This window comes from Carex rostrata, chromosome 10 (genome assembly GCF_964058835.1).
Source record: "Carex rostrata chromosome 10, lpCarRost1.2, whole genome shotgun sequence".
In the NCBI taxonomy this organism is placed as follows: Eukaryota; Viridiplantae; Streptophyta; class Magnoliopsida; order Poales; family Cyperaceae; genus Carex; species Carex rostrata.
This window is the reverse complement of record NC_135927.1, coordinates 13675918-13748006: the sequence shown is the minus strand read 5'-3', so window position 1 is coordinate 13748006 and position 72089 is coordinate 13675918. Positions and strand designations below refer to the sequence as shown.

The following is a 72089-nucleotide window of genomic DNA, read 5'->3' as shown; positions in this document are numbered from 1 at the left end:
AGCTGACTTCTACCGGTTATGTACACGAAAAAGCCACAAGGAGAAGAAATAAGCCGTGCAACAAAAAAAAAGTATATATTATGACTGAAATTTATTTTACAAGCGAATCCGCAAGGAAGCCATGATTGCCGCTTGGGTGCCGTTACAACAAAGCAGCTCGCTCGAAGAAAAAACAACATCTACATAAACAAAACTACAACTCAATTATCGGTACTTACCAATAGTGAAGGTTGTGAGATCTGACCACCTAAAAACAAACTATAACATAGACCTATCAGCTCAACGAAGTAACGGCCAAGTCAGCTTTAGCTGACTTCTACCGGTTATGTACACGAAACAGTCACAAGGAGAAGAAATAAGCCGTGCAACAAAAAAAGTAGGGATATATTGTGAATGAAACTTATCTTACAAGCAAATCCGCAAAGAAACCATCGTTGTCGCTTACGTGCCGTTCCAAGAAAGCAGCTCGTTTGAAGAAAAGCAATATCTACATAAACAAAACTACAACTCAGTTATCAGTACTAACCAAGAGTGAAGGTTGTGAGATCTGATCACCTAAAAACAAACTATAACATAGACCTATCAGCTCCACCAAGTAACGGCCAAGTTAGCTTTGGCTGACTTCTACCGATTATGTACACGAAACAAACACAAGGAGAAGAAATAAGCTGTGCAACAAAAAAAGAAGGGATATATTGTGAATGAAACTTATCTTACAAACGAAACCGCAAGAAAGCCATGGTTGTCGCTTGGGTGTCGTTCCAAGAAAGCAGCCCAGTCGAAGAAAAGCAACATCTAAATAAACAAAACTACAACTCAATTATCGGTACTTAACAATAGTGAAGGTTGTGAGATCTGACCACCTAAAAACAAACTATAACATAGACCTATCAGCTCAACCAAGTAATGGCCAAGTCAGCTTTAGCTGACTTCTACCGGTTATGTGCACGAAACAGTTACAAGAAGAAGAAATAAGCCGTGCAATAAAAAAAGAATGGATATATTGTGAATGAAACTTATCTTAAAAGCGAATCCGCAAGGAAGCCATGGTTGTTGCTTGCGTGACGTTCCAAGAAAACAGCTCGCTTGAAGAAAAGCAACATCTACATAAACAAAACTACAACTCAATTATCAATACTAAACAAGAGTGGAGGTTGTGAGATCTGACCACCTAAAAACAAACTATAACATAGACCTATCAGCTCAACCAAGTAACGGCCAAGTCAGCTTTGGCTGACTTCTAACGGTTAAGTAAACGAAAAAAACACAAGGAGAAGAAATAAGCTGTGCAACAAAAAACAAAGAGATATATTGTGAAAAAAACTTATCTTACAAACGAAACTGCAAGGAAGCCATGGTTGTCGCTTGGGTGCCGTTCCAAGAAAGCAGCCCAGTTGAAGAAAAGCAACATCTACATAATAAAACTACAACTCAATTATCGGTAATTACCAAGAGTGGAGGTTGTGAGATCTAACCACCTAAAAACAAACTATAACATTGGCCTATCAGTTCGAACAAGTAACGGTTAAGTCAGTTTTGACTGACTTCTACCGGTTATGTAAACGAAACAGACACAATGAGAAGAAATAAGCCGTGCAACAAAAAAAGAAGGGATATTTTGTGAAGGAAACTTATCTTACAAACGAAACCGCAAGGAAGCAATGGTTGTCGCTTGTGTGCCGTTTTCCAAGAAAGCAGCCCACTTGAAGAAAAGCAACATCACAAAACTACAACTCAATTATCGGTACTAACCAAGAGTGAAGGTTGTGAAATCTGACCACCTAAAAACAAACTATAACATAGACCTATCAGCTCAACCAAGTAACGGCCAAGTCAGCTTTGGCTGACTTCTACCGGTTATGTACACGAAACAGTTATAAGAAGAAGAAATAAGCCGTGCAACAAAAAAAAGGGATATATTGTGAATGAAACTTATCTTACAAGCGAATCCGCAAGGAAACCATGGTTGTCGCTTGTGTGCCGTTCCGAGAAAGCGGCTTGCTTGAAGAAAAGCAACATCTACATAAACAAAACTACAACTCAATTATCAGTACTAACCAAGAGTAAAGGTTGTGAGATCTGACCAGCTAAAAACAAACTATAACATTGACTTATCAATTCAAACAAGTAACGGTCAAGTCAGCTTTGGCTGACTTCTACCGGTTATGTACACGAAACAACCACAAGGAAAAGAAATAAGCTGTGCAACAAAAAAAGAAGAGATATATTGTGAAGGAAACTTATCTTACAAATGAAATCGCAAGGAAGCCATGGTTGTCGCTTGGGTGTCGTTCCAAGAAAGCAGCCCAGTTGAAGAAAAGCAACATCTAAATAAACAAAACTACTACTTAATTATCGGTACTAACCAAAAGTGAAGGTTCCGAGATCTGACCACCCAAAAACAAACTATATCATAGACCTATCAGCTCAACCAAGTAACGGCCAAGTCAGCTTTAGCTGACTTCTACCGGTTATGTACACGAAACAAACACAATGAGAAGAAATAAGCTGTGCAACAAAAAAAGAAGGGATATATTGTAAAAGAATCATATCTTATAAATGAAACCGCAAGGAAGCCATGGTTGTCGCTTGGGTGCCGTTCCAAGAAAGCAACCCAGTTGAAGAAAAACAATATTTACATAAACAAAACTACAACTCAATTATCAGTACTTACCAAGAGTGAAGGTTGTGAGATATGACCACCTAAAATCAAATTATAACATAAACGTATCAGCTCAACCAAGTAACGGTCAAGTCAGCTTTGGCTGACTTCTACCGGTTATATACACGAAACAGCCACAAGGAGAAGGAATAAGCCGTGCAACAAAAAGAGAAGGAATATATTGTGAAATAAACTAATCTTACAAGCGAATCTGCAAGGAAGTCATAGTTGTGGCTTACGTGCCGTTTCCAAGAAAGCAACCCACTTGAAGAAAAGCAACATCTACATAAACAAAACTACAACTCAAGTCAGTTCAAACCAGTAACGGTCAAGTCAATTTTAGCTGACTTCTATCGGTTATGTACACAAAACACCCATAAGAGAAATAAGCCGTGAAACAAAAAAAGAAATGATATTGTTAATGAAACTTATCTTACAAGCGAAACCATAAGGAAGTAATGGTTGTCGCATTCGTGTTGTTTCAAGAAAGCATTCTACTTCAAGAAAAGTTATATCTACATAAATAAAAGGGAAACTCAAATATTTGTACTAATCAAGAGTGAAAGTTGTGAGATATGATCACTTAAAGAAAACAATACCATAGATCTATCAGCTCCAACAAGTAACGACTAAGTCAGCTTTGGCTGACTTCAACCGGTCAGGTACACGAAACAGCCACAAGAGAAAGAAAATAAGCCGTGCAACAAAACAAGAAATGATATATTGTTTAGGAAACTTATCTTACAAGCGAAATCGCAAGAAATTCTTGATTGTCGCATTCGTGCCGTTCCAAGAAAGCAGCCTATTTGAAGAAAACTCCATCTATATAAAAAAAAAAGTAAAAATCAAATATCCGTACTAACCAAGAGTGAAGGTTGTGAGATCTGACCACCTAAAAGAAACTATAACATAGTCCTATCAGTTCAAACAAGTAACGGCCAAGTCAGTTTTAGCTGACTTCTACCGGTCAGGTACACGAAACAGACATAAGGGGAAGAAATAAGCCGTGCAACCAAAAAAGAAAGAATATATTGTGAAGGAAACTTATCTTACAAACGAAACCGCAAGGAAATCATGATTGTTGCATGCGTGCCGTTCCAAGAAAGCAGCTGACTTGAAAAAAATGTTTATCTACTTAAACAAAAGTACAATTCAATTATGACTTCTATCGGTCAAGTACACGAAACAGCCACAAGAGAAAGAAATAAACTGTGCAACAAAAAAAGAAATGATATATTGTAAATGAAACTTATCTTACAAGCGAAACCGTAAGCAAGTAATGGTTGTCGCATTCGTGTCGTTTCAAGAAAGCAGTCCACTTCAAGAAAAACTCTATCTACATAAATAAAAGTGAAACTCAAATAGTTGTATGAACCAATAATGAAGGTGGTGAGATATGACCACTTAAAAAAAACTATAACAAAGGCCTATCAGCTCCAACAAGTAACGACCAAGTCAGCTTTGACAAATTTTTCTCAGGATATGAGTGCAGATTAGTAGTAGTGTATAATGCTTGTTTGCTATTTGACAAACAAATTGATGAACAGAGTTTTGAATTAGAAATATACTATTCGTGCATGTACTATAGTTAAGTAGGTGTAGGTCCTAAGCAGTTTTAAAACAAATGAAAAAGTCTGACAAAATAAAAATTTGCTCAAAAGGACTTGAGGTATACTGAAAGAAGAGTATATGTTAAAAAAAAAAAATTGAAGGTTTCGCATTAAAGAAGAGTATATGTTAAAAAATAAGTTGGTATATATATAAGTTTAATTAAACAAGATTCACTAAATATAATAAAAGACACATCTCTAAGATATAGAATTAATTTGTACATAACTCATATTCTTGTACAATTTTTTTCAATCAAAATAAAAATAAATATGAAGAATAATTTTACTATTGATATTACAGATTCGGTAAGACAAAATAATTTGTAATATCAAATCATGTCTTAAGCTATCAAATTCTCAACAAATAAATAATAACTTAAAGTCAAGATAAGACATCAACTAAACATAAATAATTTATTTTAGTCTATGTTAGAATAACTATGTTATAACTCATAAGAAACAAAAAAAAACTCATAAGCTCTAATCCACAACTAAATACCACCAAAAGGTTTTATTTTATTATATATTTTCTATTCACATGCTTCATGTATACTTTCGTGTGCCCCTTTGTCATCAATACAAAAATATCCTTGCTTTCTTTATATTTTGTTATTCATGACACATTAAATCCAGTCCAAACTTTATGCAACAAAGTCAAAATAAAAAAGATGAATGTCTAATGCTTGTCTGTAGTGCGCATTGGAATATGCCGAAGTAACAAAAAAAAAAAAAATTTGATTGGTTGCATAGTAATAATCTGCGGGACCTCTATTGGTCCTTAGCTGTAGCGAATTGCAGGCTTAGAACAACAGGACCTTTTGATAGCTCAATGAGTACCTCTAGAGGTAAAACATGAAGCATATGTTCCCATAATTTCCACAGGGAAATCCCTGTATATAATGAAGGAACACACAAAGGTTAGTTTTTGTACGGAAAGAGAAAATATAATATTTATGTACAATATATTGATTTTCTATGCTAGATTGGTTTCCCTTTATTACATACACACCTTTCATTTACGAGGTGTATGCATTGTATGTACAATATATTGATTTTCTATGCTAGATTGGTTTCCCTTTATTACATACACACCTTTCGTTTTGGATTGTCCTGACTGGATCGATTGCCACCAGCCTTCCACTTATATCTTGTATGTCAAAATTAAGAAAAGTAAAGTTTTTTATTAATCTATATTGCTGAAGTCTGGTGTTGACAATTTGAATGAAGAATTCAGTTACCTAAATAATTATATCAACGTAGGAATGCAAGTCAAAAGAATAATAATATTTTTATTGAGAGTGAAGAATAATAAATATGTAACTGTCATGCAAGCACATCATCAGTAACATGAGTTGTATCAAATTCTTGGTACTTGGCTAAGGTAGCAGCACCACACAAACCTTCATAGATTGCTGAATTTCTATATAATAGTAGCACTGCTATATAGTAGAGACATGCATATTTTGGGGGTAAATTGGTGAGTTCATAAATTCATTCATGTTAAGAACAGATATTTTAGGAGAAACGTGTTTTACACACACCTGTGTTATGCAACATAGGTATCATATGAGTGATAGATGATATGATAATTTTAATATTCTTCTGTTGTGTTAATATATAAGCTCATCATGCTGCACCTCAAATGTGACTGCTAATATTAAATTTTTATTTACCTTTGTTTCCGTGCATTGAAAACTCCAAGGTGTAGCATGATAGAAACTATTTTTAATATAAAGAATGTAATAGAGAATAACAAAAAATAAATAAAAGAAAGAAACTTACCGACAACTATAGTATTGCCTGTAATTGATATGCCAATATCCTCGAAGCAAGCTAATTCGAAGTAGTAGAAGGGAATTTCCAGCGAGGAATTGGGTAGCGGTGTGATGGTGGTATCACCAGTGAAGTTTATGCTGAATCTGTGTGCCACTGTGCGATATTTAGTGTGGAATTCCTTGACTTTAAACTGCGCAAACTCATATATTATCCCTTCGACAAAATACTGCGACACACATTTGTCAAGATATTCTACTAGATTATGGAGATTAGGAAAGATCCTTACAGATCCTAGAGATTGGCAAGATCCTTACAGATCTATTATTCTTTGGAATATATAGCATATATGTAAATATATTATAGAATAGGTTTCCTTCCTTTATTGTGCATAATGTGCTTATAAGAGATGGTGTACACTGCATTGTGTGATATATAAAACTTTTGATAATAACTATTTTCTTCCAGTTTCAATTCTGCCTAAATCTTGTCATGGTATCAGAGCTCTGATAATTTTTTCTTGATTTTTTTTTTCTCCTGAGATTTGCCACACACAGTGGTTCGTGTCTTGCTTCAACCGTTTCTGGTTAGTTATTTCTTCAAGGTTGTGAGTTTTCTTATTTCTGCTAATGGAGTTTTCCTCTAAGAGTGCTATAATACCTGTGTGTCTGAATGGTACTAATTATTCTTTGTGGGAATTTAATCTTCGGTGTTTCATTCAAGGGCATGAATTGTGGGGTTACATTGATGGTAGTGAAAAAAAACCTAAGGATGATAAGGGTAGGGATGCTGATGGTAATGAGAATAAAACCCTAATGAAAAAATGGATTAGTGAAAATTCTCGTGTAATGAGTTGGATCCTTGGATCAGTTGAATCCCATATCGGTCTTAATCTCAGACCCTATCAAAGTGCAGCCGATATGTGGAACTACCTTAAAACCATCTACCACCATGATAGCGATGCCCGAAAGTATCAGCTTGATTTAGAAATTCACGAGTATTCACAAGGTCAGAAAAAGGTTCAGGATTATTATTCGGGTTTTATGTCTCTTTGGCTCGAATATAATTCTATTTTGTATTCCAAAGTTCCTAGTGAAGCCCTAATTACAATTCAGGAACTACAAGAGAAAAATACGAGAGATCAATTTCTCATGAAACTTAGACCTGAGTTTGAGCCAGTGAGACGGCAACTCATGGCACGAACACCGATTCCCACATTGGCAGAGTGCTTTAGAGAACTTATGCGCGAAGAACAGACCATGTCCACTCGGACTAGTCTTGAAGACTCGGTAGCTGTTGACTCTGCAAATATGGCACTTCTTACTCGAGGTAAGAGTCCTCGGGTTGGCAGGGATGTTAAGTGTTACTCATGTCAAGAATTCGGGCATATTGCTAAAGATTGCAAGAAGAAATTTTGCAACTATTGTAAGAAAGAGGGACATATCATCACCGAGTGTCGTCGCCGCCCACTAAATCGACAGACCCAGTTTCAACAGAACTCAGTTTCAAGACAGCCCCAACCTGTTGCATATGTTTCCTCTACCATGACTGAACCGACTACAACTACTGCACTGTCTGCCTCAAGTTCCTCCGCAATTGTTACACCCGAAGCAATCCAACAAATGATTCAATCAGCCCTATCTGCTATGGGGTTGTCAGGTAACACTTCCTCAAAATGGTACATTGATTCTGGGGCATCAAACCATATGTCTGGGGTACCAAACGATTTTGTGTCTTTAAATCCATACAGGGGTAATGATATGATCTCCACTGCTGATGGTACAAACCTTCCAATTACCGGCATTGGTTCGGTATCTATGAACAATACTTTCTTAAATGATGTTTTGTTGGTACCAAAATTGTCAACAAATTTAATTTCAGTGGGACAACTTGTGGAGAATAATTGTCATGTACTTTTTACACCTAATGAATGTGTGATACAGGACAAGGGAACTGGGAAGATAATCGGGAAGGCGCATAAAAGTGGAAGACTTTTTCCTGTTGAGGTTGAACAAAACAAAGCAAAATTGGTTGGTTCTGCATTAGCTACTTCTCATAGAAATGATATGTGGTCTTTGTGGCATCGTAGATTAGGTCATTTAAATTCTAATAGCATGTCACTTATGTTTGAAAAAGGTTTAGTTCCAAATAAAAATAATTCTCCTACTCACTGTTCTACTTGTTCCTTAAGTAAAAGTAAGACTCTTCCTTTTCATGTCAGTACTACTAAAACCTCAAGCCCATTTGAGCTCATACATTCTGATGTATGGGGTCCTTCACCTATCATTTCTGCTTCTGGGTACAAGTATTTTGTAATTTTTATTGACGACTTTACTAGATATACATGGGTGTATTTATTAAGAAAAAAATCCGATGTTTTCCAGAATTTCAAATATTTTGTTGCCATGATTAAAAATCAGTTTGAGAAAGACATAAAAAGATTTCGATCAGATTCAGGTGGAGAATATACTTCTAATGAATTTGAAAATTTTCTATTAGAAAAAGGTATTTTCCATGAAAAATCTTGTCCAGGAACACCCCAACAAAATGGGAAAGCTGAACGGAAAAATAGACATTTTAGATATTGTAAGGGCACTTCTTTTGGAAGCTGCAGTTCCATCCACCTTTTGGGATGAAGCAACTCGTACTTCTGTATATCTAATAAATCGTCAAGTTTCAAAAAACTTACAAAATCAATCTCCATACTTCCTGTTACACAACAAGAATCCCAGTTATGACATGCTTCACACTTTTGGTTGTGTTTGTTATGTTCATCTACCTTCTTTAGAACGAACAAAGCTCTCTTCACAATCAGTTCAATGTGTTTTTTTAGGATATGCTGTTGGTCAAAAAGGTTTTCGATGTTATGATCCCAAATCAAGAAAAATTCGCATTTCTCGTAATGTTCTGTTCAATGAATCAGTCTTCTATTATCACCACTTCTCCACTCTATCTCCAAATATTTCTTGTTCTGTACTACATCTTTTTCAACCAACAAGTGATCAGTCTAGTACACCAATCTCCTCTGATCGATTTAATCCATGTTTTGTTTACACCAGACGGAAGAAAAAGGGACCAACTTTTATGCCTCAGCCCAATGATCATTCACACAACCTGTCACTGTTACCACCATCCTCGGGAGATTTAGAGCATGAAGGAATAACAGAACCAAATCTGTTACCTAGACCTGAACCTCACCCAGTTGATGAGCTCGACCCAGTTTCTATTCTTGAATCTGGTCGGGATGAACCACGTGACATGAACCAGGACAATGGGTCAAATCTGGGCACGGAGATTACACATGTAAGACGGTCCCCTCGTCTATCTGTACCTCCGGATCGGTTTGGTTTTATGACCACACTTTCTTCAATTTCTATGCCTAAAACATTTAAAGAAGCTGTCAAACAAGATTGTTGGAAAACTGCCATGAAAGATGAATTGGATGCTTTGCTTCAGAATGATACTTGGGATTTGGTTAATTGTCCCAAAAATGTGAAGCTAGTTGGATGTAAATGGGTATATACGGTCAAATTGAAATCTGATGGAACCCTTGATCGGTACAAAGCTCGACTTGTTGCACTTGGTTATAGTCAAGAGCATGGCATAGACTATCTCGAGACATTTGCACCTGTTGCGAAAATGACCACAGTCCGCATAGTTCTTGCCATAGCAGCTGCACAACACTGGTCAATTAAGCAGATGGACGTCAAAAATGCGTTTCTCCATGGTGAATTGAGTGAGGTAATCTACATGAAGCCGCCTCCTGGTTTACTCCTCTCTGATCCAAATGAAGTTTGTAGATTGAAGAGGTCTTTGTATGGACTGAAACAAGCTCCACGTGAATGGTTTCGTACTTTCAAGAATGTAGTGTTGTCTGCTGGTTTTCACCAGAGCCAATATGACCCATCTTTATTTCTTTCCAAATCTCCAAATGGGGTCGCTTTGGCTCTTGTTTATGTTGATGATATACTAATAACTGGTAGTGATTTACAGAGTATCAATCAGCTCCGAGATGCTTTGACAGCTTCCTTCCAAATGAAGGATCTTGGCGAGGCTCAGTATTTCCTCGGTCTTGAGGTCCACCATACACCAAAGGGACTATTTGTGAATCAGCACAAGTATCTGAATGAGATTATAGAAAGAGCAAATCTCCAGTTTTCCAATCCAGCTAATACTCCCATGGAAGTGAATCTCAAACTCCGTAAGGCTGATGGGGATCTATTACCAAATCCTACTCTGTACCGTAGCTTGGTTGGAAACTTGGTGTATCTTACCATTACAAGACCAGATATTTCCTTTGCGGTTAATGTGGTGAGTCAGTTCATGAATGCACCTCGGCATTTACATTTAGTAGCAGTTCACCGTATTATACGGTATCTAAAAGGTACTCCAGACAGAGGTCTTTTCTTTTCTGCTGAAAACGATCTCAATCTCTCTGCCTATGCTGATGCTGATTGGGCTGGTTGTCCAAATACGAGAAAGTCTACAACTGGTTGGTGTGTTTTCCTAGGTAAGGCTCTTGTGGCTTGGAAATGCAAAAAGCAAGATCGTATCTCCAAGTCTTCCACAGAAGCTGAATACCGTGCTATGTCATCAGCATGCTCAGAAATTGTTTGGCTTAGAGGTTTAATGGGAGACCTTGGTTTTATTCAATCCTCACCCACATCACTTCATGCAGATAATCTCAGTGCGATTCACATCTCGAAAGATCCGGTTTTTCACGAACGAACCAAGCATATTGAGGTTGACTGCCACTATATCAGAGATGCTGTTGACCAAAATCTGATATTACTTCCTCATGTGCCATCTAATCTTCAAACTGCTGATATTTTCACAAAAGCACTCCCGACGGTTCGGCATAATTTCTTAGTAAACAAATTGATGTTGGTTTCTTCACCATCATCAATTTGAGGGGGGATGTCAAGATATTCTACTAGATTATGGAGATTAGGAAAGATCCTTACAGATCCTAGAGATTGGCAAGATCCTTACAGATCTATTATTCTTTGGAATATATAGCATATATGTAAATATATTATAGAATAGGTTTCCTTCCTTTATTGTGCATAATGTGCTTATAAGAGATGGTGTACACTGCATTGTGTGATATATAAAACTTTTGATAATAACTATTTTCTTCCAGTTTCAATTCTGCCTAAATCTTGTCAACATTGATACTGTGCGAGCAGCATCTGCTCTTCTATGGCTGTGCCCTACATTTTTACAGTTAGAATTGCAAACTTGAGTGTCAGTGGGTATTTCTGAAAAACAATTTGCTGTCAGTGCTATATTAATTTTATGATCGATTGAGAAGCCCAGCTGCTGGGAAGACTGGTAACAAGCAAGCATGTGTGTGTGTGTGTGTGTGTGTGTGTGTGTGTGTGTGTGTGTGTGTGTGTGTGTGTGTGTAGTTATGTGTTTTTAAATTATAAAAAAGAAGAAAAATTGCATTATTTTAGCAGAAAGTAAAAGATGGGGCCTTTTTGTATCAAAAATCAAACCTGAGAATCAAGGAGAACAAAGTTCATTGCCCAAGCTTCACCAGTGGAAAGATTTGACCCGCACCATAGCCTGATAACCCTTGTGACAATACGTGCAAACTCAGCCTGCTGGTTCAATCCTGCTATTGTTGTTATGACCTCCATGAAATCTGGCACCTATTAAAGGTCATCACAGCAACTATGAGCAGAATGTTTTTTATGATGACAACAAAATTTGAGGGGGTAAGGAAATCTTTTTAAATTTTATGCAATAAAAATATTGACAAAGAAAAATAAAAGTAATATCTAGATGGATTGGAAATTGGTAACAAGGATAACCCTAGTTAAACCGTAATAAAGAACAGAGGAAGATTTTGTTGTGTACTTGGATGGAAGATAGGAAGTTTGATAGGCAAAAAATAAAGTGTTGCCGACTCTGGACAATTTGTTTCTATCCTACATTTTCTTTTTTTTTGAGGAAATAGACTTCGACTATTATCAGATAAGATCTATCTTAATATTAGATAAATTAAGATCTATCTAATAAAATGTGTGGGATTAGAAAAATTAAAAAAAAAAATAGATTGTTAACCAAATATTTGCTCCCAGAAAGATCTGAAAAAACCTGTTTTGTCAATTCAGCAAGAAAACGACCTATATGGAGTCAAATAGCAACATAATTAAGCAACTAAATTCCCCACTCATAAAAAATAATCTTAAAACAAAAGTAACCTGTTTCTTTTTTATGATTATTGTTTGAATTTAGGCTTCAATGAGTTTCTAACACAAAATGTTCTCCTGCCTGAGACAAATTTTATTCTGGTACTACCATGTCACACAAGAAATTTAATGTGACTACTGTACTAAAACTAAAGTACAATATGACTTGCCTGAATATTGGATCTGATTTCTGTAAAAGCTGAGAAACCATAGACTGTGTTGACTTCTTTACATCTATTGCTAATGCCTGAATGATTGGAAACCTGTTCCCAGCATTATCAAATATGAAAAGCAATATCTGAAATTTGATTGTAATATAATATATAAAGAGGAGTTAGGCTAATATGACACTAGTGTTATATCAAACTAAATAACACCACATCTTAAACCCTTAGATCTGCTTTAAGATTCGTACAAAATGAAGTGCTTGAACAGTAAAAGCGGATAGTACGAATCTTAAAGCAGATCTAAGGGTTTAAGATGTGGTGTTATTTAGTTTGATATAACACTAGTGTCATATTAGCCTAACTCTATAAAGAGTATGTAAACTTACTCAGAGTGCAATTTTGTAAGCTTATTGACAAAAGCTTACAAATCAAGTGCCTTGTCATAGTTGCCATTACGTATACATCTGAAATTAGAAGCAAATTCTATCATACAATTCTTAAATAGAAAAAAGTTAGAGGTTTCTGTTCCGAAATTTAATCTAGAGTATTTGTAAGTAACCTCCTACATTTTTTTCGTTAATTTTCTCTGTCATGGTTGCTCAACTAAGTTGATTCACGATAATGCCATGTATGAGGATCAAATTAGCATGTTTTGAACCAATATCTTTGGAATTGGATCTCTTATTGTTATTCATTATTTGAGCATCAACATCTAAGTTTACTTTGCTTGATTGTACTTCAATTTTAGCTCAAGAGAAAAGGCCCCATCACAACGGTGGCACAAAGTTGCATTTAATAATGAGAAAAGAGTTAAAACGTACGTGGAATCTCAAAAAGGTCTAGTATTGTGCTATGATTAGCCAATAATACTTGGTTCAGCCTCCTTTCTTCTACAATCTATTGAGCGGACTCGATAAACTCCATGCAACCAGATGTCAGAAATCTGCACATGTTAAAGAAAGATTTATTTATGCGTGTACATATATCACACAGAGCTAGACAGTCACTTGGATGCCAAGAACCCAACAATTCACTAAAAAAAAGGAAACAATAATGGTATGAAGCCTAGAAGGTCGAACAGGAATGGTTCATTAGCACTTGAAATTAAATCAGACTAATACACAGCTGTAACATACAGGTTCAAAATCTGCTCCAGCCCAATCCATTCCAAAGTTCTCAAGCCAACTCATTAAAATTAAGCCACATAAAACATAAAACTTAGGAGGATTAATACTTCAAATGCAATCTACCATTAAACAAATCAGTTGTAACAATTTAATTTGACGTTGTAGTGTATAATAGTAAATGGTCCAAGACAAATCCATGATACTATAAGTTCCAAATTAGTACCAGTAACTCAAGCTGCTTGTTGAAATCTTCAAGCTGGGTTTTGACAAAGGAGATGGCTTCAGCCGCAGAAATAAAAGCACTATAATTCTCAACTGCCACCTCTTGCATTTGCCTCCTAACTCTCTCTCCTTCCACTTTAAGCAACTCAGGCTCCTAAGATATTAGTAAATGCATACATCAGCATACGACATTAAATTCATCCATGACACGCTGATCAAGTCCAGGTAAATCAATTAATTTCAGTGGAGGTGCTGAAACAAATAGAAATACAATTCTGAATTAGCTTGGCAATCAAATATATATAGATAAGTGACTGATGAAAGAGGAGAGAGGGGAGGGGAGGAGGGGGCCGTACCATTACTGGTACGTAACTTGAGATAAATTTCGTCAGCACGGCTCCTTCTTGATCCAGACCCCTTGCTTAGTCTGTCTTGTAACAAATGCCTGAGAGCACCTATGAACGAGAGAGAGAGAGAGAGAGATGTAACTATACATGTCTGGAAAAAAAATGCTAAACCTATCTGAGAAATGAATTTAAAAGACATGTGCTGTCAAATTAGAAATTGTGTTTGTTTGGATCCTCTTATCTTGTAAAGTCATCAAGAGAGGTATTCTGAAATTAAGTGACCCTACTGGTACTAAACCAACAAGGGAGAGTATGATATCAAGTATACTTTTCTTTCTCAAATCTATCTTTTCTTTCCAATATGAACATATACTTTCCATTTTTCGCACTACTACATCCAATCAAGTTATTCTAGCATAATTCCAAACAAGAACTAAGGGAATAAAAAAATGAAGGAACTCACTTGCCGTCACTTGCTCTCAACTTGAAGTACAATTGATTTTGTCTTGAGGGAAGTATCCAATTGTAGATCTCCACAAATCGTTGCCCGGGTCGCACCATTTTCTCCAGTAGGTTGTTTCAAACATAACAAATTCTTCATAAAAATCAAACCTTTCCAAATATATAAATAAATTAGATACAATTTGATGTCAACCAAAGAGAGCATACTAGTACTGGATGCCCAATCAGGCTGTTCAATACCGCTGACTTCCCTGCACCCTGTAAAGTAATCAATTGGTATGATTTTGAGACTTTTTTTTTAAAATAGAACTGATTCAAAATCATTTAACGCGACCAGCACTATAATTTGGAAAGTTACAAAAATAAACTCTACGGAGGAATATAAAAGTTGCACCAAGCCTCTGCCTTGGCAGACCAATATTTTGACCCGGACACAATCACTGCACATTTAGGCACACACAATTGGGGATTAATGCCTCCACCTTCACTGCTTCATTCAAAAAAAAAAAAAGCTTATGTCACAGCTGCCAAAAAAATATAATTCAAGAACATAAATCAAGCTTCTACTAGTAACGTAGTTGTCACCATAAAGTAGCACATAACCATAGTTTGCATTAGACAAAGAAGAAATTAGATATCATATAACCATATCAGTTTATCTCCAAATTATTACATCTTAAAATTTTGAAGTTAGCCTATCTCCAACTAGGATGCCATCAAGGTCTCTACAATGAAAATAAAACAATCACCATATCAGTTTTTATTTTTCCATTTGAGTTAGAAAACCATCAGTAATTAATGCATATTTTAAAAACAAATGATGGAATTCAGTCCCTGTTTGGATTACAGCAATAATAAGTTCAGCTTGTGAAATTATATCAATAGACTTCTCAAGCTAACTGGTTCTTCGACATATTTCACAACCTACAAACCTGGTGAATTTGAATATTTGGATTCCAAAGGAATGTATCAAAAAAAGAAAGCTTGCTCTTTGCATAACATACTTGATCCATTTTACAGTGACAAAGATCGAGTAACTGAAACTATCCACAGACATTAAATGAGTAAGCTTGCGATGGAATGCTAGATTGAGTAAGCTTCCGGTGCCAGATTGGCTGGTACAAGAACTGAAAATCCTAGATTTTGGCTGGTACAAGATTTTCAAGGTTTGAAAGGAAGAGAGAAAGGAGAAGAAGAAGGGGACCGGGTCAAATTTTTTTTGCAAACCAAACCTCCACTGAGGCAGCCTCGGTGGAGGGAATGAACTGGTTTTTCTGTGATAGAGAAAACAAGCATCACTTGTAGCCATGGTACAGAAAAAACAAGCATCAGGTCAAATTTCAGATCAATTATTTAGACTTTCAGATGGAATATTGATCCATAGTACGGACCAATATGCGCTATGCATAGTACCATAGACTCACTATTAAACAAACTAAACTACACTCGACAGTAAAAAAAAAGCTGACCTGTTGAATTAGTTCTCTACTCCAAAGCTTAGATGGGTCAAGTGTAAGAGAGACACTAACTTCACTTTTAGCCACACAGTCAACTGATATACCCAAGTCTTCAAATATAGAAAATACCTACTCCAGAAAAAATAAATGGAAAGAAATGAAATTAAACTAGAAAAAATATTTAGTTAGATTATTGAAGTCAATTACCAGCTTGCACGTACCTTAGCTAGGAAGCCAAATTGACCAAGCATTCTTGTGCTAATTATATCCAGCATTGTCACATTTTATTTCAGAACTATGCTTGTAAGTATGCTCTGCGAATATAGGAAATAAGGTCAACTTTGGAATAATGACCATGTATAATAACATTAGAAGAAAAATGAGACTGAAAATCAGGAATCAATTCAGAACAGAAAAACAAAATTTGAAGGTCTCGTGGCACAAAAATTACAGAATTAAGAGGTATCTTGAACAAAAATTTGCAGCAATGCAAAAAACTCAAAAAAGTATAATGTACACCTGATAAGTAAGAATTACCATGCAAATTCTCAAACAAATAAGAAATACTAAACAAACCCAACAATCATGAATGAACTGCTCATTGATATGTTCTTCTGAAAAAACAAACTAGCATGAGTTCTCGGCATAATGAAGGATAGTTCAGGCTTAATTTGGGGTTTTTCATTTTAAAAAATTAGGAGAGTAGACATGTGACAGGGTATGGATGTTTTATATTGAGTAGGACTTGTGGGGAAAGAGGATTTGACTTGTCAAATCCATTCCATTCCAGCAGGATTTCCTTTTTTGTTCTGTTCCAACAAACAAAATGGAACCCACAAGTACTGATTCTGTTTGGGTCAAATTTCGGTTAATTCCAGCTAAAAATGGGAGGATTTCCGTCAATTCTGTCTCAAATAGTTCAGAGATTGTCAATTTTAAGTTCCACTCCTGATTGTGTTCCATATCTATCAAAATTCTGAAGAAAAATGTGGTGGGTATCAAACTCTTGATGGTGACATGCAAATCCAACAACCTTGCCACCAAGTTTTACATGCTTTTCTTATAATATTATATTACTATAGTAGTCTTTTTTATATCATATACTGTAACAAATCTTAGTGTATGGAACTATTAAAATGAAATACAGAATTCTCTGAGATCCAAATGCTGTTCCAATGGGCAAAAAGGGCTAGCAGCCTGAAATAAATTTAAAAATTCATAAATTTAAAAATGAATATTACACACCTTACTCAAGTCTCTTGATTTAGTGATAAGTGTATCGGGAGACGACATGACACGACAGAGAGAGGCAGCGAAGCGGAAGAGAGACACCACCGACGAAGTGAAGATGACTGAGGTGAGCGGGAGAGGAGAGGCGGAGAGGCAGGGAGATAGGGTTTGGGTCGAGAGCCGGGAAGGCAGAGAGGTCACCCGTAGTTTCAAGATAATAAAAACTCCTGCACATAATAAAAACCAAAATAAATGTTAGACCCAACTAATTTTAAAATTTATCATTAAATTTATCTACATTTAAACAGGAATTAATACAAAATGTTCAATTTACCTCATGGGCCCGGTCACCCGTAGTATCAAGAGTCCCATGTGAAATCACATAATCCAGGTCAGTCAAAGTGCAAACCACATCAAACAACAGCTTTCTGAGGTCCCGACATTGCATAGTCACAATCAAGTACCCCCGCTCAGCCCAGTCCTGCACTGACACGCAAGGCACATTGGTGTCAAAGGCAATATCCTCGCTGTCATCAGCACAGTCGAAATCAAAATCTTCAAACATCATTTGGAGGCGTCGATCAGCATCTGAGATGGAGCCACCGAGAGCCGGCATGCCGATGATTGACACGCGGCCATCATTCTGACCTCCCATACTGAGCAAGTGACTAAGGCAGCACTCAATCATGTCAATTTTTTTTGCATCTTCAATAGGAGAGCCTGATGACTCATCCTTAATTAACACAACGCAAGCAATGCGGCCTTTGTGGGTCCACACACGTGCATCAACCACGTTACACTCAAAGTCAGCCAGCACAGCAAACACTTCAGAAAGGAGGCCCAGTCGGTCTGAGCCGGTAAGTTCGATGGCTGTTAGGCCTTCAAAGCTTTGTGACCTTGTTGGATCCCATGAACCCAGGGACTGTAATTAAGAAAGGGAAAATAATATGAGAAATCTATTCTTAAATAATTTGTCACATGACCATCTCGAAGAAGGTACTTTCCAAATTAGATTCAAATAGAGTGAAATTAGGCTGTCAGTGGGTTTAACATGCTTTGTATTTTAAATTAAGAAAATAGCAAAGGTGAAATGAGTTTGATTTGTCCAGAGCCTCCCTACAGTTTCAATTAAACGTACTCGTTTAATTCTTTTCATTCCCAAGGAAAGGTTTTTTCCCAGATCTTTAAAAAAAAAAAAAAAAGCGGAGCAACCAATTTGGACTAAAAGAAAAAACTTCACCGATTAAGCTACATTGTACAGAGACAATCGAATATCTAAAATTAGTTGTTGTACCTGCTCAATGTAACTAAGCACACTGTCGTCGGTGAGTTTACTCAGCGCCGGTATAATCCCATTTTGTTGTAGTGTCTTCCCCGATCTCTCTTGCGCTCTCTCTCTCTCTGGCTCACGCTTTGTCCCTCCAAAAGGAAGTGAAGTTGCGGTTTAGGGTTGTTCGGTGTATGAGAGGCGGAGGCTTGGCGCGAGAGGAGAGGCGTAAGATAGAGGCACGCTCTCCCGCTCTCTCTCTCTCTCTCTACCTTGCTGTTAAAGAGGAATTAAATGGCATTAAAGAGGAGCGGGCTACAAAGAGCCGTTGTTAAAACGGAAAGAATCTTCGATGGATTTCCTAAGATATCAGAATCTTGAGAGAAAAAGATTTGGAACAGAGGAGCTGAGAGAGAGAGCAGAGCAGAATCAGCATTTCATCTGAGATTTTAGTTTAGGGTTTTAGCTAGAAAAGACGAATTGATAGCACCTGAGGTAACATAAATTTTGAGTTTAGATCTAGACCGTTCCATCTGCTTTTTCACGCCAGCGACAGCCCTTTGCGTGTAGAGCAAGCTGCCTACTTCACTAACTCTACAATTTTTATAAATCTCGTTCATTTTTTTTTTTGGATTTTATTTTCACAGATAATGTAATTGGATAACATTTTCTAAATTATTGAAGGCACTGATAATGCTTATAGATCAAATGGTTCTACTAAATTATTGATTTTACACGAATAACAAAGTTGTATACATTTTTATTATTAATGATTGTCATCAAATATACTTGTAAATATATTCTAGATAACGTCTACAAAGCACTTTCCAAACTATTATTAAAATCTCTAACAAATACTTTCTAATATATACTTGTCAACAAAGCAAACTTCTGATTTCAATTCATCATTAAAAAAAACACAACATCTAGAAATATAGTTAATATAGACTAGAGCTTTTAATTTGAGACATTTCATTCCGGGCGAAGAAGACTCTATAATTCATCATTACAATTTTACACTGTAATATACAGTTCATGGAGATTAGAGTTAGTAGAATTGATGGATAGTTCGAGTACATATTTACAGTAGACCATCATTTTTGAGATTTTGTTTTTTGTTTTTATTGTTATTACATACATAATTTTTTATTGCTGACATTAGGGTTGGAGCCAAGATATATTCAAATGAATTTTTAGAAATGTGTAAATCATACAGCGCGATTTTTCTTTGAAAAAAATTCAGGGTTAATTTGACTTTGTTTTTTAATAGTTTGTATAAGAAAAATAAAAACACCAGATAAATAAAGTCAAATTTTAATAAACAAAAAAATGAGGATCAATTACACTCATTCTCAAAAAATACATTTTATTTTAAGTTTTCAACGTCACAGGACCTAAACAAAGAAATAATTAAATATCATTATTCAATATAATTAAATATCATATTTAATTAATATTTTTTTAGCGCAAAATGGTATTTTACCAGAGTTTGGTTATTTTTACCGGCATTTATAGGACCTTTACCGGCATTTATGAAATGCCGCTAAAAGCCTTGACATACAAAAAAATTGGGTTTTCCCTGCGCTTCTGAAACGCCGTCAAAAGTCACGAAAAAATAATTGTTTTTTTTTTTGCCAGCAAATGCCCTTAGGCTTCCATTTCACATATCAAATCAGTACTGAAAAGTAAAAGATTGTCTATGCTTTTTGTTCTTGTCAATAAACTTCACAGAAGTTGGCTACAGATAAAGATTTATATATCATAATTACAATTTATACATAAAACATGCAAGCATCATCTCGTAAGATGGAATAATTAGGCCATAATTAGGAACGAGTTAAACCAGTGGATATATAGCAGCATAAGAGAGAAAAAAAGAGAGATTAAATTGATGAGACCAAAATTAAATTCTTATCTACTATAAATTAGCAGCCTTTTGAAGCTTTGAGTAATGCCTCAGATATTAAACGCCCCCACACTGAAAAACCAGAAGTTATACAAAGTGCCTTTAAGTGACTTAATAAACCAAAGTTTTCAAAAATAATATATCCAAGGAAAATTAGGTACTTTACCAAGGTATTGAAGAACATCCTGGCAAAGTGCTTTCCAGTCTTCTCTTCCACGATATAATTCAAATATACAAATATTACCATTGGGACTACATGGAAGTGTTTTCACACGTATTTTTCCATGCCCCTGCAACATATCACTTTCTTCCTTACTGGCTAATTAGAAAAATGAAAAACAGTACCTTCAGCACAATTGGGCTGCTGCACTGAAATTTTCATTTAAAAATTGGGAAGTCATCATAAAAACAGAAATCATATGAAGTTAGGGAAATGATTTTGGTAATGCAACCCATCTAAAATCAAAACAATATCAAGATTAGTTAAATATCAATAATTCCTTACATTGACCTAGCAGACCAGCTGTTCCATTCTCTTTTTTCTGAATCTTCAAATTAGAAAGAAAAAGAGAATTAACGGTGAAGCAATATATTGTCAGAATATAAAGAATTATGTTCATCTCAACTTTTATAATTATAAAATAAGGCATACATCTAGCAAGATATTGTCAGTGAGTAGAAAACCTAAAATCCAGTCAAATACTAAAATGTGCCAGCATTACAACTGTCAATACAACAATCTAGTGGGACTCATACTGGCTTAACAAAGATTTTGTGAATGCAGATATATAGAATCTTTGAATGAAACTCACTGCAGGTATGAAGTTCCTGCCATCATGTCATGAACATTTCTGATAAACTGCAAATAATACACAAAGGAGCAGAGAAGTTTAAAGAAAATTGTAGTAAATGGAGATTGTCAGTTGCATACCCTGAGGTATAGCGTTGTCCTGATAACATTTTTTGCCTCACATAAAGAAAGTAAAATGTATATACTTTGCTCTGATTTTAAAACAGTAATAATTTATATAAACTAGCTTATCAATTGCATTTTTATTTTACTCATTTTGAGCAAGTTCTTCATTATAAAGTCTGGTTATTCTTCAATATTGTTTAAAAATCCTTTAAACAACAAATGCCAAAAGAAAAAATTGTAAAGGTATTTTGGGAAAATCAGAGCAGGGCATGACCTGACCTGGTAGTGGATAGAGGGAGAGAGAGCAAGCTCGCTGGCGAAGCGACGGCTCGTCAGTCCTTATTTAGCTAAGAGTCCTTTACTTCTGTCATGATAACATTGCATACGCAAAAATTACCCATTTCTTTTCCTATTAGTCTCTTTTCATTTCATGGTAACTGGCTTCCCAGATAGGTACTGCCTGGTACTGACAAATTTGTAATTATTGCGTATTACTACTAGATACTGTATTTTGTCACAACTGTACACTCACTGCACAATAGGGGTATTTTTGTCAAGTTAACTTATATACAATTTTTTTCTCTGTGCTATTCCTAAAATTAGCAATGAATGAACTAAAGAAAAAAGAGCATACTTGCCTTTGTAATATAGACATCAATTCCAAGCTTTGTAATTATAGCAGCCTCTATAATTTTGGCTTCCATACCTCCAGTACTGTCATGAACAGCAATCGTTATCTTAACTGCTCAAGCAAAGAAGAATACTTTTTATTGCCAAAAGGCTATTCAATAGTTGAATCACTAAATGATGGATATATGCAAAAAGTAAAAAAAAATACCTATTTCTTTAAGAAGCACTACATCTAGATCAGAAGGTCGTTGATTATATACACCAAGCACATCTGTCTATATTACATCAAGGATCACATCTGGCTCTCCTTCTGGAACTGAATTTAACATTCATGAGTAAATTAAAGATCGAGTCTACCTCACGCAACACTGAGTGTGTACTAGTATTGGTATGCACTTTGCTTTACTGGTGGCTCGTAACAGATGACTGAAGACAAAAACTGATATTGGTACGGGCTGGTCCACCTTACCAGATAATGCTGGATTCAATTACAAATATGTTAAATCTGCATAAGCTCCCAATTTAAACAGCTATGTAACTGAGAGCAAGAAATTAAGTACATGTTATTCTAAGTTGCTAACAAACACCAATTCCTTAGCACATATTAAGTTATCCTCCTTTACCCCCTTTTGCAAACTAGACTTATGAATTAATTAAGCTTTCTTAAGTAGCATATTTACCTCCTTTACACCAATTTCTAGAATCTTACCCGGATTCTTAAGTAGCATGCATATACATATGAATTAATTAAGCTTCTTGATTCCTCCTTAATCATTTTGATATTTTAATCCTGCCTTTTATTACTTAATTTGCACTACCGAACACAAACTCTTTAGCATGGATTACAATTTAATCCTCATTTGATAGCCGAAGAAGGCCAAGTGAGAGAGGAAAAATAAAATAGAAATTCTAACCTTTGAAAAAACAAATGAAGCTTTTTCCCTTTTGACTTGATTCAGTGATAGGATCTAGTTGGATCGGGTTAGACTTCAATTGGACCTTTTCACAGCTTAGATTAGATGAGTCTAATGCGGGCTCAAGTAAATAAGCCCTTTATAAACCGGCCCAATATAGTTGCTCCATTTTTATTACATTAATTTTGTTATTTAATTAGTAACTAATAATTCTTGGGCTGGAGCTACAAAAATGATATGTTGGATAAATTAATTGTTTTTCCTTGTCAAAATAACGGGGAGTCGAGAGAAAAAAATTAAGCAGAAGTTAACCGTTTGGGTTCGATCGTTTCCTTTTTATTATTGAGAAAATTTGAGCAGGTAAATAAAGTAATAAAAGGAGTATAATTCTGAAATAACTTTAAATTTGTTCTGATACACATTGTTAAATGCATCCATCCTTTTTTTACGTGGCACATAATTTCTGTAAGCTAATTAGGTTGTAATAATAAATTTTAATCATTTGAAGCATTGAATCAAGACATGTGAATTAAAAAAAATATAGATGATTACTCTCAAAACATTGCAATATAAATATAATATATATAGAAATGCTTACCTTTCTCCTTCAAAAAATGCCATCGTTGAAGAAGGGTGGGAGAGAGAAAATGTAATTAGGGACGAGAGAGATATCCGTTGAGAGAAAATGGAAACCGACACGAACATTTAAATAAAATAAAAAATGAGGAACCGACTTGAACCTTTTACAAGGTAAATATATTGACAAGGTAGTGTTTGCTTCATGTAGAGCATTAGTCATCAGCAGTTTTGTTTATAATCTATTGTTTATGCGCTGTGAAAAGGAAAAATTGCTCTGTCAATATTTTTATCCATTTTTCTGTCTTAAAATAGGAAGGATGGTCTGTTAATAGTTTTTGGACACATGTAGGCATGTAGCAGGGAAAAAGGGGACGGGAGCCAAATTTTGTAATTTATTACAAATTTCAGGGTAATTTTGAAATGCATATAGATTTCTATTTAACAAATTTATTGCAATTGAATATTTTAATATTTATCGAAATCAATTAAATCCACAGTATCATAAATTTGAAATTTTTTTATAAATCATAATTAAAAAAAAATTACCAAACCAACATAAATTATTCTTTTTTAAAAAAAAAACATAAGAACCAAAATGTCATTTTGGTCCCGAATTTTTTTTTTATTTTGAACTGAAATGACATTTCTGTTACATTCTGTAAAAAAAAAAATATGAATATGAAATTAACAAAGTGACAATTCAATGTAAATTCCAAAATTTTATAGAATTTCAAATTTTTGTTTATCAATTAAGGAAACTTGAGGGTCAATTTATAAGAAGTGATTCATAAAAGAGGAGGGTTCAAATGCACCCAAATTTTTGTGCACCCAAATGCACCCTATCCTTTTTCTCCGTTTTCAATGTCCGAATAGTCAATCCGAACCGTTAGATGCGATCTACATATTAAGATGTGCTTGGAGACTAAATTTTACATTTTTTGGATTTTTTTTTACTATTTATTAAGCCACTTTGAAAATTGCTGATCCAATGGTCCAGAAAATGTAAAATCAGCGATTTTCAAAGTGGCTTAATAAATAGTAAAAAAATTCCAAAAAATGTAAAATTTGGTCTCCAAGCACATCTTAATATGTAGATCGCATCTAACGGTTCGGATTGACTCTTCGGACTTTGAAAACGGAGAAAAAGAATTTGAAATATAGGGTGCATTTGGGTGCACAAAAATTTGGGTGCATTTGAACCCTCCTCTTCATAAAATCATTTGAGACAACCTTGGATATATTTATAAATTAAGGAAAATTGAGGGTTTATTCTATAAAATTTCTAAAAAAAATGAATGAAAAAAAAAACAACAACGTGGCATTTGAGCCACGCGGCTCTCATGTATTAATCGACACCACGGCCATTTTTATTAATATCCCTAAAAAAAATTAAAATTTTAAAAATGCCCCTGCTCACAATTTTTTTTAAAAATGCCCTGACCGCCTGGGCCTGGGGCGGCCCAAATAACCCGTGAGACGCCACTCTCACGGGCGCTCCATACCTCTAGTGAGGCGCCCCAGTGTGGGGCGGCCCATGCCTCAAGTGAGGCGCCCCAGGATGGGGCGGGTCATACCCCATTATTTGGTCCCCCCCTGCGCCCCTTCTCTCCCCCTTCTCTGTATTGCATCCGAACCAAAAAAAAAAGCTGCTGCTCCGCCCCGCTGGCCGGCGCCCCACCACCCCACCGCAACGTTCTCATTTCCCTCGCTCTCGCTCTCTCTCTCTCCCTCACTCGTTGCACCACCACCGATCGTTGAGCCGCTGCACCACCGAGCTTTTGAGTTGTTGCACCACCAAGCCTTGAGCCGCGACACCACCGAGGCTTGAGCCGCTGCCTCCTTTGTTAAATGTATGTTTTTTTTTGCTATTCTATTAATTTAATTTAGGATTAGGGTTAGGGTTTAATTGTGAATGTGATTCGATTCGATTAGTTTAATTGTGAATGTATTTCGATTCGATTAGTTTAAATTGATTGTTGATTATGATTTGATTCGATTCGATTCGATTAGAGTTTAGGATTGAATTGCTTGAATTGTTAATTTAATTTAGGATTAGGGTTAGGGTTTAATTGTGAATGTGATTCGATTCGATTCAATTCGATTCGATTAGTTTAATTGTGAATGTATTTCTATTCGATTAGTTTAAATTGATGGTTCAATTTAGGGTTAGAATTTATGGTTCAAATGGTTGAACTGTTTAAGAATTTAGTTGTTGGATTTATGATTTAAAAATATGCATATTTATTTTTTGAAAATTATTTTTGTGATAGTTTATAAAAAACATGTATATACGAATGTAAAAGATTTGAAGTAAAACTAATTATTTTGAAGTATATCAATATTTGTTTAAAAATGAGATATATATATTTTTTTATTGTAAGTAAATTGCATGTATATCGCATTTTTTTTATTGTAAGTAAATTGCATGCATTTGTTTACAAAAAAAATGCATGTACATGCAAAATTAATTTTGTAAACAAATTGCATATACACCCAAAAAATAAACCCAGAATTGTATATGCATTTTTTTTTTTGTAAAGTTTATTTATTTTCAACAATATTAATTTTTGTAAAAAAAAAAAATGCATATGCATGCAATTTACTTACATGCAAAGTGTAAATTAATTGTATATACATGCAAATGCATATGCATGCAACAAAAGTAATTGTATATGTATGAACATCATATACATGCAATTTATTTACATACAATTATTTTTGGATTATATACATGCAATTCTTATTAAAAAAATATATATATAAATTGCATGTTTGCATGTATATGATTTTCAATAAATCTAAGAAAAGTAAACTCAGAATTGTATGTAAATTGCATTTATATGCATTTTTTTTGTTTAAAAATTAATTTTGTTTTTTTGTAAAGTTTATTTGTTTACAAAAAAAATGCATGTACATGCAAAATTAATTTTGTAAACAAATTGCATATACACCCAAAAAGTAAACCCAGAATTGTATATGCTTCTTATTAAAAAAAATTTATATAAATTGTATGTTTTGATTAATATTTTTTTGGCAAATGTAGTATGCCTAGAGTTAGACGGTGGGGAGTACGAGCTGAGCCTGCAGAGGGTGCAGATGCTGTGGATTCGAGTGGAGCTAGCACGTCCTCGGTGGATCCGAGTGGAGCTGGCACGTCCTCGGTGGATCCGACTGGAGAGGGCCCGTCGTCGTATGATGATACGACTGGCAGGGGTTTTGAGGATCCGACTGGAGCGGATCCGTCGTCTCAGGCCGATTTTCCAGATGGTGTGCATGATCCTGACACATTTAGTCCTCTTCTATGGACCCATCATGTTAAGCACCGCGTCTCATTGGCATCTCTTGAGGTACGTGATTTTCATACTTAAAAAAATGACATTATGTTTAGTTACTAAAAAAATGGCACGATTTGAGTATGACAAATTGATAATAACACATGTCTGAGATTCTGTTCGTTCCCCATAAAGAAATGCAGCGATACATCTTGAACCTCGGGTTGTACCAGCTTGCCACCATGCCGCAGAGTAAGATCGATGTGTCTCTGATGCATGGTCTAGCGGAGAGATGGTGACCTGAGAGTCATACATTTCATCTCCCGGTCGGGGAGATGACAGTCACCCTTGGTGATGTGAGCGCCTTATGGGGTTTACGTATCGATGGCGACCCCATAGGTGGCATCTCAGACCATCCAGAGCTGCAGAGGATGATACCGGAGTTGTTAGGGTGTGATCCGAAGACTCTGCAGAAGAAATATAAGAAGAAGAAGGGGGAGGAGGAGGAGTTTCGTTATTCCGGGTACTGCATTTCTCTAAAGGCACTCCGGTCTCACTTCTTCCAGAATCAGATAGATCTTGATACTGATGACATTGAGGTGGTCAGGAGGTACTATTACACTCTTTAAATTAACTTAGTAGTTGCTGAACAGTCTCAATTATTTACATTGATTATTTTATATTGCAGGTATACTAGAGCATATGTGCTGGATTTGTGCGGTGCTGTCATGTTCGAGGATTCCAGCGGTGATGCGGTTCTGATGATGTATCTCTCCCTGCTGAGGGACCTGGAGAAAGAATCGAGATGGAATTGGGGTGGAGCTGTCCTCGCCCACTTATACAGAGGCCTCTGTCATGCTTGTCTGATAAGTCTGTATTAATATACGTTGTTATTGAAGGTTGGATAAGAAGCACCCAGTTTTTATTTTAAGTTAAATTTTCAGGTCAAGAATAAACAGCTTTTTGGACCACTTCTTTTGCTTCAGCATTGGTCGTGGTCACATCTACCCATAAATCGGCCAGTCATACCATTGCCGCATCCCGATTGGGGAGGCCCTGACCCAGCCAGATGCCCCGCATACGCCGCCATATGGGGCAGTCATCACGATCATGAAGAGAGGGGCAGGGGGATTTCTTATGTCCGGGGTCAGCTCCAGATGCTCCGAGATGGGAATATCGATTGGTTTCCGTATCGTGCATGGTATCAGCGTAGATGGCTGAGCCCGCTGACATTAGAGCAGACACATCTATGGTATTATCGGGGACCGGTCGTCTGTTTCTGGATAGTGGAGTACCACTACCCCGATCGGGTATCCCGACAGTTTGGCTTGGATGCTTTCATCCCGGAGCACCCGTTGATGGGCAATGATGCTACCGACAAGTTCCACAAGTAAGTACCATCTACTTAATTTCATTATCACTTTAATATATCCACTGTTTCTCTACTTTCTAATTAATTGCACTTGCAAGACGGCGCACACTAAGTCTAAAGTCGACTGGAGCCAGCATTTCGCCATGCAGTATGATATCACTTTATTAGACCTATTATTTCGACTTGTTTCCATACAAAAATCTATGTTTTGAACCAACAAATGGTGCCTTTTACATTGAATATCCATAGAATGTGGTACTGCTATGTTTTGGTTCTTACTTTGCAGGAATCAGGCGAAAACGGGCAAAATCAGGGAAGTTACTGAAATCTGAGACATCCGATGCGACCCTCATCACATCCGATGCGACCCTCATCAGAGCCGATGCGACCCTCATCAGAGCCGATGCGACCCTCATCAGAGTCGATGCGACCCTCATCAGAGTCGATGCAGGTTGCATCAGACCTGATGCAGGTCGCATCGCGAGTTTCCAGAGCAGACAGCAAAGGCCCAGAATTGAAGCACTCGTTTTAAAAAGCCTATAAATAGGCCACCCCTGCTACCAGAGAGTGAGTTCCGAAATTTAAAGATTCAAAGCCTCAAGGAGAGAGAAAAGATCAGGAGAGAAGAGAGAGATTGGAGATCGCTTGGAGAAGAAGAGAAGATTGCAAGATCCTCTCCAATCCACCTTGGATCTTTGAGCTTCATCATGATCTGCCTATTCTCTCTCTCTTTTATGCTTTCTTTTGCTATGCTTGAGTAGATCTCTAGTTCTTAGGGTTAGGATGTAGTCTCTAAACCTTGTCTTTGAGTTGAATGATGTTTTGATCTAAGTTTGAACTTGTGTGATTGTTGTTTGAGTATTCATTGTTTGCTTGATTGTGATTTCTTGATTGATTCTTGATTGTCTACTGTTAGATGTCTATAGCATCTCTTCTAGTAATTTGGCCTTGATGTATCTTGTAATTGTGATTGAGCATTTGAGGTAGATCTAAGATCAATAGTAGCCGAGAGGTGAAATTTCTATTATCGAAAGGTTGTAGATACCTCTAGTTAACCAGACAATCAATTTAGGTTAGATACCAGTAGGCGAGAGCCACAGGTTGAAGCCTCGCACAAGAAATCAACTTAGATACGAACACATGTCAGCTCTGCTCGAGGGCCATGCGACCCGCATCAGAGATGATGCGAGTCGCATCATACGGGTCGCATCAGAGATGATGCGAGTCGCATGATAGGTCCAGAGAAGGCAAAGTTTGGGATGAAACCTGAAACCCTAGGAACGCCTTTTATCATTGTTCAAAACCAAAACCTTTAATTGCTTTCACTTACTGTTAATTGAATTGTCAATTGAAATTAGGAAATATAAACAAACCAAACCCAACTTTTCACACTTCTAGTACCTAACTCGGATTTGTAGAAATTTAGAATCAAATTAAACCGTCCCTGAGGATCGATACCTTAATATACTACACGGATAGGGTTGTGCACTTGCAACCTTAGACGAGAGTAAATTCAAGGTTTAAACTGGTACAACTTGTTGTACCTGAAACTTTGTAAGCACACTCTGAGAAGCGAACACAGTACAACTGGGCTCGACATCCGGAGCAGCACTTATGGAGCCCGCCATGTACTACATCGTTGGGTGCTGGTCCCGGGGATATGAGATATGCCGTATGGTACCAGAGATGGGGCATGCCGTCAGTCTACCTGACAGGACATTATGGTGAGACCCTACGACGTAGGCTGATGGATTCATCCAGCAATTATATGCCCTGGGGTCCGATCAATGCTCGCGCGGTAAGTAAAACCGAAACATACTTTAATTTTAAATTGCAAATTTTAATTACTTACTGTTGGCATAATCATGTTGTGTGCAGCTGTTGACCGCTATGAGAGGAGTTGGACACAGCTTGGTGTGCATGGCGAATGATGCTTGGCCATATATAGGATGCCAGATGCTCGAGCACACTGCACCAATCGTGGAGACAGGCGGTTTTGAAGGCCGCCTCGTTGGCATGCTGCGCGATGCTGGGGAGAACATCAATTGGCGGGAGATAAAGTCTGCACTGCAAAATCCAGATTATCAACGAGTCCCTGTCTACGGCGATGAGATGCCGCCACCTCCTACAGGTGATTACTAATATTCAAAGTATGACATAAACAATCATTTTATTTTTCTCGAATTATTTGTTCTAACTAAGTTATATTCAATTATGTAGGTGATGAATCAGGTTGGGCGTTCCACGACTGGGTGTTGAATACCAAAGGATGGGATGCTTATAAAAATAAATACGGAGTTGCAGTAGAGCTTGGCACGGTCAGTCGCCAATTATACCATTATTTGTTGCAGAGTTATTTGTATGTAGCAAAACTAACATTATTTTAATCTAGGATGGAGCACCTCGTTGGAATGCCAATCCCAATTTTACCGTGGATGAGCTGGCATCATTCGACACAGATGCAGAGGTGTATGGCTCCCACAGACCACGATATGGAGTGGAGACGGAGCACGACTTTGAGGCTGGTGGGAGTTCATCTCAGACTGCAGATGGCTTTGTCTCTGCATTATTTGGCGCACCGCCTCCTTCCACGTATCCTGCAAGCTGGGAGCAAGATCCATGGGAGCTGCGTACACAGCCCGCCAATGCAGAGTCAGCTGCTGGATTTGATCCATGGGCAGCCAGGACAGGTACGCAGCACATGTATACGGGGGACGAGGATGAGGATATGGGAGACGATGAGGAGGATTTGGGAGAGGATGCATTACGAGATGTGAGTCCGCAGAGGCGCGTGCAGTCGCACAGGCATGACAAGGGCATAGCGGCTCCTAGGTTGTCTCTATCCGGAAGGAGACGAAGATGATGATTGTAGAGTTTTTGTTTATTGTGATATATTTATGACTGTAGTATTTTGACTATGGGACTGCTGTATTATGTTGACATTACGTTTTTTTATTTTATGTTCATGTTAGTATTATGTTGTTTGCACTTTACATTTCTTTATTATAACACAGTTTAACAATACAATTAAAGTTCAACAATATAATTAAAAGCTTAACAGTATACTTTAAGTAATTACATTCAAACTAATAAATTATATTCAAGTAATTACATTCAAACTAATAATTTTTGGACGGCTGAAGCCTACGCGATGAGGAATTTGGAAATATTGTTTTCACCCAAAAATAATAAAGAATTTCTCAGTACTCTTGATCCATCAATTAGAAAAATGCTGATGGAAGGCTGGGTGGACAGGGTCCCTCCACCTGGATGGGGACAGTGCTGCTTATGTGAGCTGAAGGGAGATATGGTGGATATGTTCTTCTGTTATAAATGTGGCAAAGCTGTTCATCCCAATTGCATGGACCCGCATGCAGATCTGCTGAATGACGCTCGTCTCACTACGTGGGAGTGTCCTGCGTGCGTCCGTCGGGCTGAGGAAAAAAAGGGAGCAAGCTCCTCATCTCGTAAGGCTTAGACCCCAATTGTATGTTGTTGTAGTATTTTATGTTTTAACTGTAACGGTTTGTATAATTGCTATTTGAACTGGTTGTTGCTGTATGAATTTTATGTTACCTTATTCTATGGACTCGACGGTACTGTATTATTTAGTAATGTATTTGGATTTTATGAATTTTAAATTCCTGCCCATTAAGATGTGCGGTCCAGATTAATCTGTTTTTCTTCACAAAATTCTTCAAATCAAAATACTAAGATCTATATAAAAAAAAAAAAAAAAACACCATGGGGCGCCCTGGGGGCTGGCGCCTCACTTGCCTTATGGGGCGCCCCAGGGCCTGGCGCCTCACTGGGTATTTTGGGCCGCCCTGGGCCCAGGCGGTCAGGGCATTTTTAAAAAAAAATTGTGAGCAGGGGCATTTTTAAAATTTCAATTTTTTTTAGGGATATTAATAAAAATGGCCGTCGACACCCTTTATTCGATTCTCTTAAGAAAGAAAGAAAGAAAAAAATTAACAGAAATAAAATCGGAAATACAAAAAAGAGAGTATGAGTATGAGAAAAAAAAAATAAGAAAATGGAAGAAAAGAAGATTTACATTACTTCTAACTGGAAAATATTAGAATCTCATGCTACCAGACGTAACTACGAAAGAGATGGACGAGACGAGATTCTTCAAAGTTGCAGATCACTGACGAGCTCATCTTTCTATCTTATGTACTTAGGTGTGGGGTTACTGGACTTGTTTAATATTACATTTTTAAGAATTAAATTGTTATTTGTTTGTCATATTGAATAATTGTTTGTTACATTATTTGAGATGTGTGAATTATATGCATAGCCCAATAAAATTATAACTAGATTTGTGTGACACTGTTGACCTGTCATTTCGAATGGTTTATCGTTTTGTGTGTTCTCCTATTTTGGACTACGGTCGAAAGTCACCATTAATTTGTGATGATTACTAACTTATCAAAGTCAATTGGTGGGCATTGACTTTGAGCGATTATGCGCATATGGTACTGTGTGGTCAATCACTTATTAGGCTGTGATTGATTGTGACGGAGACTTTAGGTGACTATAAAGAAACGTCTGATAGATGTCATATCCAGTCAATTGCGGAGCGTTGACTATTTTGACTATTTTGGACTACGGTCGAAAGTCACCATTATTTTGTCTCACCCCAACTCTTTGGGTTATTTTCAGGTTTATTATACAGATACAGAGAGACGGTTCTGGATTGCATCTGACAGCATAACCACATAATACTGGGTTTGGGTTGTTGAAACTGATAGGATGTGGGAGGCATTTCTAAATTATCGTTTGCTGTATTCTGTCAGATAAATTTGGTAAGAAATATTGGAATCTGTGCGTATAAGATAAAATCTCATGCATCTTTAATTTGTTGTAATATTTATTTACACTTTTCGATTGTCATCATATCCCATATGTTCATATTACTTTGGATGGTTGCAAGACTTTATTTCGATTGTCATCACTTCTTTATTATTTTTGTTATAATTTATTCAACTACTCTTAATTATTGTATATATGGATTATGTTGAGCAGGGAATATTACCATCAATAAAAAGAGGCTACAGGAAAAAATGCAAGAAGAAAACTTCACATAATCATACATATTCTCTCTGTGCTTAGAGACAAACGGTCAGATTTGAGTCTCACTATAATTTTTTTTAGTTTGTTGTTCCCGGCCGTTCAACTTTTCATACTTCCTCGTTGTCATTGTTGCTAGGTTTAAATTTCTATGGTTGTGTACTTTCAATGTTTATATTTGCAATTGTACTCATTGCAAAGGAGTTCATTTTTTATGATTGTTTATCTGATAATTAATTTGTTTATTTTGTTAACTTCTTTATAATTTTTTTGCATTTTATCTTAATTTCAATCCCTATAGACCTAAGTTTTTTTAGAAATCATCTAAAAATATATGTATACGATTAATCATGATCTCCGTATGAAAATGTACTTGGAGTCCAAATTTTACATTTTTTTCAATTTTTATTACTATTGTTTATAGGGAGAAAATCACTATTGTTGGATGGTCCAGAATTTTTAGATAAAATGATTTTTGGACATATTGAAAAAATAGTAAAAAAAAAAAAAATTGACATCCAAACGTATTTTCATTTAGATATCATGTTGAATGCTACGGATTGAATATTTGAACTTCGAAAATAAAGACATACAACATAGCCGGCCATTTTTATTAATACCCAAAAAAAAAACATTTTTACAATAATAACCTGACATTTTTTTTTTTTTAAATCTGACTAGACCGCCGGTAATTGGGGCGGTCCAATTCCATACCAGACCGCCAGGACCCTGGGCGGTCCAGTAGGGACCAGACCGCCTGGATCCCTGGCGGTCCACTATGCTGCCATATAGCAGATCTGTCTGCTGTCTCTCCAGCACAGTATCATTTATTAAACCACAGAGAAGAAAGAGAGAGCGATTTTGGCGATTTTGAAGCGATTTTAAGCGATTTAGAGGCGATTGCTACAGGTATATTATTTTTTATTTAATTATTTTATGTTTAATTTTTAATTAATAATTATTATACCCGCAGTCTGTAAAAACTATAAATTAGGCTTTAAGTAATATTATAATTAACTTTTAAATTCCAAAAAATAATGAATCTATTATATTGTAATTCTTATGAATGTTTTTTTTTTAAATGTAGTTTGTTAAGGACAAAATGCTGGTTGCACTGTACGTGGGCGATAGGCTAATTAAGGGTGTAGATGGCGTGTATTACTCGAAAGATGCCTCATTCGGCTTGCAGGTTAATGAAAGAACCACATTTATTGAACTTAAGCAACTAGTATATGAAAAGACTGGTGTGAACCCCGACCGGTATGAATTAGAATTGGCTACCCGAATTGACACACAACGGGCTAGGGCGGGTAGACCTTACTTTGTGAGTTTTCCTATAACAGATGAGGAGTTGTGGAAGGCTGTGTACCAACAATTTGAGTCTAGGGGGGTCGCTATGATAGACTTATATTCCAGGAGGGTTCCCCAGGCCGGGGCTAGACCTTTTAGTGTGGCTGGGGCTGGACCTTCTAGGGCTCCCCCTGCTGGACCTTCAAGTTATGACAATTCGGCTTATGACAGCCAGGGGTACCACCATTCCCCTCATGACAGCCAGGGGTACCACCACTCCCCTCATGACAGCCAGGGGTACCACCATTCCCCTCATGACAACCAGGGGTACCACAGTCCCTGTTATGACAACCCGGGGTACCATAACTCCCGTGAGTTTACTGAAGTTGTACCACCACCACCACCACCACCCAGACAGACACCCATAATCCCTACATTTCCAGCTATACCAGAGTCATTACCGATACAGTTATCCGTTAATCCAAATGATACTAATATTGATGTTGATACTATTGATGCCATACCGGAAAGAGAAATGGAAACCAGAGATGAATACCAAGGAATTTGGGAATCTGATGACTTAGCAGATGGTGATGCAAATGTACCAGGTTTGTCCAGGGAAGAAAAATTCCCAATCAGGGGTCGGGGGAATAGGCATCCTGTCGCCACATTCAACGATACCACAGCTTTTGAAGAGGCTGACATTAGTTTCTTTGGTCCTCGTGTTGTATACAATTGTGAACTTGCCCCAGGGCAAGTCTATACCAACATAGATGAACTTGTAAAGAAAATCTATGAGACTCACGTTCACGGCAACTGGGAATGTATATTAGAAAAAAGGGAATCAAAAAGATTGGTTGTGATATGCAAAAATGCCCCTCGTTGCGAGTTTCGCCTTTATGCAACCCCTGCGGGTTCGGGGGAAACATGGATAATTAAAAAATGTGAACCACCTCATACATGCAAGTCTGCGTCCACAAGGACAGACCATTCAAACCTGACAGCATCACTAATTGCCGATGCAATTGAGGCAGACATTAAGTTGGACCCATCGATGAGCATTGTTCGCTTCTCAGAGTGTGCTTACAAAGTTTCAGGTACAACAAGTTGTACCAGTTTAAACCTTGAATTTACTCTCGTCTAAGGTTGCAAGTGCACAACCCTATCCGTGTAGTATATTAAGGTATCGATCCTCAGGGACGGTTTAATTTGATTCTAAATTTCTACAAATCCGAGTTAGGTACTAGAAGTGTGAAAAGTTGGGTTTGGTTTGTTTATATTTCCTAATTTCAATTGACAATTCAATTAACAGTAAGTGAAAGCAATTAAAGGTTTTGGTTTTGAACAATGATAAAAGGCGTTCCTAGGGTTTCAGGTTTCATCCCAAACTTTGCCTTCTCTGGACCTATCATGCGACTCGCATCATCTCTGATGCGACCCGTATGATGCGACTCGCATCATCTCTGATGCGGGTCGCATGGCCCTCGAGCAGAGCTGACATGTGTTCGTATCTAAGTTGATTTCTTGTGCGAGGCTTCAACCTGTGGCTCTCGCCTACTGGTATCTAACCTAAATTGATTGTCTGGTTAACTAGAGGTATCTACAACCTTTCGATAATAGAAATTTCACCTCTCGGCTACTATTGATCTTAGATCTACCTCAAATGCTCAATCACAATTACAAGATACATCAAGGCCAAATTACTAGAAGAGATGCTATAGACATCTAACAGTAGACAATCAAGAATCAATCAAGAAATCACAATCAAGCAAACAATGAATACTCAAACAACAATCACACAAGTTCAAACTTAGATCAAAACATCATTCAACTCAAAGACAAGGTTTAGAGACTACATCCTAACCCTAAGAACTAGAGATCTACTCAAGCATAGCAAAAGAAAGCATAAAAGAGAGAGAGAATAGGCAGATCATGATGAAGCTCAAAGATCCAAGGTGGATTGGAGAGGATCTTGCAATCTTCTCTTCTTCTCCAAGCGATCTCCAATCTCTCTCTTCTCTCCTGATCTTTTCTCTCTCCTTGAGGCTTTGAATCTTTAAATTTCGGAACTCACTCTCTGGTAGCAGGGGTGGCCTATTTATAGGCTTTTTAAAACGAGTGCTTCAATTCTGGGCCTTTGCTGTCTGCTCTGGAAACTCGCGATGCGACCTGCATCAGGTCTGATGCAACCTGCATCGACTCTGATGAGGGTCGCATCGGCTCTGATGAGGGTCGCATCGGATGTGATGAGGGTCGCATCGGATGTCTCAGATGTCAGTAACTTCCCTGATTTTGCCCGTTTTCGCCTGATTCCTGCAAAGTAAGAACCAAAACATAGCAGTACCACATTCTATGGATATTCAATGTAAAAGGCACCATTTGTTGGTTCAAAACATAGATTTTTGTATGGAAACAAGTCGAAATAATAGGTCTAATAAAGTGATATCAAGCATCAAGGCGGTGGCTATGGCCGTCAGACACAAATACATACATGTAATCCCAAAATATAACAGGTTGTGGAGAGGTCGTGAACTTGCGATTTGCAGAATATTCGGTAGTTGGAAGGATTCATACAACTATCTGACACCATTGCTCCAGGCTATGGCAAGTACAAATCCCGGCACTGTATTTCAGCGGTGGCATGGCCCCATTTATGATAAGAATGGAGTACTAATAGAGGGAGTTCAACAATTCAAGGGCATTGCATGGGCTTTTGGTCCTTGTATCCAAGCTGTGCCATTCATCAGACCCGTTATCAGCATTGATGCATGCTTCATGTCTGGCCGTTACGAGGGGAGGCTACTGATAGCATGTGCATATGATGCTGAGAACCAGCTGTTGCCTTTGGCGTTTGCAATTGTTCGGAAAGAGGATGGTGAGAACTGAGGATTCTTTATGCAATTTTTAAGAAGACGGGTGGTTGGGCCAACAAAGTTTTTCTCTGTAATATCAGACCAGCACAAAGGAATAAAATATGTTTTTGATCATGAAGAATACGGTTGGTCAACACATACTGGCGAGTGTGTGCACAGGTTGTGTATGCAACACGTTGCGGAGAACCTTAGCAAGGCAACCGGAAACAATAGCTGGGTCCTAGAAACATTCAGACGTAATTGCAAAAAGAAGAAGCCAAGAAGGGTGGAAGAGATGAGTAGAGAATTTGCAAAGGTATGTGTTTGTTGATTGTTTACATGTCTTATTGTACTTTGTTAACATATTTTTATTTTAATTGTTTACTTATATTATTTTATTTCCTTATTTATATGTAGTATATGCCGAAAGCAAATCTGTACTTAATGAAGGTGGGCAAAAATAACCCCAGAGATGTCCAAGAGCCACCAGCATACGAGAAAATATTTCAAGCACGTGATGGAGGTTACCGTTGGGGAATTATGACCACCAACGGCTCTGAATCGCTGAATGTAGTCTTCAAGGAGAGCCGGACGTTGCCTGTGGCTGCAGTTGTAGAAGACACTTTCTACAAGTTAAATACATGGTTTCAGAAACGGCGTGCTAAGGCCGCAGAATTAATAAGGATGAACCAGTCATTTTCAACAAGGGTGGAGGAGAAACTAAAAAAACACAGGAATAAAGGTGCAACTATGACCGTGATCCCGATGGGTAATGACGGTACAGAATTCGAAGTGCACAATCCAAATGAGTACGTTCCTTCCAGCCGTAGACCAGATGGCACTATGGAGTTTGTGAAGAGGGCTTTCAAGTACGTAGTGCAATTCGGAGAGGCAAGAGAGGTGACCTGTACATGCCAAGGACCCCAACTAGCTGGAATACCTTGTAGTCACGTGATGGCGGTATGCCGAGTGAGAAACTTCTGCGAGGATCACTACGTCGCTGACATGTATCGTACCGATTACCTTGCTTCTACTTGGGGTGGATCTTTCCATTCTTATCCCAACCAGCATGAGTGGCATGCGTATGTCGGTGATAGAATACTCCCTTCAGAAGGATGGATAAGGAAGGGGAGGAGGAGACACAAACGTGCTGTAATGACTATGGACGAGATGGGTGGTAGGAGGCCATCGGGAAATCAGGCTCGCCGTTCCGTTTCTGACAGGCGCACGGCAGGTATATAGCATTGTACGAAATTCATTTATGATTTTATTATATTACTAACTGAATTGTATTCTTATTTTCAGATGCCATAAACGAACACAATGAAAGAGAAAATGCGAGAGTTGTTGCTGAAGCAACTGGTAGAGCACAACCACCTCTTGCGACCCAATCATCTAGTAGCCAAGGGTCTACAAGTACTGCCGCACCTGCAGCTGGCACCAGAAAATCTTCTCGTCTATTGGGTTTATTCCGACGTCGTGAGAGATGAACTTATTATTTTGCTTGGGTGAACTTATTCTTTTTGGTTTGAACTAAGTTATGAATATTGGTGAACTTCAGTTGTATAATTGTGTAGAGTATGTTAGACTACTTTAGAACTACAGTTATATTATCTAGCATATTCAATAATAAATTCAGAGATAAATGATAAATTGTCTGACAAGATGATAAAATACATTAAGAAACATCTCACAACGGAAAAACTAAATTGACGAATTTAAAATCCTATTTCTTAGCAGTCGGCTTCTTACCAACTAACTTCTTAGGAGCCGGATTCTTAACAGCAGTATTCTTAGCCGCCGGCTTCTGATTCGTGACACCCGACGATGTGCTCGCCTTACTAGTATGAGTACATGGAACTCTTTTCAGACCATATCCATATGGATTTTCGACAAAGTCATCGTCTGAAAGGGGTGGATTTTCAATGGGATATTTGACACCAACTCTTTTCAAAAGAAGTATTGCATCACAGTGACATTTAGCAGCATGAGTACCTCTTTCGCTATTGTCCATCCTGTTCAACAAAACCAGAAACATAGACTAATTGTACAGTAAACATACACTAATTAAAAAATAATTAGAAAGGAATGAAAAAAATTACCTGAAAGAAAATCGCCTGAAATCGCCCAAACAATCGCCTGCGCTCTCTCTTTCTCCTTCTTTGCAGTGTGTGCTGGAGAGAGAAAATGCTGATTTTATAGGACAGCTAGTGGACCGCCGGAGACACCAGCGGTCTGGTCCCTAGCAGCTGTTTTGGTGAACTTCAGTTGTATTGGTGAACTTCAGCTGTTTATATGTCTTATTGTTGAACTTTAATTGTATTCGTGAACTTTATAACTTTGATGTAATTTGATTTGATTTGTCAAAAAAAAAAATAGCATACTGTTTCAATTTTGGATAATTTTGGGCGATTTTGAGGCGATTGCTACAGGTATAATTGCTTAGTTTTAACAGTTGATTAGTTATAATTTGACGAAACAGATACGTTGTAATATAAAATAAAACATAAAAACCAACATGAAATATAAAATAAAACTGCAATCATAATAATACTACAGTCCAAAATACATCATAAAAAACTGCAATCATAATAAATACATCATAAAAAAACTGCAATCATCTCCTATGCTTCTTCCCCGAGGGACTGAACCTAGCAGCTGCTTTGCCTTTGAGCTCCCTGTCCGGCTGCACACGCCTCGGTATCTGCTGGGAGTGAGGACTCACATCTCCTAAGTCCTCCTCTCCACCCTGACTCTCATCACCAGTGAGGTCAACCTCCCCCGGGCCCTGTGTATACATGTACGGCGTACCTGTATCGGCTCCCCAGGGATCAAATGGAATGACTGACCCGGTATCTGTGGTCTGCGTACGCATCTCCCATGGATCCTCGGCCCAGCTAGGTGCATAGGTGGCAGGAGGCGGTGCGCCAAATAATGCAGATACAAATCCATCTGTGGTCTGAGATGCACTCCCACCAGCCTCATAGTCGTGCTGCATCGTATCTCTGTATCTTGGTCTCGAAGAGGCAATCACCTCGTCATCTGTATCCTCCTCGGGAAGGTCGTTCGTGCTAAAACCGAGAGGGTCTTGCCGACCAGATATTCCATCCTAAATTTAAATAAGGTCAGATCTGCTATATATAAAAAACTCTGCTATAAAATATAGAAAGCTGACATACCGGGCCAATCTCCACCGGAACTCCATATTTATTGTAGTAAGCGTCCCATCCTTGGGTATTCAGAATCCACTCGTGGAATGCCCAACCTGAGTCATCAGCTGCATAATTGAAAGTTAACTTAATTAGAACCGAGAATTCGAGGAAAATGAAATGATTATGTGTGTCCTACTTATAATATTAAATTATAATCACCTGCAGGAGGTGGCGGCATCTCGGAGGCGTAGATAGGGACTGGTGGCTCATCCGGATTTCGCCTGGTAGTCTTGATCGCCTCCCGCCAATTGATGTTCTCTCCAGCATCGCGCATCATGCCAATGAGGCGGCCTTCCCAACCGCCTACCTCCACAACTGGTGCCGTGTGCTCGAGCATTTGGCATCCTATGGCTCGCCAAGCATCCCTCGCCATGCAGACCAAACTGTGTCCAACCCCTCTCACAGCTGCCAGTAACTGCACACAACATATCATCATGATTATGACAACAATAAGTAATTAAAATTTGCAATTTTTAATTAAAGTATATTTCAGTTGTACTTACCGCACGAGCATGGATCGGACCCCAAGGCAAGAAACTCCTAGATGAATCCTCCATCAGTCTACGTCGAAGGGTGTCGCCGTAATGGCCTGTAAGGTAGACTGACGGCATGCCGTGTCTCTGGTACCAGACCTCATATCTCAAACGTCCGGGACCTACAGGCAATGACTCAGGAGATGGCGGACTCCATAAGTGGTGCTCCGGATGTCCAGCCCAGTCATACTCCAAGCTGAAACGCTGCCTCCAGTCGACTTTGGGCTTGCAGTGAGTCGTTCTGCAAGTACAATTAATTAGAAAGTCCAGAAACGAAATTAAAATGACAATAGTAAAGTGATAACGATATTTTTTCCTTTGACGATAGTACTTACTTGTGGAACCTGTCCGTCTCATCCTGACCAATCAGCGGGTACTCCGGGATGAAGGCATCCAAGCCGAACTGTCGGGACACACGATCGGGATAATGGTACTCCACTATCCAGTAACAAACTAACGGTCCCTGATAAAACCAGAGTGGTCTCTGCTCCAATGTCAACCGGCTCAGAAGACCGCTACGATAAAATGCACGATACGGGAACCAATCGATGTTACAATATCGGAGCATCTAGAGCTGACCCCGGACATAAGAAACCCCCTTGCCCGTCTCCTGGTAGTTGTGATCCCTGCCCCATATAGCAGCATATGCGGGGCATCTGTCTGGGTCTGGAACTCTCCAACGGGGAGGTGGATGTGGTATATCTGGCCGACATATGGGTAGATGTGACCACGACCAATGCTGGAGTAGAAGAAGTGGCCCTTGAATCTGCTTGTTCTTCACCTGAAATTTTAACTGTAAATAAGAACTCGGTATGAATTTTCAACTTTAAAGTAACAACAAAATTAGTACAGACTTACCAAACAAGCGTGACACAGGGATCTGTATAAATGGGCGAGAACGGCTCCACCCCAGTTCCACCTCTTAGGCTTATCAAGGTCCCTCAGCAATGAGAGAAACATAATCGGGACCGAATCACCGCTAGAGTCCACGAACATGACGGCACCGCACAGATCCAGCACAAAAGCCCTAATATACCTGCAACATGAAACAATCAATATAAAACATTGAAATTATTGAGATTACGAATATGAACAATATTAACAATATTGAAAAGCGTAATGGTACCTCCTAACCGCCTCAACATCGTCTGTCTCAGGGAATATCTGATTCTGATTCTGGAAGAAGTGAGCCCGGAGTGATCTCAGAGAAATACAGTAAGCAGAAGACCGGGCCTCTTCCTCCTCCCCCTTCTTCTTGTTGAACTTCTTCTGTAGCTGATTTGGATGACACCCTAACAACTCCGGTATCATCCTCTGCAGGTCTGGATGGTCTGAGACGCCACCTATGGGCTCGCCATCGATAGGCAATCCCCACAATGCGCTCACATCACCGAGGGTGACTGTCATCTCCCCAGGCGGGAGATGAAATGTATGCGTCTCAGGTCGCCATCTCTCCGCTAGACCGTGCATCAGATACGGATTGATATTACTCTGTGGCATCATGGCAATCTGATACAACCCAAGCTGCAAGAGGCATTGGGTCATCAGCGGATGGGGAACAAACGGAATCTCAGACCTGCGGTGCCTCACCATAAGTAAGCCATCGTCTTGTATTTATTATAAATTTATGAGACTCAAATCGTGTTATTTTTTTAGTAATATGTACATTACGCATAATAATCACGTACCTCAAGAGATGCCAATGAGACACGGTGCTTAACATGATGGGTCCACAGAAGAGGACTGAAGGTGTCAGGATCGTGGCAGCGATAACTAGGCTCGGCCTCAGACGACTGACCCGCTCCAGTCGGATGCTCAAATCCTGCTCCATCTCCAGCCACATCCTCATCAGACGACGGGCCCGCTCCACCCGGACCCGCTCCAGGCGTAGGCCGTAGTCCCCACCGTCTAGATTTAGGCATACTACATTTAAAAAAAAAAATTAAACAGTTCAAAAAATAAAATATTATGTATATGTGTATGTGTATGCCAAAAGATAAAATATTTGATATATTTACGAAGTGATATCGTAAATTTTTATAACTTTGATTTTTATTTTTATTTTTATTTGTTTGGTGAACTATATGTATAATATACACATACACATACACTTATTTCTAGCATATTCAAAAATAATGCAGCTCATGTTCAACTAAAATACCAGGAATTTAAAATTCATAAAATCCATATACATTACTAAATAATACAGTACCGTCGAGTCCATAGAATAAGGTAACATAAAATTAATACAGCAACAACCAGTTCAAATAGCAATTATACAAACCGTTACAGTTAAAACATAAAATACTACAACAACATACAATTGGGGTCTAAGCCTTACGAGACGAGGAGCTTGCTCCCTTTTTTTCCTCACCCCGACGGACGCACGCAGGACACTCCCACGTAGTGAGACGAGCGTCATTCAGCAGATCTGCATGCAGGTCCATGCAATTGGGATGAACAGCTTTGCCACATTTATAACAGAAGAACATATCCACCATATCTCCCTTCAGCTCAAATAAGCAGCACTGTCCCCATCCAGGTGGAGGGACCCTGTCCACCCAGCCTTCCATCAGCATTTTTCTAATTGATGGATCAAGAGTGCTCAGAAATTCTTCATTATTTTTGGGTGAAAACAATCTTTCCAAATTCCGCATCGCGTAGGCTTCAGCCGTCCAAAAATTATTAATGAGTGCTCTTTTTGCTTCGCGTTCGGTTTCAGTTCTTCCTCTATTTTTTCCAACTTTGGGTGCCATTATAACTAGGGTTTCAAGTGACAACAATTGATTAGGAAGGCTAATTATGTGCGTAATTAAATACTAACTGTACAGTAATTGATTAGGAAAGCTAATTATGTGCGTAATTAAATACTAACTGTACAGTAATCAACGACTAATTAGAAAATAATTACAAAATATTTAAAAAATAATTGACATAAATATTTTAAAAATAATTAAAAGAAATATTTTAAAAATAATTAAAATAAATATTTAAAAATTAATTAAAAGAAATATTTACAATTTTTACAAATAATTAAAAGAAATATTTAAAAAATAATTAACTAAATAACATACTTACAATTTTTAAATTTCTAAATTCAAACAACAATGTTGCATAATATAAAAAAAAATTATGATTTTCCTAAGAATATTCGGAACCATTATATTAAATGATATAATATATAATATTTGTATTTAAGTGGTCAATCCAAGCTACAAATAGTAGGGTCCTCATATCAGATATATAAGGCTTAAAATTACAAGTATAACCAATTACAAGTGCATAAATAGAATAATAGATACATAAATAGTTATTAAAGGAGAAGCTTCCATAAACATACAATTTAACAGAGTTATGACTTATAATTCCTAATCAATTCTTAAAAATTATCAATTTTGTTCTTAAAACCCTAAACTATCAATTTGAGTTTTTATCCGTAAACCCTAACCATAAATTTTTATTAATAACCCAAAATTTAACCAATTCGACAAATTCGACCACAATTTTACAATTCTAAAGCCGATATCCAACTAATTTTATTCAAATATAGCCCAACAACAAAGTCATGGCCCCAATTCCATACAAATTCAACCAACAACAATCTTACGAACTAAACCAATTAATTTACAGATTCAACCGATTAATTTACAAAACCAACCAATTAACACAATTCATTTACAAATTTAACCAATTAACCCAAACCCTAAACCCTAATCGGGTCGCCTTCCGGGAAAATCAACAACCCGGGAAGGTCACAAGCAATTCGGAACAACCAATTCATAACAAGTTTTGATTTAGATAATTACCTAAGATAGCTTGAACACACAACGAGTCAGCGGGTTGCGGTCGGTTTCGAGATCCTTCGCTTCGCCTCCAAACCTTCCCAAAAGCACCAAATCACGATCAATGTACCACAAAGACACCCCTACGAGAGAGAGAGGGGCAAAAATATTCAAAATTGGTTAGAGAGAGAGAGAGGGAGAGTGAGGCAGAAAGAGAGAGAGAGGGAGAGAGAGAGGCAGAAGAGAGAGAGAGGGGCAGCAGAGAGAGAGAGTGCACCTGGCGGAGCCGAGCGGCGGGCGTGGCGGAGCTGGGCGGGGTGGGTGGCGCGGCGCTGCGCTTTTCTTTTTTTTTTTCGTTCTGGTTCGGTAAACAGAGAAGGGAAGAAGGGGGGGCTAACGGGTCGGGTATAAAGGGGCTACCGGACCGCCAGGGATCCAGGCGGTCTGGTCCCTACTGGACCGCCCAGGGTCCTGGCAGTCTGGTATGGAATCGGACCGCCCCAATTACCGGCGGTCTGGTCAGATTTAAAAAAAAAAAATTGTCAGGTTATTATTGTAAAAATGTTTTTTTTTTTGGGTATTAATAAAAATGGCCGCAACATAGCCTCACTCTGTAAATAAAATCGATGAACTTCTGAATCTATCTGAAAATAATGTCGGAAATTAAATTTAAAAGTAATCTAATGGGCTGAGCCCATAAACTGCACAAGCCCAAAATAATAATGGGCCAGCCTGTTGTATATAAGATGCTGTTTAACTGATACTCATCCTAATGCATAACTTGCATTATCAGCTTTATAATTATAGAGTGATTGATTCAAAATTTCAATTATGATAATTCTGATCGAGCAACACAAATCAATCACTCAATTCAGAAAGCTTTATTAACAAACATTTTCCTAACTCATAGATAGAATAAGCTATCAAAAGATAAGAACATAAAATTTTCTAGTTAAGAAAAGTTCTTCCTTTTTTTTATGGCCTACGTGTACTTTAAACAATCAATTGATAATTAAAAACAGTATCCATTTATAAGCTACAAAACGGCTAAATATTTGTGCACAGGATCTCAGCAATGCCTAACGTTACAACTAACAAGCTATAAAAGATTCAAAAATCCCCTCAACCGGAGCTAAATACAAGCACAAATCCTTCATCTATTGTCTTCCCCCAATCAAATTCAACTTTTTCTTTTTGTGTCAGATATTTTGTTTAGACACTTAATCATGTGTTACTATGGGTCCCACCTGCTCTGCGTCCCCCTCTTTTCTTTGCTCGAATTTCAGAAGAATAAATTAAATAGTTACAAAATTCATTCTTCCATTTTGTTATTATCAGCAGAAGCATCGTCTTCTTGTGCGATGTTACCAGAATTGGGTTCGGGTTCAGTTTCGGGTTGGGTTCGGGTTCCCCACTGGAAGCAAGGGTTCTCTACATCTTCAACCCTGTTCTCTGTGGGACCCGTTTCGTCAGTACCGTTTTGGTTGTCAGGTAACTCTTCAACTGGTCTGTATTGGTTCATCATTTGCATCTGAAAGAAAAAAAGAAAACGAAGAAAACTATTAGGGTCATATGGTACACAAGGCAAGCACGGGTTAGAGAACCATTTACCAAATTGCAAAGGATACCCACCATTTCTTGTCCTAAATTTTTCAAAACCATTTTGTGGAAGATACCATTAATCGATCAAAATCACCAAACAGCTCTACATTTGTTATTTTGTTAAATTCATTACAATTGGAAGCAGGGGCGATAATTTGCAAAAGCTTTAATTACAGGTATTATTTTACAGGTGTTATTTAGAACAAATTATTTTCTATCTATCTAAAAATATAGTAAACTAAAAAATTAAAAAAGAAGAAGTAAATTTTAGTCTCCAAGTACATTTTCATTCAGAGATCATGTTTAACTGTTCATATCAACTGTTTGGACTTTGAAAATGAAGATATAAACCCATAGTACAAACTGATCTGGAATATGGAGATCATGTAAAAATACGGATATTACCATCGTCTCCACTCAAAAATGACAGTACGACTAAAGCATCAGAAAGTACCTGATAGAGCTCATGCATTCTAAAACTGGTGAGCCGTTCCATATCCTCAACCCCCTCTACAAACCGCACCATACCGGTTATTCCAACTGGCCGAGCTTATCTGGCCTCTGTAATAGGAGTCTAAAGGTGGGTTGCAACTCAAAGCACTGCTCAAAAAGGGCCTGCACGTGACATGGCCACAATAATCAATCGACAGACGTCACACAGGTGTTCCACGAACCGGGTCGGCACTAAGGAAAGCAGGATGAATTCGTTATGTTACCCCTGAAACTTGTCTACAGTGGCCACCTGGTTTTTAATATTGCACAGAGTGAGTCTATGGTACTATGCATATTACGATTTGTTACTGTGCTACGGCTTTATATTTGAGTTTTCAAATCCTAACGGTCGATCTGAACCGTTCATCTTGTTCTCCATATTAATATGTGTTTGGAGATCAAATTTTACATTTTTTGAATTTTTTTTACTATTTTTTTAGATTTATTGAAAATCACTATTTTTGGATGGTCCAGAATTTTCAGATCAACTGATTTTCTAAATATCTAAAAAATTTCAAAAAATGTAAAATTTGGTCTCCAAGCACATATTAATATGGAGAACAAGATGAATGGTTCGGATCAACCGTTAGAATTTGAAAACTAGAATATAGAGCCGTAGCACGGTAACAACCCGTGATATTGTCACACCCCGAGACAACCCGCCACGTGTTTCTACGTAAGGCGTGTGCACATCACATACATTATCAATAACAACATTTTATTCCATAAACAAAAGAGTTAAACAAATGATCATGGCAGACATGACTAGTAACATTGACACTGTCATGCCTGCTCAATGTATCAATATAGAATTATGGAAACAAAAACTAAACAACATGTGACAATCTATCAAAAATATGTCTTCCCCTTAGTCTCACTCTTGTCATTGCTCGAATCCTTCCTCTTCATTACCTGGAACCCACATAAAAGTGGAACGGGTGAGAGATCGAACCTTCTCTCAGTGCGGGATTTAGTTCCAGCCCAGAGCTTATAAAACCTTTACTTATATTCACAAATATGATAAGAAATAAAATGCATATGTGTTTCCTAATGCAATGCATCTATTGCTATTACGTTTACTTTCATAATCTTTTCACTTTCCCTAATTAACCATTTACTTGCCAGACCAATGGGAAGTCCAACCAACATTGAAAAGGCCGCCAACCCGCTGGGAAGTCCAACCAACAGCGGGAGGCTGTCTCACTAATCGTGGAACTCCCGCCAGACGCTAGATCTTGACCCGTGACAGGACCGCTTTCGCCTACAGTCACATTAACGAGGGGTCCAGTCGAACACTAGACCCAATGTATACATCCTGATATGCAAGCATATCGGCCCCTGTTCACTTTAATTTTCCGTTCATTTCACATATATTCATTCAATCATACAATCCATGCCATGCTCAACACATCCTATCATGCAAGTTCATCGGTTAACATATGAATCCTATCGTTTCATGCAATTCATTTGTGTACTACTCAAGTCATACGAATGGTTCGAAAACAACATGCATAAATCCAACTAATGCGATAATAATAAACAATTGAATGACAATAGGAAAGTAAAATAGTTTTATAAAGTCTAGGAAACCCGCACCTGTGGTAGTAGGGAAGTCGTTAGACGTTTCAAGATCTTCTATGATTCCAGAGTTTGGAACTAAACGACATATATACGTTACTCCTAAGTTAATACTTCCCATTAACCATTTCACGGTTCTTTGATTTTTTTTTTCCAATTAAGGTATCTAAAATTCTTAGAGTCTAGGTTACGTGATTAAGTTATTAAAAAAAAGGTCATGAATTAAAGTTGAAAAGGTAAATAGATATTCCAACCAAAATAAATACTCATGAAAATTCGTAGTAGCGAATAGAGAAACAAGAAAGAAACTATTAGAATTCAAAAAGTCGAACAAACAAATCGGAGTAATAACAAATAAGCTAGTCACTAAATCTAATCAAAGTATTAACAAATAAGCTAGTCACGAAATCTTCTACCCGATACATGCATGTAAGCAACATTTCATATAAAATAGAAAAGAAAAAGACTTACTCAATTTAGGAGACTTATTTTATTAATTAAATGAATAAATAACACAAATTAATTTCGGTTGAGATCAGAAACAATTGTAGTTAATAGATAATATTTAAATAGTTAAATAATGCTTATTCAGTATATATATATATGAGACCTAAATCTTTTTAACGAATTGTTAAATAAAGGAGTTATATTAAATTAAGTTTAGATAGTAAATGAAAGCTATAATATTTAACTAAATATTTAAAGTTCCAATAATTTTATAAGGATTCAATTCGGTTGAGAAGGAATAAAATAAATATCTATTAATATAAGGTATGTGTCTAAGTAATGGAAATAATTTAACATATAAGGAATCTGAATTCTTATTTGAAAATAAATTATCTAATAAAGGAAAGTATGATTTGTAAAGGAACTAAATTAACAGATAAGGAATTCGAATTTTATTTTGAAAACAAATCAACAAACAAGGAAAGTATTATTTGTGATGCATATATTTTCTCATTATTTGTTTATATTTACCTTTCAATATAATAAAGGCATTTCTAACTTTTATTATTGGTCGACATGTCACATAACATTCAAATTTAATAGTAACGGAATTGAGAAATGGGATTTATAATCTCATCTAGGTGTAAATATAAAACTAATCATTTTTAATTACTAGAAGAAAGAATGGAATTACGAGAATAAGTAAATAAAATAAAATAAAATAAAATAAAAGATAAAAGAAGAAACAAGAATCAAACCAAGCCGTATAGATGTCATGCATCGTTTATGCTTTGGATTTCTTTTTATTATTATTTTTTTGTGTGTGAAGAAATAACCAGTGAAATAAGATGAATAAAAAGTAAAATAAGTACCACAAACAAGATGAATATACGTGTCCTTAAGCATTTATTCATTTGAGGGATTAATTCACTAAGTTAAGGATAATCATTTAATTAGTTTAAAAGGAAGTGAATGGTACCTGGGAGCCGAGGGGAAAAATGTGAAAGGGGTTCAACTTTGTTTATTGTATTTTTTTTTCTTGGGAGAGGGTGTCGGCTGGGGGGGGGGGGGGGGGGGGGGGGATTATGAGGGGTTTAAATAGTTGTTAATTAGGTTTAATCATTTAATTCGGGTGATGGGTTTGGATTCATGGGCTAGGTTAATTTATTTTTATTTTGGGCCTCTTAATTAACTTAATTGTATTATGATTAATCTAATGGATTAAATTATGTTTGGGTTTCTTAACTAATTAAACATTTTAATTAAATGAGTCCATTACCTAAATTCCGTGGTGTTACAGATATGCATAGTACCATAGACTCACTCTATTGCACAGTTAAAAGTTGAGTTTGGTAAACAGTTGCGTGAAATTATTCAAGAAAGCGTTATACTGCCGATTTTTTTATTTATATCCAAAAAATAAATAAAATTTAAAAAAATAACCCAATTGCGAGTGAAATTCAAAATTTACCCAAACCGGTTATCCAATAACAGGATTTGGGATAAATGTCCGGTTAGTGGTTCACCGAACTCAAGAAATAAAACCGGTTAACCACTAACCGGAAAGTTGGTTTTTGTTTTTTTTTTTAACCGGTTAAGCACTAACCGGATTTTTTTTTTTTGAAAAAAAACAGAAATTTCTATTTCTATTTTTATTTTTTGTATTAAAATATTAGAAATGTTGAATATATTTCTTTGAAAATAGATGGAATACAATATAATTTGATTTATTAGAAAGACTGCAACAAATAACCCGGATCAATATTTTTGAGGCCGGATTTTTTGCGGCTGTAAGAAAAATTAATATATTTCTTTATGTGTTATTGGAAAAAAATAAAAATGTTTAGATTCTGAGTTATTGATCCCGGTTCAAAAGTCACTTCTAGGTAATTCAGAAAATATTGTGATATTTCTAAGACATTTAATTTATGAAAAGTTGTATCTATTTTTGATAAAAAATAAAAACTTTAATTTATTTAATGATTGTTTTTCAAAAAGAATTTTCAAAATAGATACAACTTTTTGGCGTGGGACTTGCCGTTATATTAACTAATAGATTCCAACAACAAATGTAAACTAGTGTAAATAAAAAAGTGGTAAAGGAGTATGTCGTTGTTGCCGTAGGCGACTAGAAAATTGTTTTTGGCGTGGTCTACGCGGAGCACAGTTTTAGACCGGTCCATACGCGGTGTACAACTCATGCGCTATAAAATTGTTCGATTTTGCAGAATCAGCGTATCCCCAATGTATTCAGATGTGTCATCCATATTCAGACGAGTCAAACTGTATCGGAGAACGTATCAAGAAATTAAGAATACGTCATCTAAATTAATCTGATATGTATCGATAGCATATCAGATATATGTATCGAATACGTATTGAATACGGATACATGACTTATATTCAAAAGGGGTTGCTATTTTCAGGGGTCAGATCACCTAAAGTAACCTAACTTTTGGGTTTTGGATCGCGACAGTCAGATTTGAATCCGTCGCTCGAGATCTCATCGGGATTAGGATTCATTGTTCGAAATATGTGCGCTCCACTTCGGATGAATTATCATGGTTTCGAATCGGATGGTCCAGATCTAAAACCCAACTTTTGGGTTACTTCACTGGATCCGAACTCCTATTTTCAGAGCATAAATTCAACTATTGAGAGCAAAGAGAACTTTTTTCTTCCTTGTATCAATTTTACTCTTCTTAAAGACTTTCATATGTTTTTACTTCTGATTATAATCTGCTATAATTAGAAAAGTTAGTAACCGGTTATAAATTCAAGGAAATTGTTGCCATCGAAAATAGAAATTTGATTCTTTGTTTGTCTCAATATCTTATATATGTTATTTTTCTTACTCGAAATTTTCTTCTAGTTTTAAAATTTAATGTTTACTTTTTATTAGAGAGAATCAATTAAATCAAAATATCGAGAAATTATATATGTGATTTTCAAGTACGTTTAAATTATTAACACAAAAACGCTCAAGAACTTAAACTTGTAAAAAAAAGACCAACAAAATTTACGGTACTCATATAAAAAACTGCTCTAAAAACCTAAACTATTAAGATATTAATCTAATATTTTATATAACCATTCTACAAATAATCACAACTTCACATATTTATCTATTATTTATTTATAGAGAAATATTTATATAATGCTAATTTATTTCTTTGTGGAGATAAAGTTAATAGGTGATCCTTCTTACACATAATCATGACCATAAAGTAATAGAGGATAAAATAAAGAGAAAATGTTTCTGTCCACTGGGTTTTGTCCACCATCTGTCCACAACTTTATCCAACTTCCATTCTAACTGTCGGTCCCCCACTTTCTTCTAACGAGCTCTCTTTCCGATCTCTCTTTCTCTCTTCTTTCTCTCTTTCTCATCTCTCTTTCTCTCTTCTTTCTCTCTTCTTTCTTTCTCTCTTCTTTCTCTCTTTCTCTCTTCTTTCTCTCTTTCTCATCTCTCTTTCTCTCTTCTTTCTCTCTTCTTTCTCTCTTTCTCATCTCTCTTTCTCTCTCCTTTCTCTCTTTCTCATCTCTCTTTCTCTCTTCTTTCTCTCTTTCTCTCTTTCTCTCTTCTCTCTTTCTCTCTTCTTTCAATTGAATATCTCTTTCTCTTCTTTCTCTCTTTCTGATCTCTCTTTCTCTCACAAAAACAAAAGTTTCGATCTCTCTTTCTGATCTCTCTTTCCGATCTCTCTTTCTGATCTCTCTTTCTGATCTCTCATTCCCCTTATTCGATCCAGATCTACATGACACCGCCTATGACAAGATGAAGAAGGCGCTGGTGTTGAAGTCCATTAGCGACAAAGGAAGGAATGGGAATAAGACTTCCATCAATAAAGCGGCTACCAGTATCATTGGGAGCACATAGATATCCACATACTCAAGGTTACACTTATTCTTATAATTTTCTGTAGATTTATGATATTTTGACAAATTTCTTTATGAAATATTACGATTTTGTGATTTTCCAGTTTAGATTTGCGATTTTTATATTTTAAAAATGTGAAGTACATTTTTTGTAGGATTTGTTATTTAAGTTACAGCATTGAATGATGAATTTTACAGTATTGGTGCATATTGAAAGTTTCTGGATGTTTGAAAATTTGAATGACATTTTTTATAAGATTTGTTATTTAAGTTACAGCATTGAATGATGAATTTTACAGTATTGGTGCATATTGAAAGTTTCTGGATGTTTGAAAATTTGAATGACATTTTTTATAAGATTTGTTATTTAAGTTACAGCATTGAATGATGAATTTTACAAGATTGGTACAAGTGAAATGACACTTTTTCTTTATGTTTTAAAAATTGTTATTATATTATTTTAAGCAATGTCCTAACAGGAAGGTCCTAACACTGATCCTTTTCAAGCAAGGTCCTAACAGCGCCAAACGGGTGGCAGCGACGGAGTACGAGCATACGACAGGTGGGGGCAGAGACTGGATTTGCTCTTGCTACTGGTACTAATACTTACAAGAGGGAAGTTAGGGCTGAAACTGGAGGGTTGCTTTTCGGGGCAAGAAAGGAGGTAGAATTGATCTACACGGCTTTGATTTTGCCGTTAAAGATCAAATCGCGGTCTGAATCCGAATCCGGATTTGATCTACACGTCCTTTGATAGATTTATATATGTCTCAAGGTAATTAAATGCAGTTCTTTTCTCTTTTGATCAAACCGATTTTGAATTTTTATATTCCTAATTAATGCATAGGTGACAAACGAAGAGGAACAGCAGCCTCAATCATTGATTTCCCTTCATCAATTTGTTGTTTGTTTTACCTTTGCTCTTCACGAATTTTTGAGTTCAATGGGATTGGAGATCTATTTTTAATCGTGTCTGGTAAATTTACTACAAATTTCGAAAGATTTTCAAGTTTGATTACATTGCACAATCGTCTCTGGTAATTTTCAAGTAGTAGCAGCTCAATTGTCTATGGTAATTTTACATGATACATGGAGTAATTTGATACATGAAGTAATTTTACTTTACTGGATATATGAAGTAATTTTACAGGATACGTGAAGTAAATTTACAGGATACGTGAAGTAAATTTGATATATTAAGTAATTTTACTAGATATATGAAGTAATTTTACTATATATATGAAGTAATTTTGCAGGATACATTAAGTAATTTGATATATGAAGTAATTTTACTGGATATATAAGTAATTTTACAGGATATATGAATCAATTTTACTTTACTGGATACATGAAATAATTTTACAGTATACAGGAAGTAATTTGATATATGAAGTAATTTTACTGGATATATGAAGTAATTTTACTTTACTTGATACATCATTGATTTTGATTTAAATGTTTTTGATAGTTTGTTTTGTAGTTGGTTGAAATGGTTCTGAGTGTCATGCAATTTGAGACGCCTGTCAAGGATAAATGGTTCTTCATTAATCCTTATTTGTCTGTAAGTATCTTTTTATTTTTGCTGTTGAAATACTTGAGTACTCTTTAATGCGTTTTATTTTGTATGATACAGGTTTGTATGCATGATTACACTGCATATGCTTTTCAGTTAGGTAAATAACTTGTAAGATTATTTTGTAATTCTTATTTGTTATAAATCGAATTTGTTTCATTGTTTATTTTATTATTATGCAGAATGACATCTCAAAAGAACGTGTTGTTCTTGTGATGAGGCTTCTTATTCATCCGAACAATGAACACATGAGGTTTTTAATGTAAAAGTTATTTGTCCATAGTTTTTTTTGTTGCTATTATGCTATTTTGAATGTTGCGGTGAATATTTTTATCTTGTGTTGAACAGATGTTGTTTGTGGTGAACAGATTTTGTGTGATGATGGATGTATGTATAGATTTAGCAATTTTATAGTATACATGGTATTATTTTATGGTTTATATTTTGCAATTTTACAGTATACATGATTGTTTGCAGGTTGTAGTTTAAACTGAAATGTAGCATTTTTTACATTTTTTACATTTTACAGTATAGACAATTCAATTGAAAATTTACAGTGTTATTTGAAAATTTTACAGTATACAAGATTCAATTTTACAATATATATTTTACAGTATACAAGATTCAATTGAAAATTCTACTGTATACAAGATTCAATTTTACAGTATACAAGATTCAATTTTACAATATACAAGATTCAATTGTAAATTTTACTATGTAGAAGATTCAATTTTACAGTATACAAGATTCAATTGAAAATTTTACTGTATACAAGATTCAATTTTACAGTATACAAGATTCAATTTTACAGTATACAAGATTCAACCCAGTGCAGACGCTAATAACTCTAACTGCCAATAACCGCTAATAACTAACTCTAACTGCCAATAACTTCCTATAACTGCAATTTTCGAAAGTACAGTTTGAAAGTACATTTATTTTGTCATATTGTGCAAGTTGGAATATTTTTCTAACTATCATGGGACCACTTCAAATAGTTGTTGGATGTTTTGTGATTAACTGATATTTTTTATGTGATATATTGTATAATTATACAGCATGTAGAAGTAATTTTACAGTATTCGCGCAAGTCAAAGCTGTGGACAAATGGTGGACAAAAGGCTGTGGACAATTAGACGCTTCCTAAAATAAACTTAGTAGTGAAAACACATATCATACAAAAAAAATACGGTAATTCCATTAAATATATTAAACTATCCTTATGCTACACTGCTTCTAAGGTGATTTTCTAATTTACAGCCATGTTTAATTAGAAACAAAAATAAGAAGTGATAAAACTGGTATATTAGAAAAAGATTTTTCTCTGCTCTCAATAATAGAATTTTGCCTTGAGTATAGCCGCACGCCCGCACCGATATTCAAAATGGTGTAATTAGATTCTTCCTCATACAGAAATATCAGAATAACATAATATTCACACCATTTATGCATATTAGATCAAAATGTATACGAATAAATAATTAAAATGCAGTAGCATGTTGTATTTGTCAGTTAATATATGCAATCAGTTAGGATCTTACTTTGAATCTTATTACAATCAGAAAAACTGACAACTATCTTTGAAATGTTATCTAACTGCATGCTTTATTATCTAACCGGGAAAGAGGAGAGAGAAATTTACGATAAATGTATATTTTGCTGATATTCATGATTCATGCAGATTAGGTCAAGCTTATTATTAAATTATTTCAGAATTTCTTTCTTTATACGATGCTCTATGTAGAATATAATTTTTATCATTTTAAGCCTGCGCGCGTACGTACGTATAATTTTTATCATTTTAAGCCTGCGCGTGTACGTACGTACGTGGTTATTGAATATCAATTTTAACTGTGAGAAGAATAAACACCACTTAAAATAAAATTATATGATATGACATATCATGGGAAATAAATTGGAACATTGATTCTATTATATATATCATGACAAATATATAAGTGAGATTAAGATGTTCTTAAGTTCACTAAAAACTTAGTTTTTATCAGCTCCATTTAAAAATCTATTAGATTGGTTTTAAACTAAACGAGTAACACATTTATATCAAATTAATAAATTTCCTAATTAATTTAGTATAAAATAAAGTGATAAAAATAATTAAAAAATAAACGATAAAAAATAACTTATAATTTTTTTCACCACTTGATTTTATACTCAAATTATATAGAGTCCGGCTAGTATGACATCGGTGTCATATGACACTAACTTCAAAATTGATTAAATAGACTTCAAACGATTAATCCAAATCATTCACACCGATTTAATTTATGAGTGATGCGTTTACATGCAAATTAATTTTTTATATTTTCGAGTTATTTTAGTATCAAATCAATAGATAAAAATAGTGAAAAATGAATGTATTAAAATTAACTTAAGAACTCACTCATTTGACCGCTTGACTTGATAGCAAATAAATTTGAGAATTTATAAATTTGCATGTAAATGCCTAATTAATGAAGTAAATTGGTTTGAACGGTTTGGATTCACCGTTTGAAATTGATTCGATAGACTTTGAAATTGGTGTTATATAAGCTTAAATGATATACGAATCAAACTCAATTATATATGCAAATAAAATTGTAAATTCTAAAATTCATGATATGATAGAAAGAATGAATTTGCCGAATCAGTTGATGACAGTAAATCATGTGGTTGATTGCGTATTCAACGCAGATGCACTGTTGATGACATGATACAACAAGCAGCCAAAGATTTGATTCTTGAATTCAAAATATAAAATCCAAGCTATCAAAATTAACACTGGGAAGTGGAAAGGAAGAGACAAAACACGTACGTCTCAGTAAAATGAGAATTCGTATCCTCTCTGAGATATCTCAAACGTCTTTGCGTGACTTTATGGAAAATCCAAACCGTTTAAATGCGTTCTGCACGAATCTCAAAGCACACATAATACTGACCCCTACATCTATTCCTCCTTTCCAACATACATTCAACAATATAATCAAGGTAATCAAGGGCAATGCCAACAGGTCAAACATCATTGTCAATATAATTATCAAGGTAAGGAGAAGCAATTTAATTTCTGCTGAAGAGATCATATCTGCAATGATTCTTACAAAGATCAAATTAAGAAGTGGCGGAGGCATTCCTCTAAATTAACATGTCAGGAGCAGCTCGATGGGTATCATATCAAATTTGATTCGATATTAAATTGTAGCCGTTCGATTTTTATCAAAATTTGAACACACTGAATTAACATGAGTCATAAAGTTGTTCACATAAATTTTAACACTAATCTAATATATAGCTCATAAGACCAAATTTAATTCGATATTCATCGGACTATAAAACCCTCAAATATTGGTTATGACAACACCATTTACATCAATACCGGAGAGAATTCAAATTAATCTCGTGTTTGAATTTTAAAATTTCTTTGTACAGACGTGGTCTTCTAGAAAATGGTATTTTTCCTTTTGCATTTGAATATAACAAATTGGCACTGAGTTATGATATTTCTATCGCCTTCTGTTTTATAAAGGAAAATAAAGGAAAGTAGCAAGCTTTGGTGGATTTATGTTATTTGATTGTCAAACTATATATATATATATATATATATATATATATATATAAAGTTAGGTATGGTTAGATTATATTTCTTCTTCGATTTTCAAAATATTTTCTCAAAATTTTGGAATAGAAAATACAAGAAATATTTATCCAAATAAAGTATTAATTCTTAGAATTATCTTTTCGCACACATCAAATGCGCCATATATTTATATTTATAGTACATGCATCGAATTTGTCGGTCAATCCTTACAATTTATATAATAAAACATAAAAATAAAATAAAATTTGCTATACCTAGAATTTTAAATAAAAGTCATTGTTACCTGGAAAAGTTTGCTATCTGTACAAATGAAAAGTTTACTCTCGCTTGTTCATATGTATAATTTTTGTTATCTGTAATTTTTGTTAATAAAATATCAAATGAAAAGTTTGTTATATGTATATAATTTAATTTAATGGAGAATTGGCTGTGAGTGAAAACAAATTTACTTTAACATTAAACAATAAAATGAACTTCATGCGCTAAATTAGAGAGACCAATATAAATAAATAACATAGCAATAGTTAAAGGTTAGATAATAAAGCAGCGACCACAATTAATTAAAAGTGGGTTCGTATTGTACAGAATTTCATTGAAGGGAAGTTGGTTTCCCTATCAAATCTGAATTTATTGAAGAAATTAGTGAAATGGATCTCTTTCTCTCTTTCTCTCTACATGCTGCATATATATATATATATATATATATATATAGAGTTAGGCTGGGGTGCTATGGATAGCATAGTGGCCTCCCGTGCTACGGCTCAATATTCGAGTTTTCAAAATCCAAACGGTCGATCCGAACCGTTCATCTTATTCTCCATATTAATATCTGCTTGGAGACCAAATTTTATAATTTTCTGAATTTTTTTACTATTTATTAATAAAATATAGCACAGAAGAACCGAGTTTGTTAAGGCCGTAATTAAAAAGCTAGTGTAAAACAACAGCATAAACCTGGTTAAGTTTTACCAAGCTATAGCACAGCTTAAATATATTATCTAACACAAAAACTTGATATAGAGTTATTAATATATATTTTATCGGGTATTTATACGGGTATCGAGTCGGGTTCGGTTATGGGTCGGATAATTAAATGATACCCATATCCTACCCATTACAGTACCGGTTCCGGTTCGGATCCGGATCGGATATTAAATTATTAATTTTGTAATTGTACCCATAATTTAACCGGTTATATTTTTTAAACCATACCCTATCCAAATTAATCGGATCCGGGTCGGTTCCAGGTCGGATCCGGTTCGGTTCTGGATCGGATCCGGGTAATCGGGTAAAAGTAGCACCTCTACTCATCATCAGCAAACAACCAAAAAACATATACCTTATTCACATATAGATATAGTAAGTACTACAGGGTGGAATGGATTCACAAACCCTCAGTTGAACCTGGAGAGTCGAGACGAACGGAAAAGACAATAAGCGGCAGAACCCTTAAACGGAGCCATCCGCTCAATTGAGACGAAGCAAGATGAACCGGGCAGACGAGGGGGGCAGATGGAGAGGTGGGGTGGAGCAACCGGCCACAAATCGACTCTCAAACCACTGTCTTTGTTTTCACCTTCTGAATCTTTTTTTCTTCTTCTGTGCAGAGCTCGGATCTTTGAAGTCATTCTGAATGAAAGCTAGAGAGACCAATATATATATATATATATATATATATATATATATATAGAGTATGGCTAACGCGCTTCCTCTAGCATATGGGTCGAAATGCTTCCGGTGAAAATTTGAAATTTCAAAATCCAAAAAGTCGATCTGAACCGTTCATCTCCTTCTCCATATTAATATCTGCTTGGAGACCAAAATTTACATTTTTCTGAAATTTTTTACTATTTATTAAGCCACTTTGAAAATCGCTGATCCAACGGTGGCTTAACAAAACAGTAAAACCATTGGATCAGCGATTTTCAAAGTGGCTTAATAAATAGTAAAAAATTTCAGAAAAATGTAAAATTTGGTCTCCAAGCAGATATTAATATGGAGAAGGAGATGAACGGTTCAGATCGACTTTTTGGATTTTGAAATTTCAAATTTCTACCGGAAGCATTTCGGCCCATATGCTAGAGGAAGCGCGTTAGCCGTACTATATATATATATATATATATATATATATATATATATATATATATATATACAACAACTTATAAATTAAAGAAAATGTTCATTTATTTGACCGCTTGATATTGTACCAAATAAACTTGAAACTTTCAAAATTTTGCATGTACATGCATCACTCATAAAATACATAGATTTCAACAGTTTGAATTCGGCGTTTGAACTTTGAAATCGATCTGATATACTTTTAAAGTTGTTTGCACCAAATTCTTTTGTGTGATGTGTCTTTGTTATATATAGAGGTAGGCTAATATACAATCGATTGTTTCTGAGGTCCCGTACAACCAAGTCATTTTCTGATTTTTAAAGTCCAAATGATCGATCCAAACTGTTCATCTTGTTCTCCATATTAATATGTGCTTGGAGACCAAATTTTACATTTTTCTGAATTTTTTTACTATTTATTAAGCCACTTTGAAGACCGCTGATCCAACGGTGACTTAACAAAACAGTAGAATCAGAAGCCACCGTTGGATCAGCGATTTTCAAAGTGACTTAATAAATAGTAAAAAAATTCAGAAAAATATAAAATTTGGTCTCCAAGCACATATTAATATGGAGAACAAGATGAACGGTTTGGATCGATCATTTGGACTTTAAAAAAATAGAAAATGACTTGGTTGTACGGGACCTTAGGAATAATCGATTGTATATTAGCCTACCTATATATATATATATATATATATATATATATATATAGAGAGAGAGAGAGAGAGAGAGAGAGAGAGAGATTGACTAATATGCTTTCGGTAGCATATGGGCCGAAGTGCTACCGGTCCAAATTTAAAATTTCAAAATCCAAAAAGTCGATCTGAACCGTTCATCTTGTTCTCCATATTAATATGTGCTTGGAGACCGAATTTTACATTTTTCTAATTTTTTTTAGTATTTATTAAGCCACTTTGAAAATCGCTGATCCAACGGTAGCACTGTTTTGTTAAGCCACCGTTGGATCATTGTATTTAGTCAATCTCTCTCTCTCTATATATATATATGAGATGAGCTATGGTGAGCTATAGAGTAAAAGGGGTTTTTTACTCAATGGTAAAAAAAAATTCATTTTGAAAATTCAAACAACCGATCCGAACCGCTCAACATGATCTACATATTGAAATGTGCTTGGAGACCAAATTTTACATTTTTTGAAATTTTTTTACTATTTATTAAGCAATTTTGAAAATCGCTGATCCGATGGTTCAGAAATTTTTACTGTTCACCCGGGTTTTCAGATTTTTCAAAGTAGCTTAATAAATAGTAAAAAAAATTCCAAAAAATGTAAAATTTAGTTTTCAAGCATATTTTATTATAGATTAAACATCTAACGGTTTGGATCGGCTATTTGAACATTGAAAATAAAGATATTGAGTGGAGTATAAACCCCTTTTACTCTATAGCTCACCATAGCTCATCTCTCTCTCTATCTCTCTCTCTCTATATATATATATAGTGTGGCTAATTTGCTACCGGAAGCACTTCGACCGAGGTGCTTCCGGGGCTATATTAGCATATGTAATGTTCAAACAACAAATTCAAACCGTTAGATGTTTAATCTATATTAAAATCTACTTGGAGACCAAATTTTACATTTTTTGGAATTATTTTACTATTTATTAAGATGGTTTGAAAATCGCTGTTTTGATTAAAATTCTGCACCATAAAAAACAGCGACTTTCAAACCATCTTAATAAATAGTAAAAAAATTCCAAAAAATATAAAATTTGGTCTCGAAGTAGATTTTAATATAGATTAAACATCTAACGGTTTGAATTTGTTGTTTGAACATTGGACAATATATTTCAATTGCTGAGCAGTGGCCAGTGGGCTTCCTGCCTTCTGGGTGAAAGTGAATTCACATGCTGCCAAGGCCCAAGGAGGATTGAAAAAGAAAATTATAATTGTCAACTGCTATTTAATTCATTCCCCCTTTTTTTCTATTTAATAAAGTTTCAAAATAGCTATTAGTTTGTTATTTTATCGCCTTTGATTACGTTAGGTGTGATGTGGCTAAATTATGATTAGAACAATAAAAATTGTGAAATTAGGTACATATTAATTACGTTAAGCCAAAAAAAAAAGTTAAAAGAAAATGATTGAGTACAAAAGTAGATTTAAAAAATAAAAAATAAAGGTTCGACTCAAAATTTTCAACTTTAATAATTTACAAAGAATCCTTTTGAATTTATATTTTCCACATAAAATGTTGCCTTTTAGTCACATTACATTATTAAATTTGGTATAAAGCAATATTTTAAGTAACTTTTTTAGGCCTCAAATACTAAATTATGTTAAAAAATTATGCGAGCACAAATTGACTTTGGTATAATATAAATTTTTTTGTCTATATTGAAAAATAAAGGCAATATATTTAGTTACATATTAAAAAAAATGAAAATAAAGGCACTGATCCAATGAAAATTTCATTGCTATAATTTATAAAAAGTAATGGTTATAAAGTTTATGAAAAATGAAAATTATGTAACTAAATCCACTTCATAAAATTTCAGAATGGTTATTGATTATTTTTGGTAGCAAAACATGATTTTCTTTGAAATCAGAAGTTTGCTTTATGGACAAGCATATATTGGAAAGTGTTTGATAGAGATTTTAATAATAGTTTGGAAATTGCTTTGTAAACGTTATCTATTAGAATATATTTGCAAGTATATTTGATGACAATTATTAATAATAAAAAATTTACAACTTCGTTATTTTCGTAAAATCAATAATTTAGTAGATCCATTTGATCTATAAGCATTTTCAGTGCATGTCATTAATAGTAAAATTTTATCCGATTTAATATATTATTTGTGAAATTTTTTACTGAAATTAAAAAAAATCTCAACAAAATTTATAAAAGTGGTAGGGTTAGTAAAATAAAAGTGAGCTGATGTATGTGGCTTGCTCTACACGCAAGGCCTGGCGCTGTCAAATTAAATCAAATCCACATCATTTATTACAGATATTCTTTTTTGAGATATCGCCATCTTTTGAGATCCTTTTCTCAAAATGGAAAGGAAATATTAATATACTAATATAGTCGGTTTGCATTTTGCATATCATTCCATTTCTAGCATTTTTAGCTGAGAGAGAAAGGGAGAGAAAAAGGAGATTAACAGCTCAATGGAGTGAGAGAGCGAGAGAGAAGAGAGGAGTCGCACTGATCAGTTCGTCCTCGTCGATCGTTGGTTGGCCTCCACCTCTCCCCACCACTTCTCTACCTTGGAGACAACGACTCCAATTCGTTTAGTGAAGGATGTGTGTTTTGAAAGTTATCTTTTAATAATAATTTATGTGTTGTTTATGATTTTATTACGAATATTATTATTCTTGTTTCTTGAGATTTATATGTTATATCTTTGGAAGTATTCAAGAAGATGCTCTTGGTCTTGAATCATAGAACTCCTAAGATAATAACATTTAACCACTAAATAAATTCACGATCGTAGTAATTAAGGAGGAACATTAATTACCGAGGAAGATTGTCATGTAGATTAAAATACATTGAAGTTCTATAAATGTTGATAAAGGATTATCATTTAATTACATGAATATATAAAAATATGTATTTTATATATTGAACATAACCTAAATTAATGGAACATTATATGGATTGTGTTTTGTGTCATTAATGTTTTCATTATGTCTTTAGAATCTTAGATATGAGATGTGTAGGTTTTTCACATGAGAAGTATATAATGTGATTGTTATTTAAATACTATCTTATGATAGGAATGAAATAGTAGTTCGTTGTGTACAACTTATGCGGGAGAAATCTATATGTTAATATTATCATTGTCCCTCAATTTGAGTTATGATATTACTGGGCCCCTTGGTAAAGTGGAATTATATCGCATGCAATATAACTAATGTAGTTATAATTATAATTCACTTGAGAGACCAAGAAAATGAATATAATGCAAAAATGACACGATCCTATTTTGCATATTATTCATAATATCATGTGACAAGGATAGACACGAAATTAGTGGATTGAGTAAATAATTACTATGTTGTTTGGATAACTATAATTAATGATAGAACCTCTTATAGTTAATAATATAAAGTTTTATATTATTGCCAATATGACATAGATCCTCTATACGGTCACACCAACTGAAGAGAAACAACGAGTATTTTATATTTCATAATGATGTATAAGATAAAATACATGAGATGAAATGCTAAAATAAAATGTCATAATATGACATGCTTAGATCATAAATAAATTTGTGAAATTGTGCAAATATTATTTGGTATAATGTTTGAATACATTATAAGAATAATATAAATATTGTATAATAGAATAATATGAATAATATTATTTGTTCATAAATTAATTTATTGAACCAACCATAAGATGAGATTAAAGAGAGCATGAGATGGCTAAACAAGGCTAGTGGCATTTGTGTAATTGATTCAAACCTTACACAAAGGGTTGCCCTAACCCTTGCCTATTTAAGGGGGCTCATTTGGGAGAAAAATAAGCTAATTTTCTGCCTATAACACTTGCCAAAATCAGCCCCTTTGAGCAGCCACGTTTTTCCTTTCCCTTTGGCCGAAACTTTGAAGGGAGGCTCTCATCTCTCATCTCTTCTTGCTAGGTGGTTGGATCTAAGCTCTAAACTTCACATCCATCTATCTAAGAGGTGTGCTAGTTTCTTGTTTAGGTTTAAGGTGAACCAAGAGGTGGAGAGGCGCTTCAACCGAAGAGGTTGTTTCCAAGAGATCTAGAAGGGAAATCGACTTCCCTTTAATCAAGAGATTTGACAATCTCTTTAGGTATAAATTATTATCTCCTCTTGTATAAGAAATGAATAAATTTATTTATTTTTATTTAGTACACATTAGATGCTTAATGAAACTATTAAGAAGTTTATTGTTTGCTATTGTCATATAAATAACGTTCTTTGTGTATTAAGCCAAGTGATGATAGAAATTTTTTTTAAATTCTCACCATAGACATAGACATGAAATCCTTACATTTAGTCCCCTCTTCCACTTCTCCCCCTCCCTTCTCCTTCTACAATAACCGCTGCTCGGTTTAGAACATATATGCGCCTCCAACTTTGGTGGTCCCCGCTGTATTCGCCTGGTAAGATTTTTCCTAATTCCAACACAAATTTCTATTCTCCTCCGCAAGTCCTTACCAAATCTTTCAGATTTGCTAATTTGTGCTAAATTTTTCAACTCTTGCATTTGCCTCAATTGGAGGTTCAGAAAGAAGGAAATTACACAGCAGTGTTTGAACAGTTAGAGATGTAATCTCCATTGCGGCTGGGCAGATTTCTCTGTTGCGACTGTGCGACATTGCTTGGTCACTGGTACAAATGAAATTAAGCACCAAAATCAGTGGTAAGCTATTATCCATTACATGAAATTAAGCACCAAAATCAGTGGTAAGCTATTACCCAAAATCACTGGTACAAATGCAATTAAGCACCAAAATCACTGGTACAAATGAAATTAACCACCAAAATCAGTGGGAAGCTATTACCCATTACATGCACATAACATATCTCATCAACAGAAAACTCATCAGCAGAAAACTTTGATTTCAGTATCCTTATTTTTTCAAGCTTTCTGTTAAATTTTTTCTCCTCACTTAGCCTTACAGGCTACAGCTGCCATTTTCATATAACATAGCACATTAATTTTTTTTATTTACTTTCTGGATTGTCAATATTTGGTTGCAAGTTCTTCTCTGTTTCATACTATTTACACATCATATATGATTGCATGAGGTTGCCTTCGCTTCCAAATTAGTAATTACAAATATCTATGTAATGACATATTAGGGATGTAACAACAGTATATAGGTTAATATATACAATACTTCACTAACAGGATGTAATGATAATACATAGGCTAATATGTAAAAGGACTTCAGTGAAAATGGGATGTAATGATAGTATTTACATTTAAAACAATTTAGTTACACTCTTCCTCAGTCCGAACAAATTAATTATATTGCCGAGTTGTTATATCCAATATTTACTATATGTTTTGTCTATTTATCAGTGTCTTCCACAGATATATGCTTCAACAAATTGCTATAGTTTGTCTCATTTGATGATATTAGTGTCGGGTCCAAAATCTGACAGGTGGTATTCAACGGATCGCATCTCCACATCCCCTAGAAAATAGAGTCAACAGATATCAACAACTTTTGCATATTTTCATGCAGAGTCGAACACACAACACAAAGAAGATAGTGAAAGAACCCTAATCGGGATTGGGGAAGTTCAACAACAACAAAAAATAGAAGAAACAAATATGATAAAATAGAGAAGAAACAAGTTCAGTACTGTATTTCTTCCTTGGTAAGATTTCTTCAACTTTACTAATGCATTTCTTTTATTAATTTACAAATTTCTTCCAAAAAATGATTTTCAATTCAATTTTCTTCTATTTTAATTTCATGCAACACAGAGAAGATAGTGACAAATCCCTATTCGGGGTTGGGGAAATTGAACAGCAACAACAAAGAGCAGATAGAGAGATGATAAAATAGAGAGCAAACAAGTTTAGTACTACATTTCTTCGTTGGTAAGATTTCTTCAAATTTACTAATGCAAAAGAGAAATAAGGAGCTAGAGCCGGTGAGTCAGTGATGGTTGGCCACTTTGGTGTGGCGTGCTGGTGAGGACGATCGACCTCATTTGTGTACGAGGGTTCTATTTTTCTTGTAAGAGAAGAAATAGGTAAAAGAGAATAAGGAGTAGATCTGTAGGAATAGTGTATTAAGTTGTTTTCGATTAAATTGTAATGACTACTCTTTTTGATTAAATTGTTCCTGTGACTACAGGAGTATTAATTGGCAGATCTTTAATCTCTTGAGCTAAAACCCTAAACTACTGTGCCTCACTTATATGATTGCCTCTAATTTTTCTGCTGTAGCAAAAGCAACCGTTTATGAAATTGATGTGTACAAGACCCTCCAAAAGTGTCTTGAGTTAAGAGACAGTTATGTTTTTAGAGAGGAAGTTGCACCATGGGAGAAGGAAGTCACTATTGACCCTAGCACACCAAAACCTAACCCTAATCCTTTCAGCTATACCCCTGAAGAGAAAACTGAGGTTAGTAGTTTAATAATCTTTAGATATGAAAAAAGAAGGTATTTAATGTACTTGTGTACTTGACTCATGTATATGTATTAACTTTTTTTTTCCTAATGTAGCACTATTTTCAAATGGTCAACGGTGTTGTGCACGTGTACACGGATGAAGATTGCAAGGAGAGAATTTATCCTATGGCTGATGCTACCACCTTTTTCACTGATTTACATTACATCCTTGGGGTAATTGTAGCAGGAAATATCAGGACTGTGTGTCACAACCGTTTGAATCTTCTAGAACATGTAATTTATAGTCATTTAGGGTTGGAAATGGGTTATTAGATTTTATGATATGCATTTGGTTAATACCCAACCTGGCATCTAGCTAGTGAAACAATAGCCTAGATCTTACCTGTTAACTTGTTGGGTTAGTTTAAACTGGGTTGGATTGAACTGACTGGTCCATTTATGGAGTATACTTTGTGCCTTTTATTTTAACAATAATGCCAAGCTAAGTTCTAAAGGGGTTGGGTTATGATCTTCTCTACTGACCCAAATCTGATTTGATCCAAGCTGTGTCAAATCTCGAGCAAACTATGGTCCAGGTGAATCAGACAAAAATTAAAGCCGTCTCATTATTACTTGGTTATTTACTTGTGGTTATGATTTGTATGCAGAAATTTAAGTTTCATCTGATGCTTAATGCGGATAAGGAGTTCCTTGCCCAAAAAAGTGCACCACATCGTGATTTTTACAATGTCAGAAAGGTTGACACACACGTTCACCACTTGGCATGCATGAACCAAAAGCACCTGTTAAGATTTATCAAATCCAAGCTTAGGAAAGAACATGATGAGGTAGGATTTAGCTTATAATTAGGTTCTTTTATGTCAGTTTCAACTGAAAATGTTGCTAAAAATTTGCATTATTTTAGGTTGTGGTTTTTAGAAATGGGACCTATATGACCTTGAAGGAGGTCTTTGAGAGCTTGGACTTGACTGGGTGAGGATTGCAAATGTCAATTTTAATTGGATTATTCAACAAAGTATATTTTAATGGTGATTACTTACTATTTGTTTTTTCTTTTCTTTTCTTTTCTTTTCTTTTCAGATATGACCTGAATGTTGACTGTAAGTAGAATTACTACATGAACATAAGCACTTTGATCATCTTTAATTATGCATTAGAAAATGCATCATAAGAGCAAAAGACCATTAAAGATCACAAGAACTTGAAACAACATGATATTACATTAAATACTATAATTAAATTAAAACATAATACATAAGCGTACCTCTAGCATTCATGGTGGTCAACAAGCAAGTACTTCAACGATGATCGCAAACCCTAGATCCTTCGAGGTTGCGCCGGGTCGATTTCTCTCTCTCGCTCTGTTTCACTTTTGCTAATGGAGAGCAAAATCCTTTTAATGGTTGTATGTGAATATATGTAGAGAGAGGATCAGCCAGGACTCTTATTTATTCCCAACACTCATTCTATCCATCAATGATATGAGTGGGGATGAGTGGGCGGTTAATCCATAAATAGATATCCAATTATAATTCATGTAACCATTCTCCAAATATATATATCTATATATATATATATATATATATATATATATATATATAAATGGATATGTTTAATAAATAGGTTACTCAAAATAGGAATTCCATAAATAGGTTCTAGAAATAGAATAACTGAATATTCTAACATTCTCCCACTTATTCAGTAATTCGTAATGAATATAACTTTAATAACATATATGAACTTTAAGACTAGTGATAATATATATGCAATATATTCCATAATTTCGGTATGACATAATGTTTATCCTTAATCAAAATCAAAATGAGTCATGGCGGTTGTGAGTCAGTATATCGACTCATTCCCTTCCATGTACCACAATATTAATCCCAATTAATATAAACCATAAGGGCTTTAACATAATGATCCATTTAAATGTTCTTGCAAAGAACTGATTATTATTTAAATATAACAATAAGGTATACCAACATAAGTAAATAACAATCAAATAGAAACAAACAAACAATGAACTCTTTAATAATATTAATTCAAAGTTTTACAAATAACAAAATCATGCACGCTCAACTAAGCCCATATTTACAACATGCTCCATAAATGTCTTGGGCGCTAATCCTTTGGTTAAGGGATCATCTATCATTTTGTCGGTGCTTATATGTTGAATCGTAATTGTTTGCTTCTGCACTTCTTCTTTCACAACCAGGTACTTTATTTCCATGTGCTTGGCACCTTTAGAGTACCGATCGTTCTTACTGAAGAAGACTGCTGCGGCGTTGTCACAATAAATTTTTAGCAGCTTGGCGATATTGTCAACATACCCAAGCCCTGAAATAAAATTCCGCAGCCATAATCCTTGTATCGTGGCCTCAAAGCAAGCCACGAATTCGGCTTCCATAGTGGATGCAGCAATAATAGTCTGCTTCGCACTTTTCCATGAGACTGCACCTCTTGCTAATAGATACACAAAGCCGGCTGTGGACTTGCGTGTGTCAACGCATTCGGCATAATCTGAATCTGAGTATCCGATTATTTCTAAGCAATCGGTCTTCCTGTAGGTTAACATAAGATTCTTCGTTCCTTGAAGATAGCGGAGTATCTTTTTCGCCGCTTTCCAATGTTCCATCCCTGGGTTGCTTTGAAATCTGCCAAGTATGCCTACGGCAAAGCTTATGTCTGGTCTTGTACATGTCTGGGCATACATTAGGCTACCAACCACAGACGCATAAGGGATGTTTTTCATTTCTGATTTCTCCAATTCGTTCTTAGGACATTGAAACAATCCAAACTTGTCCCCTTTCTGAATTGGCACTGATCCACTTGAGCATTTATCCATATTGTATCTCTCAAGAATTTTATTTATATATGCTTTCTGAGACAAACCTAACAATCCTTGTGATCTATCGCGGAATATTTCAATTCCGATCACATAGTTTGCCTCACCCATATCTTTCATTTCAAAATTCTTTGATAGAAATTTCTTGGTTTGATATAACATACCAAGATCATTAGTGGCCAACAAAATATCGTCAACATATAAGACTAGAAACATTATCTTACTTCCACTGACTTTGGTATATATACAACGGTCAACGATGTTTTCTTTAAAACCAAAAGACGTAATAACATCGTTGAACTTAAGATACCATTGTCGTGAGGCTTGTTTTAGCCCATATAGTGACCTTTTCAATTTGCAAACATTGTGTTCCTTCCCCCCAATTGAAAAGCCCTCGGGCTGATCCATGTACACTTCTTCCTCTAACTCGCCGTTTAGAAAAGCTGTCTTGACATCCATTTGATGTAGCTCTAAGTCATAATGAGCTACCAAAGCTAAGACTATTCTGAGAGAATCCTTTTTCAAGACAGGCGAAAAGGTTTCATTGTAGTCAATGCCGTCTTTCTGAGTAAAACCTTTGGCAACAAGTCTGGCTTTATATCGTTCGATTTTGCCTTTAGAATCACGTTTGATCTTGAAGATCCATTTACATCCAACTTTCTTGGAACCGTGAGGCAAATCAACGAGATCCCAAACTTGATTTTTATCCATTGATTTTATCTCTTCTTTCATAGCATTTACCCAATGTTCTGAGTCTTCACTTTGTATGGCTTTAGTGTAGGAAACGGGGTCGTCAGTACTTGAATCAATTTCTAATTCATTGAAGTACACATAATCATCTATTTGATTTTGTTTACGCTCACGTGCGGAGCGTCTCAATTCAATAGGCTGGGGTTGTACTATCTCTTCGTTAACGACATCATTTATGGGAATTTCCTCATTCTCAGTTTGTTGTTCCAAATTGACATTAAGTTGCGGAGCAACATTTGGAACAGCTCTTTTCGAAATCATGGGCACTTGTACAATAATAGGTACAATGTCTTGCCGCGTGACTTCCTGAATGTCAACACTTGGTTGACTTGAACTCCCACTGTTTTCATCATTTTTGATGAATTTAGCATTTCTGGATTCTACAATTCTTGTACTATGGTTAAGACAATAAAAACAGTATCCCTTTGATTTTTCTGGATAACCAATAAAATAACCACTGATGGTTCAGAAATCCAATTTCTTTTCATGTGGATTGTAAATTCTTACTTCCGCTGGACAGCCCCAAACGTGTAAATGCCTTAAACTCGGTTTCCTTCCCGTCCATAACTCAAAAGGAGTAGTTTCAAAGGACTTACTAGGAACTCTATTCAACAAATACATGGCTATCTTTAAAGCGTACATCCACAAATACTTAGGTACATTAGCATGACTTAACATGCTTCTAACCATTTCAATTAAAGTGTGATTCCTACGTTCGGCGACACCATTTTGTTGTGGTGTGCCTGGCATTGTGTATTGCGCAGCAATGCCTCGCTTTTCTAAAAATTTAGCGAATGGACCAGGATTTTCACCCGATTCGTCATACTTTCCATAATACTCACCACCCTGGTCAGATCTAATAATCTTCACTTTTCGTTCCAGTTGCCTTTCAACCTCAGTGATGAAAATTTCGAGAGCGTCAACTGATTGAGATTTTTCATGCAAAAGGTAAATGAATCCGTAACGTGAGTAATCATCAATAAAGGTGATGAAGTATTTTTCTTTACTAAAGGAGGGGACGTCAAACGGACCACAGATATCAGTATGGATAATTTCTAATAATTGTGAACTTCTTGTGGCGTCTTTCTTTGATTGTTTGGTTTGTTTCCCTTTAATACAATCAATACATGTTCCAAAATTTGTAAAGTCTAAGTTCGGAAGAACCTCGTTCTTTTCAAGACGTTGGATTCGGTCTTTGGATATATGACCAAGTCTTTTATGCCACAAGTAAGCCGAATTATCATTTATGTTAGCTC

At 35.7% G+C, this 72089-nt stretch overlaps 2 protein-coding genes and 3 long non-coding RNA genes across 5 annotated transcripts; 1 reads left to right on the top strand and 4 right to left on the bottom strand.

The window, feature by feature from the left end:
• Nucleotides 1-13939: 13939 nt before the first annotated feature.
• LOC144560782 (uncharacterized) lies at nucleotides 13940-14665 on the bottom strand. The gene is made up of 3 exons (XR_013513482.1): nucleotides 14572-14665; nucleotides 14118-14216; nucleotides 13940-14013 (listed from the first exon to the last, which is right to left on the bottom strand). It is a non-coding gene; the product is annotated as an uncharacterized LOC144560782 (long non-coding RNA).
• A 10-nt stretch (nucleotides 14666-14675) lies between these two features.
• On the bottom strand, nucleotides 14676-16340 carry LOC144560781 (uncharacterized). The gene is made up of 3 exons (XR_013513481.1): nucleotides 16249-16340; nucleotides 16040-16156; nucleotides 14676-15295 (listed from the first exon to the last, which is right to left on the bottom strand). It is a non-coding gene; the product is annotated as an uncharacterized LOC144560781 (long non-coding RNA).
• A 1167-nt stretch (nucleotides 16341-17507) lies between these two features.
• LOC144560317 (ACT domain-containing protein ACR8-like) lies at nucleotides 17508-19144 on the bottom strand. Its single transcript, XM_078309477.1, has 3 exons — nucleotides 19015-19144; nucleotides 18552-18676; nucleotides 17508-18179 (listed from the first exon to the last, which is right to left on the bottom strand). The coding sequence occupies exons 1-3, from the start codon at nucleotides 19142-19144 to the stop codon at nucleotides 17583-17585; spliced, it is 852 nt and encodes a 283-aa protein (XP_078165603.1). The 3' UTR covers nucleotides 17508-17582.
• A 26700-nt stretch (nucleotides 19145-45844) lies between these two features.
• On the bottom strand, nucleotides 45845-47002 carry LOC144560899 (uncharacterized). Its single transcript, XR_013513506.1, has 2 exons — nucleotides 46912-47002; nucleotides 45845-46386 (listed from the first exon to the last, which is right to left on the bottom strand). It is a non-coding gene; the product is annotated as an uncharacterized LOC144560899 (long non-coding RNA).
• Nucleotides 47003-67020: 20018 nt separating this feature from the next.
• On the top strand, nucleotides 67021-68343 carry LOC144560817 (putative AMP deaminase). Its single transcript, XM_078310057.1, has 5 exons — nucleotides 67021-67227; nucleotides 67329-67508; nucleotides 67883-68062; nucleotides 68140-68207; nucleotides 68316-68343. The coding sequence occupies exons 1-5, from the start codon at nucleotides 67021-67023 to the stop codon at nucleotides 68341-68343; spliced, it is 663 nt and encodes a 220-aa protein (XP_078166183.1).
• The last annotated feature ends 3746 nt before the right edge of the window (nucleotides 68344-72089 follow it).

Bases quoted from the DNA above. Each gene is read 5' to 3' on its own strand.
- LOC144560317 (XM_078309477.1), bottom strand. From the start codon at position 19,144: ATGAACGAGATTTATAAAAATTGTAGAGTTAGTGAAGTAGGCAGCTTG. The intron at 18,677-19,014 runs GTGCTATCAATT...TTCCTTTTGGAG, and splicing joins CAAAATTTATGTTACCTCAG to GGACAAAGCGTGAGCCAGAG. The intron at 18,180-18,551 runs GTACAACAACTA...TCTTAATTACAG, and splicing joins TGCTTAGTTACATTGAGCAG to TCCCTGGGTTCATGGGATCC.
- LOC144560817 (XM_078310057.1), top strand. From the start codon at position 67,021: ATGATTGCCTCTAATTTTTCTGCTGTAGCAAAAGCAACCGTTTATGAA. The intron at 67,228-67,328 runs GTTAGTAGTTTA...TTCCTAATGTAG, and splicing joins CCCCTGAAGAGAAAACTGAG to CACTATTTTCAAATGGTCAA. The intron at 68,063-68,139 runs GTAGGATTTAGC...GCATTATTTTAG, and splicing joins TTAGGAAAGAACATGATGAG to GTTGTGGTTTTTAGAAATGG.